This window comes from Struthio camelus, unplaced genomic scaffold, assembly GCF_040807025.1.
Source record: "Struthio camelus isolate bStrCam1 unplaced genomic scaffold, bStrCam1.hap1 HAP1_SCAFFOLD_172, whole genome shotgun sequence".
Classification (NCBI taxonomy): Eukaryota; Metazoa; Chordata; class Aves; order Struthioniformes; family Struthionidae; genus Struthio; species Struthio camelus.
Window position 1 is genome coordinate 1 of NW_027182683.1, and position 61,085 is coordinate 61,085.

Here is a 61,085-nt window from a genome sequence, read left to right on the forward strand (position 1 = left end):
CCCCTGAGGGCCCCGGCGTCCGGGACCCCCCCCTGCTGCACCGCCCCTGAGGGCCCCGGCGTCCGGGACCCCCCCTGCTGCACCCGCCCCTGAGGGCCCCGGCGTCCGGGACCCCCCCCGCTGCACCGCCCCCTGAGGGCCCCGGCGTCCGGGACCCCCCACTGCACCGCCCCTGAGGGGCCCCGCGTCCGGGACCCCCCCGCTGCACCGCCCCTGAGGGCCCCGGCGTCCGGGACCCCCCCCCGCTGCACCGCCCCTGAGGGCCCCGGCGTCCGGGACCCCCGCTGCACCGCCCCTGAGGGGCCCCCGGCGTCCGGGACCCCCGCTGCACCGCCCCCCGAGGGCCCGGCGTCCGGGACCCCCGCTGCACCGCCCCCCGAGGGCCCCGGCGTCCGGACCCCCCCGCTGCACCGTCCCCTGAGGGCCCGGCGTCCGGGACCCCCCCGCTGCACCGCCCCCTGAGGGCCCCGGCGTCCGGGACACCCCCGCTGCACCGGCCTGAGGGCCCCGGCGTCCGGGACCCCCCCGCTGCACCGCCCCCTGAGGGCCCCGGCGTCCGGGACCCCCCCGCTGCACCGCCCCCTGAGGGCCCCGGCGTCCGGGACCCCCCCCTGCTGCACCGCCCCTGAGGGCCCCGGCGTCCGGGACCCCCCCCTGCTGCACCGCCCCTGAGGGCCCCGGCGTCCGGGACCCCCCGCTGCACCGCCCCCTGGGGCCCCGGCGTCCGGGACCCCCCCGCTGCACCGCCCCCTGAGGGGCCCCGGCGTCCGGGACCCCCCCCCGCTGCACCGCCCCTGAGGGCCCCGGCGTCCGGGACCCCCCCTGCTGCACCGTCCCTGAGGGCCCCCGGCGTCCGGGACCCCCCCGCTGCACCGCCCCTGAGGGCCTGGCGTCCGGGACCCCCGCTGCACCGCCCCCGAGGGCCCCGGCGTCCGGGACCCCCCCGCTGCACCGTCCCCTGAGGGCCCCGGCGTCCGGGACCCCCCCTGCTGCACCGCCCCCTGAGGGCCCCGGCGTCCGGGACCCCCCCGCTGCACCGCCCCTGAGGGCCCCGGCGTCCGGGACCCCCCGCTGCAACCGCCCTGAGGGCCCCGGCGTCCGGGACCCCCCCCGCTGCACCGCCCCTGAGGGCCCCGGCGTCCGGGACCCCCGCTGCACCGCCCCTGAGGGCCCCGGCGTCCGGGACCCCCCGCTGCACCGCCCCTGAGGGCCCCGGCGTCCGGGACCCCCGCTGCACCGCCCCTGAGGGCCCCGGCGTCCGGGACCCCCCCTGCTGCACCGTCCCTGAGGGCCCCGGCGTCCGGGACCCCCGCTGCACCGCCCCCCCTGAGGGGCCCCGGCGTCCGGGACCCCCCGCTGCACCGTCCCCTGAGGGCCCCGCGTCCGGGACCCCCCCCCGCTGCACCGCCGCCCCGAGGGCCCCGGCGTCCGGGACCTCCTGCTGCCCCCCGACGGGCCCTGGCGTCCGGGACCCCCCCCGCTGCCCCCTGAGGGGCCCTGGCGTCCGGGACCCCCACCCCCCCCACCTGTGGGCCCCGGCGTCCGGGCCCGGGCAGCCATAATAAATCGATTCTGCGCCGCCCCGCGCTACCCACGATGCTTCGCTCCCTGCCGCGCCGCACACGCCACCGTCACGCCAGCGTCACGCCACGGACACGGGCTTTATTCTGCGCGTCGCTGCGGCGCTGGGAAAAGGGGACGAAAGAGCTGGTGACGTCACGGCCGGGGTGACACCAACGCGCCGGTGACGTCACGGCCGGGGGTGACACCAGTGGGGCGGTGACGTCACGGCCAGGGGTGACACCAGTGGGGCAGTGACATCATGGTTGGGTGTGACACCAACGCACCGGTGACGTCACGGTGGGGTGTGACACCAGTGGGGCGGTGACATCACAGTCGGGGGTGACACCAACGCGCCGGTGACGTCACGGTTGGGTGTGACACCAGTGGGGCGGTGACATCACAGTCGGGGGTGACACCAACGCGCCGGTGACGTCACGGTCGGGTGTGACACCAGTGGGGCGGTGACCATCACAGTCGGGGGTGACACCAGCACGCCGGTGACATCACGGCCGGGGGTGACACCAGTGGGGCAGTGACATCACAGTCGGGGGTGACACCAACGCGCCGGTGACATCACGGCCGGGGGTGACACCAGTGGGGCGGTGACGTCACAGTCGGGGGTGACACCAACGCGCCGGTGACGTCACGGCCGGGGGTGACACCAGTGGGGCGGTGACGTCACGGCCGGGGGTGACACCAACGCGCTGGTGACATCACGGCCGGGTGTGACACCAGTGGGGCAGTGACATCACAGTCGGGGGTGACACCAACGCGCTGGTGACATCACGGCCGGGTGTGACACCAGTGGGGCGGTGACGTCACAGTCGGGGGTGACACCAACGCGCCGGTGACGTCACGGCCGGGTGTGACACCAGTGGGGCGGTGACGTCACGGCCGGGGGTGACACCAGCGCAGCGGGGTCGTCACGGCGCCAGCACGGCCCCTGCCACAGTCAGGCGTGACACCGGCGTGACGAAGCCGTGTCGGCGTGCGCCTGGCGTGTCGGCGGCATGTTGGCACGCAGCTGGCGTGTGCTCACGTTGGTGCACAGCTGGCGTGTTGGTGGCATGTTGGCGTGCAGCTGGCATGTTGGCAGCATGTTGGCGTGCAGCTGGCGTGTCAGTGGCATGTCGGTGTGCGCCTGGCGTGCCACAGGCGTGTCCATGTGCACCTGGCATGTTGGCAGCGTGTTGGCGTGCAGCTGGCGTGTCCTCACGTTGGTGCACAGCTGGCATGTTGGCGGCATGTTGGTGCACAGCTGGTGTGTCGGCGGCATGTTGGCGTGCCCCTGGCATGTTGTCACGTCAATGTGCACCTGGTGTGTCGGTGGCGTGTTGGCAGCGTGTTGGTGCACAGCTGGCGTGTTGGCAGCGTGTTGGTGCACAGCTGGCGTGTTGGTGGCATGTTGGCGTGCCGCTGGTGTGTTGGTGGCATGTTGGCACGCACCTGGCATGTTGTCACGTCGATGTGCACCTGGCGTGTTGGTGGTATGTTGGCAGCATGTTGGTGCACAGCTGGCGTGTCCTCACGTTGGTGCACAGCTGGCGTGTCGGCGGCATGTTGGCGTGCCGCTGGTGTGTCGGCGGCATGTTGGTACGCAGCAGGCGTGTCGGCGGCATGTTGGCACGCAGCAGGCGTGTCGGCGGCATGTTGGCGTGCCGCTGGCGTGTTGGCAGCATGTTGGCGTGCAGCTGGCGTGTCGGCGGCATGTTGGCGTGCCGCTGGCGTGTTGGCAGCATGTTGGCACGCAGCAGGCGTGTCGGCGGCATGTTGGCGTGCGCCTGGCGTGCCACAGGCGTGTCCATGTGCAGCTGGCGTGCTGTCAGCATACCACAGGCGTGTCAGCATGTCACAGGCGTGTCGCTGGCGTGTCACTGGCATGTCGCTGGCGTGTCGGTGTGTCGCTGGCGTGTCGGTGGTGTGTCGGCGTGTCGCTGGCGTGTGGGCGGCGTGTGGGCGGCGCGCCGGGGTCACTCGCGCTTGCGCAGGCGCAGGTAGGCGGCGCCGCTGGCCAGGGCGAGGGGCGCCGCCAGCCAGGCCAGGGCGAAGCAGTGGCCGAAGCGGCCGCCGGGCGGGCGGCTGCCGTGCAGCCCGGGGCCCTGCAGGGCGTAGAGCAGCGCCGCCCCGCCGCCCCCGCCCCTGCGCCCCCGTCAGCGGGCCCCGGCGTCCGGGAGCCCCCCCGCGTCCCCCCCCGCACCGCATCCCCCCCCCCTCCGCCGCCCCTGCGCGCCCGTCAGCGGGCCCAGGCGTCCGGGAGCCCCCCGCGTCCCCCCCCGCCGCGACCCCCCCGCCGCCCCCGCCCCTGCGCGCCCGTCAGCGGGCCCCGGCGTCCGGGAGCCCCTGCGTCCCCCCCGCCGCGTCCCCCCCCCCTCCGCCGCCCCTGCGCGCCCGTCAGCGGGCCCAGGCGTCCGGGAGCCCCCCGCGTCCCCCCCCGCCGCGTCCCCCCACGCCGCCCCCGCCCCTGCGCGCCCGTCAGCGGGCCCCGGCGTCCGGGAGCCCCTGCGTCCCCCCCCCGCCGCGTCCCCCCCCCCTCCGCCGCCCCTGCGCCCCCGTCAGTGGGCCCCGGCGTCCGGGAGCCCCCCCGCGTCCCCCCCGCCGCGACCCCCCCCGCCGCCCCCGCCCCTGCGCGCCCGTCAGCGGGCCCCGGCGTCCGGGAGCCCCTGCGTCCCCCCCCGCCGCGTCCCCCCCCCTCCGCCGCCCCGCCCCTGCGCGCCCGTCAGCGGGCCCAGGCGTCCGGGAGCCCCCGCGTCCCCCCCCCGCCGCGTCCCCCCCCCTCCGCCGCCCCTGCGCGCCCGTCAGCGGGCCCAGGCGTCCGGGAGCCCCCCCACCGCGACCCCCCCGCCGCCCCGCCCCTGCGCGCCCGTCAGCGGGCCCCGGCCTCCGGGCCCCCCCGCGCCCTGCATTCTCCCCCCCCCACGTCCCGCGTGGGGCCCAGGCGTCCGGGTGGGCCCAGGTGTCCAGCCCCCCCCCCCCGCCCCCCAGCCCGCACAGGGGCCCAGGTGTCCGGGCTCCCCCCCCGCCCCCCCAAGGGGCCCAGGCGTCCGGGCGGCGGGCGCACTCACCGGCCAGCAGCTGGGCCCCCCCCGGGGCGCAGAACGCCCCCCCGCCCCCGAGGGGCCCAGGCGTCCGGGCGCACTCACCGGCCAGCAGCGGGCCCCCCCCGGGGCGCAGAACGCCCCCCCGCCCCCCGAGGGGCCCAGGCGTCCGGGCGCACTCACCGGCCAGCAGCTGGGCCCCCCCCGGGGCGCAGAACGCCCCCCGCCCCCCGAGGGGCCCAGGCGTCCGGGCGCACTCACCGGCCAGCAGCTGGGCCCCCCCCGGGGCGCAGAACGCCCCCCCGCCCCCCGAGGGGCCCAGGCGTCCGGGCGCACTCACCGGCCAGCAGCTGGGCCCCCCCGGGGCGCAGAACGCCCCCCCGCGGGGCCCCGCGTGCAGCTGCCACAGGAAGAGGGCGAAGGCGGCGCTCGACAGCAGCAGGGCCCCCACCATGAGGGTCTGCACGGCCCGCAGCCACGCTGGGGGGGGCGACGTCAGCCGGGGGGGGGCGCCGGGGGGCTGGGGGGCTGTAGGGGGGGGCTGGGGGGGGTCGGGGGGGCCTGGGGGTGGGGGGCTGTAGGGGGGGCTGGGGGGCTGCAGGTGGGGAGCCGTGGGGCTGGGGGTGCTGGGGGGGGTCTGGGGGGTTCCAGGGGGGTCTGGGGGGTCCGGGGGGCTGTGGGGGGGGGCTGTGGGGGGTCTGGGAGTGCTGGGGGGGCTGGGGGTGCCGGGGGGCCGCGGGGGGGGGGGCTGGGGGGATCCGGGGGACCATGGGTGGGTGCCGGGGGGGGTCTGGGGGTGCTGGGGGGTCTGGGGGTGCCAGGGGGCCGCAGGGGGGGCCGCAGGGGGGCTGGGGGGGTGTGGGGGTGCCGGGGGGTCGCGGGGGGTCTGGGGGGGTGTGGGGCTCCGGGGGGTCACAAGGGGGGCCGGGGGGGGTGTGGGGGTGCCAGGGGGTCGCGGGGGGGTCTGGGGGGGTGTGGGGGTCCGGGGGGTCACCGGGGGGTCGTGGGGAGGGTCTGGGGGGCCGGGGGGCCGCGGGGGGGCCAGGGGGGTTCTGGGGGTGCCGGGGGGTCTGGGGGGTCACCGGGGGGTCGCGGGGGGGTCTGGGGGGGTGTGGGGGTCCGGGGGGTCACCGGGGGGTCGTGGGGAGGGTCTGGGGGGCCGGGGGGCCGCGGGGGGCCGGGGGGGGTGTGGGGGTGCCGGGGGGTCGCGGGGGGGTCTGGGGGGGTCTGGGGGTCCGGGGGGGCACCGGGGGGTCGTGGGGAGCGTCTGGGGGGTGTGGGGGTCCGGGGGGTCTGGGGGGCCGGGGGGCCGCAGGGGGGCCGGGGGGGTCTGGGGGTGCCGGGGGGTCGCGGGGGGGTCTGGGGGGGTGTGGGGGGTCCGGGGGGTCACCGGGGGGTCGTGGGGAGGATCTGGGGGGGTGTGGGGGTCCGGGGGGTCTGGGGGTGCCGGGGGGTCGCGGGGGGTCTGGGGGGTGTGGGGGTCCGGGGGGTCACCGGGGGGTCGTGGGGAGGGTCTGGGGGGGGTGTGGGGGTCCGGGGGCCGCAGGGGGGCTGGGGGGGGTCTGGGGGTGCCGGGGGGTCGCGGGGGGGTCTGGGGGGGTGTGGGGGTCCGGGGGGTCACCGGGGGGTCGTGGGGAGGGTCTGGGGGCCGGGGGGCCGGGGGGGGCCGGGGGGGCGCTCACGGCTGTCGGCGACGCTGGCGCAGGCCCAGGCCCCGGTGCCGTTGGGGCGGACGCAGTCGAACCACAGGTTGACGGACTCGGCGCCCGGCAGCACCCACCAGGCCTGCGGGGGGGCCGGGGTCCGCGCCCGGACGCCTGGGCCCCCCGCCTCCCTGGGCCCCGCCCACCCGGACACCTGGGCCCCGCCTGCCCGGACGCCTGGGCCCCCCCGCCTCCCTGGGCCCGCCCCGGACGCCTGGGCCCCCCGCCTCCCTGGGCCCCGCCCACCCGGACACCTGGGCCCCGCCTGCCCGGACGCCTGGGCCCCCGCCTCCCTGGGCCCCCCCTGGACACCTGGGCCCCGCCTGCCCGGACGCCTGGGCCCCCCGCCTCCCTGGGCCCCCCACCTCCCTGGGCCCTGCCCACCCGGACACCTGGGCCCCGCCTGCCCGGACACCTGGGCCCCCCACCTCCCTGGGCCCGCCCCGGACGCCTGGGCCCCCGCCTCCCTGGGCCCCGCCTACCCGGACACCTGGGCCCCGCCTGCCCGGACACCTGGGCCCCCCACCTCCCTGGGCCCGCCCCGGACGCCTGGGCCCCCCGCCTCCCTGGGCCCTGCCCACCCGGACACCTGGGCCCCGCCTGCCCGGACGCCTGGGCCCCCCACCTCCCTGGGCCCCCCCGCCCGGACGCCTGGGCCCCCCACCTCCCTGGGCCCGCCCCGGACGCCTGGGCCCCCCGCCTCCCTGGGCCCCCCCCACCTCCCTGGGGCCCCACCCACTCGGACGCCTGGGCCCCCCACCTCCCTGGGCCCCCCCAACTCCCTGGGCCCCACCCACTCGGACGCGTGGGCCCCCCGCCTCCCTGGGCCCCCCCAACTCCCTGGGTCCCACCCACTCGGACACCTGGGCCCCGCCTCCCTGGGCCCGCCCCGGACGCCTGGGCCCCCCGCCTCCCTGGGCCCCGCCCACCCAGATACCTGGGCCCCGCCTGCCCGGACGCCTGGGCCCCCCGACTCCCTGGGCCCCCCCCACCTCCCTGGGCCCCACCCACTCGGACGCCTGGGCCCCCCACCTCCCTGGGCCCCCCCAACTCCCTGGGTCCCACCCACTCGGACACCTGGGCCCCACCTCCCTGGGCCCCACCCACTCAGACACCTGGGCCCCGCCTCCCTGGGCCCCGCCCACCCGGACGCCTGGGGCCCGCCTGCACACCTAGGTCCTGCCCGGACACCTGGGCCCCGCACTCAAACCTGCACCCGGACGCCTGGGCCCCGCACCCAAACCCCCGCCCGGACGCCTGGGTCCCACACCTGGAGCCCCGCCCGGACGCCTGGGTCCTGCCCCCAAACCTGCGCCCGGACGCCTGGGTCCCTGCGTGCTCAGGGCGCCCCGATAGGGCTCACCCGGACGCCTGGGCCCTCCTGATAGGGCTCACCCGGACGCCTGGGCCCCCCCCAACAGGGCTCACCCGGACACCTGGGCCCCCCCACGGGGCACGTCCCGGACGCCTGGGCCCCCCCCCCCAACAGGGCACGTCCCGGACGCCTGGGCCCCCCCCACAGGGAACGTCCCGGACGCCTGGGTCCCCCCACAGGGCACGTCCCAGACGCCTGGGCCCCCCCAACAGGCTCACCCGGACGCCTGGGCCCCCCCCACCAGGGCTCACCCGGACGCCTGGGCCCCCCACGGGGCACGTCCCGGACGCCTGGCCCCCCCAACAGGGAACGTCCCGGACGCCTGGGTCCCCCCACAGGGCACGTCCCAGACGCCTGGGCCCCCCCCAACAGGGCACGTCCCAGACGCCTGGGCCCCCCCCAACAGGGAACGTCCCGGACGCCTGGGCCCCCCCCACCAGGGCTCACCCGGACGCCTGAGCCCCCCTCCCCGACAGGGCTCACCCGGACGCCTGGGCCCCCCCACAGGGCACGTCCCGGACGCCTGGGTCCCCGGCACGGCTGGAGCAAGCTGGGACGGGGTTGGGGGGGGGGGAGGCAGCAGGGGGGAAGCCCGGACGCCTGGGCCCCCCCCCCCGCCCTGGAGGCGGCCCGGACGCCTGGGCCCCTACCTTGTCCAGCGTGGCGACGAAGAGGAGGACGAGGACGAGGACGTGGAGCGCCGTGACGGCGTAGAGCAGGAAGCTCATGGCTGGGGCGGGGGGCGCGCGGCCGGCGCCCGTGTCAGCCCGTGTCGGCGCGTGTCGGCGCGTGTCGGCCCGTGTCAGCCCGTGTCGGCCCGTGTCGGCGCGTGTCGGCCCGTGTCGGCCCGTGTCGGCCCGTGTCGGCCCGGCCCCCGCCCCGCTGATGGCTTCCAGATGGGCCCCGGAGCCGCGCGAAGCCTTGGGAGGGACCCAGGCGTCCGGGCCGAACCCGCGCCAACCCCGACGCCCGCCCGCGCGGGAGGGACCCAGGCGTCCGGGAGGCCTCCTCCTCCTCCCCCCCCTCCCACCCCAACCCCCACCCCGGGGTGGGGCTGGGTGGAACTGGCAGCCCCACGGCCGCAGCCAGGCTGTGGGATGGGGGGGGGGGTGCCCGGACGCCTGGGCCCCCCGAGGGGGAGTTGGGAGCACCTGGATGCCTGGGCCCCCACAGGGAGAAGGGGGGGCGCCCGGACACCTGGGCCCCTGGGGGGAGTTGGCAGTGCCCAGACACCTGGGCCCCTGGGGGAGTTGGGGGTGCCCGGACGCCTGGGCCCCCACGGGGAGAAGGGGGGGTGCCTGGACGCCTGGGCCCCCTGAGGGGTGAAGGGGGGGGCGCCCGGACGCCTGGGCCCCCCGAGGGGAGTTGGGGGTGCCCGGACGCCTGGGCCCCTGGGGGGAGTTGGGGGTGCCCGGACGCCTGGGCCCCCCGGGGGGGGGAGTTGGGGGTGCCCAGACGACTGGGCCCCTGGGGGAGTTGGGGGTGCCCGGACGCCTGGGCCCCCACGGGGAGAAGGGGGGTGCCCGGATGCCTGGGCCCCCGAGGGGGGGGAGTTGGGGGTGCCCGGACGCCTGGGCCCCTGGGGGGAGTTGGGGGTGCCAGGACGCCTGGGCCCCTGGGGGGAGTTGGGGGTGCCCGGACGCCTGGGCCCCCCGAGGGGAGAAGGGGGGGCGCCCGGACGCCTGGGCCCCTGGGGGGAGTTGGTGGCGCCCGGACGCCTGGGCCCCCCGAGGGGGAGAAGGGGGGGTGCCCGGACGCCTGGGCCCCCCGGGGGGAGTTGGTGACACCCGGACGCCTGGGCCCCCTGGGGGGAGTTGGTGGCACCTGGACGCCTGGGCCCCCCAGGGGGAGAAGGGGAGGGCACCCGGATGCCTGGGCCCCTGGGGGGAGTTGGGGGTGCCTGGACGCCTGGGCCCCCCGAGGGGGAGGAGTTGGGGGGCGCCCGGACGCCTGGGCCCTCTCCCAGGCCCCCCAGAATCTGCCCCCTCCCGCTGGCTGCTGATTGGCCAAGAGCCCGGGATCCACCAGATCCCGCATCCCATTGGCTCCTCCCTGGGGCTGCCGGGGGGGGGGGAACAGCTCTTCACCCTGATTGGCCCAAAGTTTCGAGGCCCCTCGGTGAAGGAGGCCTTTGATTGGCCGGTCGGTCTGGCACCTGGTGGGGCGTGGGGGGGGGGAGAGAGAGAGAGAGACAACCCACGCCGCTCTCTGATTGGCTGTTGCCTGGGGGGGGGATCTGCACCTGCAGCCACCACCCGCTCTCCGATTGGCCGGGACCGTGGGGATCCTCACCTCTGATTGGCTGCAGGGCTCCGGGGCCGCCGCCCGGCCTCTGATTGGCCGAGAGCTGTTGCCGGGCGGAGGCCGCCGGGGCGGGGCCCCCTCCCCCATCCCGTGGCAGGAAGTGGCCGCGGTTGCCGCGACGACGGTTGCTGTGATGACAGTTGCCGCGACGACGGTTGCCGCGACGACGGTTGCCGCCCTGCTCCCCAGCAACGGGGCCTTGCCGGGGGCGGCGGGGGGGGGGGAAGGAGGGAGGCCCTGAGCCCCCTCGACGCCCCCCAAACCCCCCAAATCCTCCCCAAAAGCCTCCCCCACCCCCCCAGGCACCACCCACTCCCTAAAATCCCCTAAACCCCCCCAAAATGCCCCCCAGGCCCCCCCTCCCTCAGTGCCCCCCAGCCCCTCCTGCCCCCCCACACCCCAAATCCCCCCGGATTCCCAATTCCCCTCGATCCCCCCCAATTCCCCCCAAATCCCCCCCAATTCCCCCCAAATCCCTGTGCCCCCCCCCTCCGCCTCACGTGACCGCCCCCTTCGCGCCTGCCCGGCGGGGGGGCGGGGCCGGCCGACGGCGCATGCGCGGCGTTTCCCGCCCAGCGGGGTCCACGTGACCCGGCAGGACCCCGCCCCCCCTTCCCGCGCCCTGCCCGGACCTGGCGGTGCCGGCTGCCATGGCAACCGCCGGGGGGGCGGGGGACACGTGTGGGGAGGTGTGGGGAGGTGTGGGGAGGTGTGGGGAGGTGTGGGGAGGTGTGGGGCGGGGGACACGTGTGGGGTCGTGTGGGGACATGTGGGGCTGGGACACAGGGGGGACGTGTGGGGCAGGGGACACGTGTGGGGAGGTGTGGGGCAGGTACACGGGGGGGCTGTGGGGAGGTGTGGGGACATGAGGGGCTGGGACACGGGGGATGTGTGGGGCAGGGGACACGTGTGGGGAGGTGTGGGGAGGTGTGGGGCAGGGGACATGTATGGGGACGTGTGGGGCAGGTACACGGGGGGGCTGTGGGAGGTGTGGGGACATGAGGGGGGACATGAGGGGCTGGGACACGGGGGATGTGTGGGGCAGGGGACACGTGTGGGGAGGTGTGGGGAGGTGTGGGGAGGTGTGGGGCGGGGGACACGTGTGGGGAGGTGTGGGGAGGTGTGGGGCAGGACACGTGTGGGGAGGTGTGGGGAGGTGTGGGGAGGTGTGGGGCGGGGGACACGTGTGGGGCGGTGTGGGGAGGTGTGGGGAGGTGTGGGGCTGGGGACACGTGTGGGGTCGTGTGGGGAGGTGTGGGGCAGGGGACATGTATGGGGACGTGTGGGGCAGGTACACGGGGGGGCTGTGGGGAGGTGTGGGGACATGAGGGGCTGGGACACGGGGGATGTGTGGGGCAGGGGACACGTGTGGGGAGGTGTGGGGAGGTGTGGGGAGGTGTGGGGCGGGGGACACGTGTGGGGAGGTGTGGGGAGGTGTGGGGTGGGGGACACGTGTGGGGAGGTGTGGGGAGGTGTGGGGAGGTGTGGGGAGGTGTGGGGCTGGGACAGGGGGGGGAATGTGTGGGGCAGGACACGTGTGGGGACGTGTGGGGAGGTGTGGGGCAGGGGACATGTATGGGGACGTGTGGGGCAGGTACACGGGGGGGCTGTGGGGAGGTGTGGGGACATGAGGGGCTGGGACACGGGGGATGTGTGGGGCAGGGGACACGTGTGGGGAGGTGTGGGGCAGGGACACGGGGGGACATGTGGGGCAGGGACACGGGGAATGTGTGGGGCAGGACACGGGGGGGACATGTAGGGCAGGACATGTGTGGGGAGGTGTGGGGCAGGGACATGTGTGGGGCAGGATGCGTGTGGGGCAGGACACGCATGTGGGGCAGGACACATGTTGGGCAGGACACGTGTGGGGCAGGACACACATGGGGCAGTGCACGCGTGGGGCAGGACATGTTGGGCAGGACACGCATGTGGGGCAGGACATGTGTGGGGCAGGACACGTGTGGGGCAGGACATGCATGTGGGGCAGGACACGTGTGGGGCTGGACATGCGTGGGGCAGGACACACGTGGGGCAGGACATGTGTGGGGCAGGACACGCATGGGGCAGGACACGTGTGGGGCAGGACATGCATGTGGGGCAGTACACACGTGGGGCAGGACACGCATGGGGCAGTGCATGTGTGGGGCAGGACACGTGTGTGGGGCAGGACACGTGTGGGGCAGGACACGCGTGTGGGGCAGGACATGCATGTGGGGCAGGACACGCGTGGGGCAGGACACGCGTGGGGCAGGACACGTGTGGGGCAGGACACGCGTGTCCCCCCCCGTCCCCTCCCCTCCAGGCGCCTCCCACTTCCTGGAGCCGGTTGCTACCAACAGACGCTGGAGGCCGAGACCCCGGCACGGACGTCACCGTCACTGCGGGTCACTGTCACCGTCACTGCGGGACCCCATCACCGGGACTGCGGGGACATCGTCACCGTGAACACAGGGACCACCGTCACCGCGGGGACACCGTCACTGTGACCGCGGGGACCTCCCATCACCGTGACCGTGGGGACCCCCGTCACCGTGACCGTGGGGACACCGTCACCGTGACCGCGGGGACCACCGTCACCGTGGGGACACCGTCACCGTGACCGCGGGGACCCCCGTCACCATCACTGCGGGTCACTGTCACCGTGACTGCGGGGACCCCCCGGCACCGTCACTGCGGGACCCCGTCACCGCGGGGACCCCCCAGGTACCGCTGTCCTGGGGGATGCGGCACTGGGGCAGTTTGGGGTCGGACAGGGCAGTTTGGGGTCTCTATGGGGCAGTTTGGGGTCGGATGGGGCGGTTTGGGGTCTCTATGGGGCAGTTTGGGGTCTCTATGGGGCGGTTTGGGGTCTCGTGGGGCAGTTTGGGGTCGGATGGGGCAGTTTGGGGTCTCTATGGGGCAGTTTGGGGTCTCTATGGGGCGGTTTGGGGTCTCGTGGGGCGGTTTGGGGTCTCTATGGGGCAGTTTGGGGGTCAGATGGGGCAGTTTGGGGTCTCTATGGGGCGGTTTGGGGTCTCGTGGGGCGGTTTGGGGTCTCTATGGGGCAGTTTGGGGTCAGATGGGGCAGTTTGGGGTCTCTATGGGGCAGTTTGGGGTCAGACGGGGCGGTTTGGAGTCAGATGGGGCAGTTTGGGGTCGGATGGGGCAGTTTGGGGTCAGATGGGGCAGTTTGGGGTCTCGTGGGGCAGTTTGGGGTCTCTATGGGGCGGTTTGGGGTCTCGTGGGGCGGTTTGGGGTCTCTATGGGGCAGTTTGGGGTCAGACGGGGCAGTTTGGGGTCTCTATGGGGCGGTTTGGGGTCAGATGGGGCAGTTTGGGGTCTCGTGGGGCAGTTTGGGGTCAGACGGGGCGGTTTGGGGTCAGACGGGGCAGTTTGGGGTCAGACGGGGCAGTTTGGGGTCGGATGGGGCAGTTTGGGGTCAGACGGGGCAGTTTGGGGTCTCTATGGGGCGGTTTGGGGTCTCTATGGGGCAGTTTGGGTCTCGTGGGGCAGTTTGGGGTCTCTATGGGGCGGTTTGGGGTCTCGTGGGGCAGTTTGGGGTCTCTATGGGGCGGTTTGGGGTCAGACAGGGCAGTTTGGGGTCTCGTGGGGCAGTTTGGGGTCTCTACGGGGCGGTTTGGGGTCTCTATGGGGCAGTTTGGGGTCTCGTGGGGCAGTTTGGGGTCTCTATGGGGCGGTTTGGGGTCCCTGGGCCCCCCCAACCCGCCCCGGGGCCCCCAGCTCGGCCCGAGGAGGAAGAGGAGGACCGGGAGGAAGATGCCGCCGCCGGGTAAGCGTGTTCTTGGCGTGTCCTTAGCGTGTCCTTGGCGCGTGACACCGCGGCGTCCGCGCTCATGCCCCGTGTTGTGCCCGGCGTGTCGCGGCCTGTGCCCGGCGTGACGATGTGTGACGAGGCGTGTGCCTGGCGTGATGATGCGTGACGAGGCGTGTGCCTGGCGTGACGAGGCGTGACGAGGCGTGACGATGCGTGATGAGGCGTGTGCCTGGCGTGTGCCTGGCGAGGCGTGGCAAGGCGTGACAAGGCGTGTGCCTGGCGTGTGCTTGGCGAGTGCCTGGCATGATGATGCGTGACGAGGCGTGTGCCTGGCGTGACGATGCGTGACGATGCGTGGCGATGCGTGACGAGGCGTGACGATGCGTGGCGATGCGTGGCGAGGCGTGACGATGCGTGACGATGCGTGGCGAGGCGTGACGAGGCGTGACGAGGCGTGACGAGGCGTGTGCCTGGCATGATGAGGCGTGACGATGCGTGGCGAGGCGTGATGAGGCATGTGCCTGGCGTGTGCGTGACGAGGCGTGACGAGGCGTGACGATGCGTGACGATGCGTGACGATGCGTGACGAGGCGTGACGAGGCGTGGCGAGGCGTGACGAGGCGTGACGATGCGTGACGATGCGTGACGATGCGTGACGATGCGTGGCGAGGCGTGGCGAGGCGTGGCGAGGCGTGACGAGGCGTGGCGAGGCGTGGCGAGGCGTGACGAGGCGTGACGATGCGTGACGATGCGTGACGATGCGTGACGATGCGTGGCGAGGCGTGGCGAGGCGTGGCGAGGCGTGACGAGGCGTGGCGAGGCGTGGCGAGGCGTGACGAGGCGTGACGATGCGTGACGATGCGTGGCGAGGCGTGACGAGGCGTGGCGAGGCGTGACGAGGCGTGTGCCTGGCGTGTGCCAGCGCAGGCGGAGCGGCCCCAGCGGCAGCCTCAGACCCGGGGGCCGGCGCGGAGCCGTGAGAGCCCCAGGCCCCCCCGGCGCCACCGGTACGGGGACACGGGGGGGGACACGGGGGGACATGGGGGGACACGGGGGGACGGGGGGACACGGGGGGACACGGGGGGACACGGGGGGACATGGGGGGACGGGGGACGTGGGGGACACGGGGGGACACGGGGGGGGACACGGGGGGACATGGAGGGACATGGGGGGACACGGGGGGACGGGGGGGACGGGGGGGACGGGGGGACACGGGGGGACACGGGGGGGGGACATGGGGGGGGACATGGGGGACACGGGGGGAGGACACGGGGGGACACTGGGGACACCGGGGGGACACGGGGGACGGGGGGACGGGGGGGACGGGGGGACACGGGGGGACACGGGGGGACATGGGGGGACACGGGGGGACGGGGGGGACGGGGGGACACGGGGGAACACGGGGGACATGGGGGACGGGGGAGTTCCAGGGTTTGGGGGGTTTCTGGGGCTTTATGGGGGTCCTGGGGGACACGGGGTGTTTGGGGGGTTTGGGGGTGTTTGGGGGGTTTTGGGGGTTTGGGGCATTTTGGGGGTTTGGGGGGTTTGGGGGTGTTTGGGGGTGTTTGGGGTTTGGGGGGTGTTTGGGGTGTTTGGGGGTGTTTGGGGGGTTTTGGGGGTTTGGGGGGTTTTGGGGGTTTTGAGGGGTGTTTGGGGGTATTTGGGGGGTTGGAGGGTTTGGGGGTGTTTGGGGGTGTTTGGGGTGTTTGGGGGGGTTGGGGGGGGTTGGGGGTGTTTGGGGTTTTGGGGGGTGTTTGGGGGTGTTTGGGGGGTTTTGGGGGGTGTTTGGGGGGTTTGGGGGTGTTTGGGGTTTTGGGGCTTTGGGTGTTTGGGGGGGTGTTTGGGGGGTGTTTGGGGGGTTGGAGGGTTTGGGGGTGTTTGGGGGTTTGGGATGTTTGGGGTGTTTGGGGGGTTTTTGGGGGGTTTGGGGGGTTTGGGGGGTTGGGGGGTTTGGGGGTGTTTGGGGGTTTTGGGGGGTTTGGGGTTTGGGGGTGTTTGGGGGTTTTGGGGTGCGGTGCAGCCCTGTGCCCAGGTCGGTGCCGCCCGGGACCCCCCCCCGCCCCGCCAGAGCCCGGGGATCCCCGGAGGAGCTGCCGCCCCTCCGGCGCCAGGTGAGCCCGGACGCCGGGGCCCGGGGGGGGGTGCTCGGACGCCTGGGCCCCCGAGGCCGCCGGACGCCTGGGTCCCCGGGTGAGGATGCCCGGACGCCTGGGCCCTCTGAGGGGTGGTGGGGGGCACCCGGACTCCTGGGCCCCCGGGTGGGGTGCCCCGACGCCTGGCCACCCGGACTCCTGGGTCCCTGGGTGGGGGTGCCCGGACGCCTGGGCCCCGTGAGGGATGGTGGGGGGGCACTCGGACGCCTGGGTCCCTTGGTGGGGATGCCCGGACGCCTGGGCCCCTGAGGGCGCCCGGACGCCTGGGTCCCTTGGTGGGGGCGCCCGGACGCCTGGGCCCCGTGAGGATGGTGGGGGGGCACTCGGATGCCTGGGTCCCTGGGTGGGGATGCCCGGACGCCTGGGTCCCTGGGTGGGGGTGCCTGGACGCCTGGGCCCCTGAGGGCGCCCGGACGCCTGGGTCCCTGGGTGGGGGTGCCTGGACGCCTGGGCCCCTGAGGGTGCCCGGACGCCTGGGTCCCTTGGTGGGGGTGCCCGGACGCCTGAGCCCCTGAGGGCGCCCCGGACGCCTGGGTCCCTGGATGGGGGCGTCCGGACGCCTGGGCCCCGTGAAGGATGGTGGGGGGGCACTTGGACGCCTGGGTCCCTGGGTGGGGATGCCCGGACGCCTGGGCCCCTGGGTGGGGGCTCCCAGATGCCTGGGCCCCCAGGGGCACCCGGACTCCTGGGTCCTTGGTGGGGGCGCCCAGATGCCTGGGCCCCCCGGGTGGGGGTGCCCGGATGCCTGGGCCCCCAGGGGCACCCGGACGCCTGGGCCCCTGGGTGGGGGCTCCCAGATGCCTGGGCCCCCAGGGGCACCCGGACTCCTGGGTCCCTTGGTGGGGGCGCCCAGATGCCTGGGCCCCCCGGGTGGGGGTGCCCGGATGCCTGGGCCCCCAGGGGCACCCGGACGCCTGGGTCCCTGGGTGGGGATGCCCGGACGCCTGGGCCCCCCGGGCGCCCGGACGCCTGGGCCCCGGCCCGGCGCCCCCAACGGCGGCGCGGCGGCAGGTGGAGGCCTGGGAGCGGCGGCCCCGGGACGAGGGCGACGGCGCCCAGCACCGGCGCAGGATGCGGGCGCTGGAGGACCAGCTGCAGCGGGTGAGGCCGGGGCCGGGGGGGGGGGGGGAGCCAGGGGGCGCCCGGACGCCTGGGCCCCCGGGCGACGGCGGCGCCTGCCCGCAGGCGGCGGCGGCGCTGGGCGGGCGCCTGGCCCTGAACGCGGGGCTGCGGCGGGAGCTGGAGGCGCTGCGGGACGAGCGGCGGCGCCTGCGGCGGCTCCAGCAGCGCCGCGCCCAGGTGAGCCCCCCCCCGGACGCCTGGGCCCCCCCGGACGCCTGGGCCCCGCCCCGGACGCCTGGGCCCCCCCCGGACGCCTGGGCCCCCCCGGACGCCTGGGCCCCGCCCCGGACACCTGGGCCCCCCCGGACACCTGGGCTCCCTCCGATGCCTGGGCCCCTCCCGGACGCCTGGGCTCCCTCCGATGCCTGGGCCCCTCCCAGATGCTTTGGGCCCTGCCCCGGACACCTGGGCCCCCCTGGACACCTGGGCTTCCTCCGATGCCTGGCCCCCTCCCGGACACCTGGGCCCCTCCTGGACACCTGGGCCCCCCCCTCCCCGGATGCCTGGGCCCCCCCCGGATGCCTGGGCCCCCCCGATGCCTGGCCCCCCCGAACACCTGGCCCCCCCCCCGGACACCTGGGCCCCCTCCCGGATGCCTGGGCCCCTCCCAGATGCCTGGGCCCCCCGGACGCCTGGCCCCCTCCAGACACCAGGGTCCACGGGGTGGCAGCTTGCTTAGGGATCCTTTGGATGACACGGGCGAGGCGCTGGGCTCTGATTGGCCGAGGTGAGGGGATCCGGCGGGACTCGGGGCTCTGATTGGCCGAGGCGGGGGGATCCGGGCTCTGATTGGCCGAGGCGGGGGGATCCGGGCTCTGATTGGCTCTTCCCCCGCGCAGGAGCTGCAGGAGACGCAGCAGCAGATCGGGACCGTCCTGGCGCAGACGGCCGCCGCCGACGCCGCCAGGCAGGACCCCGACCCCAACCCCCAGCCCCCCGAGCCCCCAGATCCCCCAGACCCCTCCAGATCCCCCAGATCCCCCTGATCCCCCTAGATCCCCCCAGACCCCTCCAGATCCCCCCAGCTCCCCCCGATCCCTCTGGATCCCCCAGATCCCCCGAGCCCCCAAAATGCCCCCAAATCCCCCCAATCCCCTTCCCCTGCCTGGGCCCTTGCTGGGCATCCCGGCCCCAGAGCCCCCGGACGCCTGGGCCCCTTGTCCCGTTGCACGTGGGGGTAGGAAGCCCGGACGCCTGGGCCCCTACGCCAGATTGGGTGGGGTGGGGGCGTGGTGCCCGGACGCCTGGGCCCCCGAACCCATTGCACATGGCGGGGTAGGAAGCCCGGACGCCGGGGCCCCTAGCCCACATCGGGCGGGGCGGGGCGCGGTGCCCGGACGCCTGGGCCCCCGGTCCCATTGCACATGGCGGGTAGGAAGCCCGGATGCCGGGGCCCCTGGCCCACATCGGGCGGTGGCGGCTCAGCGCCCGGACGCCTGGGCCCCCAAACCCATTGCACATGGCGGGGTAGGAAGCCCGGATGCCTGGGCCCCCCGTCCCATTGCACATGGCGGGTAGGAAGCCCGGACGCCGGGGCCCCTGGCCCACATCGGGCGGTGGCGGCTCAGCGCCCGGACGCCTGGGCCCGCAGGGCGGAGGCGCGGGCCCGGCTGGCGGCGGGGCGGGCGCGGGCGGCGCAGGAGGCGGCGCAGCACGAGGCCGAGACGCGGGAGCTGCGCCGGGGCCTGGCCCACGGCCGGCGCCTCCGCCTCTTCCTGGCCACCAAGGGCCGGCCGCGCCGCCCCCCCCCAGGTACCCGGACGCCTGGGCCCCGGGGGCTGCGGGGCCCCCCGGACGCCTGGGCCCTGCTGGGGCTGTGGGTCACCCGGACGCCTGGGCCCCCGGGGGCTGCGGGGCCCCCCGGACGCCTGGGCCCTGCTGGGGCTGTGGGTCCCCCGGACACCTGGGCCCCTGCTGGGGGGCTGTGGGTCCCCGGACACCTGGGCCCTGCTGGGGGGCTGTGGGTCACCCGGACGCCTGGGCCCTGCTGGGGCTGTGGGGCCCTCGGACACCTGGGCCCCTCCTGGGGGCTGTGGGTCCCCCGGACACCTGGGCCCTGCTGGGGCTGTGGGTCCCCCGGACGCCTGGGCCCCTGCTGGGGCTGTGGGTCTGGGGCTGTGGGTCCCCCGGACGCCTGGGCCCTGCTGGGGGGCTGTGGGTCCCCCGAACGCCTGGGCCCTGCTGGGGGGCTGTGGGTCCCCCGGACGCCTGGGCCCCTGCTGGGGGGCTGTGGGTTGCCCGGACGCCTGGGCCCCTGCTGGGGCTGTGGGTTGCCCGGACGCCTGGGCCCTGCTGGGGGCTGTGGGTCGCCCGAACGCTTGGGGCCCCTGGGGGCTGTGGGTCACCCGGACGCCTGGGCCCCTGCTGGGGCTGTGGGTTGCCCGGACGCCTGGCCCTGCTGGGGGCTGTGGGTCGCCCGAACGCCTGGGCCCCTGGGGGCTGTGGGTCACCCGGACGCCTGGGCCCCTGCTGGGGCTGTGGGTCCCCCGGACGCCTGGGCCCCTGCTGGGGGCTGTGGGTCCCCCGGACACCTGGGCCCTGCTGGGGGGCTGTGGGTCGCCCGGACGCCTGGGCCCTGCTGGGGGCTGTGGGGCCCTCGGACACCTGGGCCCCTGCTGGGGCTGTGGGTCCCCCGGACGCCTGGGCCCCTGGGGGCTGTGGGTCGCCCGGACGCCTGGACCCTGCTGGGGGCTGTGGGGTCCCCGGACGCCTGGCCCTGCTGGGGGGCTGTGGGTCCCCCGGACGCCTGGGCCCTGCTGGGGGGCTGTGGGTCCCCCGGACACCTGGACCCTGCTGGGGGCTGTGGGGTCCCTGGACGCCTGGGCCCTGCTGGGGGCTGTGGGTTCCCCGGACGCCTGGGCCCCTCCTGGGGTGCTGTGGGTCGCCCGGACGCCTGGGCCCTTGGTGAGGTTGGGGGGGGGTCTCACAGGGCGGGGAGGGAGGGGGCCGGGCCCGGACGCCTGGGCCCCCAACGGGGGCTGACGTTTGCCCTCCGCAGAGCAGGGGGGAGGCGCCGGGGGGGCGCCCGGACGCCGGGGCCCCCGGGGGGGAGCCCTGGGCCGAAGCCCCGGAGCCGCCGGAGGGGGGCGACGCGGAGAGCCGCGAGGGTGAGCGGGGCTGGGGGGGCCGGGGGGGCCGGGATGGGGGCTGGGGGTCCCAGAGGGGTTTGGGGGGTCCTGGGGGGGCTGGGGGCTCTGGGGGGCCAGGATGGGGTCTGGGGGGGTCGCAGAGGGGTTTGGGGGGTCCTGGGGTCTGGGGGGTTCTGGGGGGCCAGGATGGGGTCTGGGGGGTCACAGAAGGGGTTTGGGGGGTCCTGGGGGGGCTGAGAGGGTCCTGGGGGGTCGCAGAGGGGTTTGGGGGGGTCTGGGGGGCCTGGGGAGGGTTTGGGGGGTCCCAGAGGGGTTTGGGGGGTCTGGGGGTATCTCTGGGGGGTCTTGGGGGGTTCTGGGGGGCCAGGATGGGGTCTGGGGGGTCACAGAAGGGGTTTGGGGGGTTCTGGGGGGGTCTTGGGGGGTCCTGGGGGATCCCAGAGGGGTTTGGGGGGGTCTGAGAGGGTCCTGGGGGGTCCCAGAGGGGTTTGGGGGGGTCCTGGGGGGTCTGAGGTGGGGTTTGGGGGGGTCCGAGTGGGGCTGCGGGCGTCTGGGGGGTTGGGGGGTCCCAGGGGGACAGGATGAGGTTTGGGGGGTCCGTGGCCGCTCTGGGGGGGGCCGTGGGGGGGTTGTGGGGGGGGGCCGTGGGGGGGGCCGTGGGGGTCCCGCGGCCTCACCCGGCCCCCAGCGGAGGAGCGCCGCTTCGCCCAGTTCGGCCTCGTGCAGGAGCAGAGGCCGCCAGCTGGAGCGGCTGCGGGGCCGTGGCCCAGGTGCGCCCCCCCGGACCCCCCCGGGACCCCCCGGGACCCCCCCGGTGTCACCCCCCCGGGTCACCCCCCCGGACCCCCCCCATGTCCCCCCCCGCCAGCTGGAGCGGCTGCGGGGGGCCGTGGCCCAGGTGCGCCCCCCCCGGACCCCCCCGGACCCCCCCGGTGTCACCCCCCGGGTCACCCCCTGGACCCCCCCCATGTCCCCCCCGCCAGCTGGAGCGGCTGCGGGGGGCCGTGGCCCAGGTGCGCCCCCCCCGACCCCCCGGGACCCCCCCGGTGTCACCCCCCGGGTCACCCCCCCGCACCCCCCATGTCCCCCCCCGCCAGCTGGAGCGGCTGCGGGGGGCCGTGGCCCAGGTGCGCCCCCCCCGGACCCCCCCGGACCCCCCCGGGACCCCCCCGGTGTCACCCCCCCGGGTCACCCCCCCCGGACCCCCCCATGTCCCCCCCGCCAGCTGGAGCGGCTGCGGGGGGCCGTGGCCCAGGTGCGCCCCCCCGGACCCCCCCGGACCCCCCGGGACCCCCCGGGACCCCCCCGGTGTCACCCCCCCGGGTCACCCCCCGGACCCCCCGGGACCCCCCCGGTGTCACCCCCCCGGGTCACCCCCCCCGCACCCCCCATGTCCCCCCCCGCCAGCTGGAGCGGCTGCGGGGGGCCGTGGCCCAGGTGCGCCCCCCCCGGACCCCCCCGGGACCCCCCGGGACCCCCCCCGGTGTCACCCCCCGGGTCACCCCCCCCGGACCCCCCCCATGTCACCCCCCGGGACCCTCCCAGACCCCCCCCAAATACCCCCCTGACCCCCCAATCCTCCCGGATCCCCCAAATACCCCCCAAACACCCCCCAGACCCCCCAATCCCCCCAGACCCTCCCAAATACCCCCCTGAGACCCCCCCAAATACCCCTTGGACCCCCCAATACCCCCAGACCCCTCAACCCCCTCCCAGACCCCCCCAAATACCCCCAGACCCCTCAACCCTCCCCAGACCCTCCCAAATACCCCCCTGAGACCCCCAAATACCCCTTGGACCCCCCCAATTCCCCCCGGGCCCCCCAAATACCCCCCAGACCCTCACCCTCCCAATACCCCCAAATAACCCCCCTGAGACCCCCCCCAAATACCCCTTGGACCCCCCCAATTCCTCCCAGACCCCCCCAAAACCCCCCAGACCCCTCAACCCTCCCCAGACCCTCCCAAATACCCCCCTGAGACCCTCCCAAATACCCCCCAGACCCCCCCAATACCCCCCAGACCCCTCAACCCCCCCAAGACCCCCCCAAATACCCCCCAAATACCCCCCAGACCCCCTCAACCCCCTCCCAGACCCCCCCAAATACCCCCAGACCCCTCGACCCTCCCCAGACCCTCCCAAATACCCCCCAGACCCACCCAATACCCCCCAGACCCCTCAACCCCCCAAGACCCCCCCCAAGACCCCCCAAATACCCCCCAAATACCCCCCAGACCCCTCAATCCCCCCAAGACCCCCCAAATACCCCCCAAATACCCCCCAGACCCCCTCAACCCCCTCCCAGACCCCCCCAAATACCCCCGGACCCCCCTCACCCCCCCAACCCCCCGCCCCGGGCCGCCCCGGCCCCCCGGCGAGCCGCGGGCCCACGCCGTGCGCCCAGCTGCGGGGGGCGGCGGCGGGGGCCCGGGGGCGGCGGCGGGGGGCCGGGGCCGGGCCGGGGCCCAGCTGCGGGCGCTGGAGCGGGCGGCGGCGGCGGCCGGGCGCGAGGCCGCGGAGCTGCGGGGCCGGGCGGGGGCCGCCCAGCGCGCCCTGCGCCCCCTCCGGCACGGTACGGCCCCGCGCGGGCCCCGGCGGCCGGGCGGGATGGGGGCCCCGGCGTCCGGGCGGACTGGGGGCCCGGTGTCCGGGCGGGATGGGGGCCCCGGCGTCCGGGCGGGATGGGGGGCCCCGGAGTCCAGGCGGGACTGGGGACCCCGGCGTCCGGGTGGGATTGGGGGCCCAGGTGTCCGGGCGGATTGGGGGCCCCGGCGTCCAGGTGGGATTGGGGGCCCAGGTGTCCGGGCGGGACGGGGGCCCTGGTGTCCGGGTGGGACTGGGGGCCCAGGCGTCCGGGTGGGACTGGGGGCCCCAGTGTCTGGGTGGGATTGGGGCCCAGGCGTCCAGGTGGGACTGGGGGCCCCGGTGTCCGGGCGGGATTGGGGGCCCTGGCATCCGGGCGGGACGGGGGCCCAGGTGTCCGGGCGGGATTGGGGGCCCAGGCGTCTGGGTGGGACGGGGGCCCCGGTGTCCGGGTGGGACTGGGGGCCCCGGCGGCCGGGTGGGATTGGGGGCCCAGGTGTCCGGGTGGGATTGGGGGCCCAGGTGTCCGGGCGGGACGGGGGCCCCGGTGTCCGGGTGGGACTGGGGGCCCAGGCGTCCGGGTGGGACTGGGGGCCCCGGTGTCTGGGTGGGATTGGGGCCCAGGCGTCCGGGTGGGACTGGGGGCCCCGGTGTCCGGGCGGGACGGGGGCCCTGGTGTCCGGGTGGGACTGGGGGCCCAGGCGTCCGGGTGGGACTGGGGGCCCCGGTGTCTGGGTGGGATTGGGGCCCAGGCGTCCAGGTGGGACTGGGGGCCCCGGTGTCCGGGCGGGATTGGGGGCCCTGGTGTCCAGGCGGGATTGGGGGCCCAGGCGTCTGGGTGGGACGGGGGCCCCGGTGTCCGGGTGGGACTGGGGGCCCCGGCGGCCGGGTGGGATTGGGGGCCCAGGTGTCCGGGCGGGACGGGGGCCCTGGTGTCCGGGTGGGACTGGGGGCCCAGGCGTCCAGGTGGGACTGGGGGCCCCGGTGTCCGGGCGGGATTGGGGGCACTGGTGTCCAGGCGGGATTGGGGGCCCAGGCGTCTGGGTGGGACGGGGGCCCCGGTGTCCGGGTGGGACTGGGGACCCCGGCGTCCGGGTGGGATTGGGGGCCCAGGTGTCCGGGCGGGACGGGGGCCCCGGCGTCCGGGTGGGATTGGGGGCCCAGGTGTCCGGGCGGGACGGGGGCCCCGGCGTCCGGGTGGGATTGGGGGCCCAGGTGTCCGGGCGGGACGGGGGCCCCGGCGTCCGGGCGGGATGGGGGCCCCGGTGTCTGGGTGGGATTGGGGCCCAGGCGTCCAGGTGGGATTGGGGGCCCCGGTGTCCGGGCGGGATTGGGGGCCCTGGTGTCCAGGCGGGATTGGGGGCCCAGGCGTCTGGGTGGGACGGGGGCCCCGGTGTCCGGGTGGGACTGGGGGCCCCGGCGGCCGGGTGGGATTGGGGGCCCAGGTGTCCGGGCGGGATGGGGGCCCCGGCGTCCGGGCGGGATGGGGGGCCCCGGCATCCGGGTGGGATTGGGGGCCCCGGCGTCCGGGCAGGATGGGGACCCCGGTGTCCGGGCGGGATGGGGGGCCCAGGTGTCCGGGCGGGACGGGGGCCCCGGCGTCCGGGCGGGATGGGGGGCCCGGCGTCCAGGTGGGACTGGGGGCCCCGGTGTCCGGGCGGGACTGGGGGCCCAGGCGTCCGGGCAGGACAGGGGCCCTGGCGTCCGGGCGGGACTGGGGGCCCAGGCGGCTGGGCGGGACTGGGGGCCCAGGCGTCCAGGCGGGACGGGGGCCCAGGCGTCCGGGCGGGATTGGGGGCCCCAGCATCCGGGCGGGATTGGGGCCCAGGTGTCCGGGTGAGACTGGGGGCCCAGGCGTCCGGGTGGGACGGGGGCCCCGGTGTCCGGGTGGGACTGGAGGCCCCGGGGGCCGGGCGGGACTGGGGGCCCAGGTGTCCGGGCGGGATGGGGGGCCCAGGCGTCCGGGCGGGATTGGGGGCCCCGGCGGCCGGGCGGGACGGGGGCCCCGGCGGCCGGGCGGGATGGGGGGCCCCGGCGTCCGGGCGGGATGGGGGCCCCGGCGTCCGGGCGGGATGGGGGGCCCCGGTGTCCGGGTGGGACTGGGGGCCCCGGCGGCCGGGCAGGATGGAGGGCCCCGGCGGCCGGGCAGGATGGGGGGCCCAGGCGTCCGGGTGGGATTGGGGGCCCAGGTGTCCGGGCGGGACTGGGGCCCAGGCATCCAGGTGGGATGGGGGCCCCGGCGGCCGGGTGGGACTGGGGCCCCGGCGGCCGGGCGGGACTGGAGGCCCCGGGGGCCGGGCAGGATTGGGGGCCCAGGCGTCCGGGTGGGATTGGGGGCCCAGGTGTCCGGGCGGGACGGGGGCCCAGGTGTCCAGGCGGGATGGGGGCCCAGGTGTCCGGGTGGGATTGGGGGCCCAGGCGTCCGGGTGGGACTGGGGGCCCAGGCATCCAGGTGGGATTGGGGGCCCAGGCGTCCGGGTGGGACGGGGGCCCCGGTGTCCGGGCGGGACTGGGGGCCCAGGCATCCAGGCGGGACGGGGGCCCAGGCGTCCGGGCGGGATTGGGGGCCCCGGCATCCGGGTGGGACTGGGGGCCCCGGTGTCCGGGTGGGACTGTGGGCCCAGGCATCCGGGCGGGCTGGGAGGTCCCAGGGCGCGGGGGGCCCAGGCGTCCGGGCGGGCCGGGGGTCCCGGGCGCAGGGGACCCAGGCGTCCGGGCGCAGGCGTGGCGGCGCTGCTGGCCGAGCTGGGCGCCGGGCTGGATGCGGCCCCGGCCCCGGCCTCGCTCCCGGCCCAGCTCGGCCTCCTCGAGGACGCCGTCACCCGGCTGCTGGCCCTGAGCGGCCACCGGGGCTCCCAGGTGGGGCCGGGGGGCTGCGGCGGGTGCTGGGGGGCAACTGGGGGGGCAACGGGGGTCCTGGGGGGGTAACTGGGAGGTTCTGGGGGGCAACTGGGGAACTGGGTGGGTCCTGAGGGGGTGACTGGGGGGGTACCTGGGGGTACTGGGGGGCAACTGGGGAGCTGGAGGGGTCCTAGGGGGGCAACTGGAGGTCCTGGGGGGCAACTGGGGGGGCAACAGGGGTCCTGGGGGGGTAACTGGGAGGTCCTGGGGGGCAACAGGGGAACTGGGTGGGTCGTGAGGGGGCAAATGGGGGTCCTGGGGGGCAACTGGGGGAGTAACTGGGGTCCTGGGGGGGTAACTGGGAGGTTCTGGGCGGCAACTGGGGAACTGGGTGGGTCCAGAGGGGGCAACTGGGGGGGTAACTGGGGGTACTGGGGGGCAACTGGGGAGCTGGAGGGGTCCTGAGGGGGCAACTGGGGGGGTACCTGGGGGTCCTGGGGGGCAACTGGGGGGGCAACGGGGGTCCTGGGGGGGTAACTGGGAGGTCCTGGGGGGCAACAGGGGAACTGGGTGGGTCGTGAGGGGGCAAATGGGGGTCCTGGGGGGCAACTGGGGGGGTAACTGGGGGTTCTGAGGAGCAACTGGGGAGCTGGGGGGGGTCTGGGGGGGCTACTGGGGGTCCTGGGGGGCAACTGGGGGTGCAGGGGGGTCCTGGAGGGGGCAAATGGGGGCCTTGGGGGGGGAATTGGGGATCCTGGGGGGGTTTTGGGGGTGCTGGGGGTCGGGGGGGTGGGATGGTTTGGGGGGGTTTGGGGTGGGGGCGGCTGCCCCATCCGCACCCCGTCGCTGCCCCAGGCGCCGGCGCCCCGGCCCCTGCTGCGCCCCCGGCTGCCGCGGCCGCCCTCGCCCCGGTGAGCCCGGACGCCTGGGCCCCGCGGGGGGGGGGGTGCGGACGCCTGGGCCCCTGCGGGGGCAATGAGGACTTGGACACCTGGGTCCCCCCATCCCGGACGCCTGGGTCCCCCCCACCCCGGACGCCTGGGTCCCCCCCCACCGGACGCCTGGGTCCCCCCCACCCCGGACGCCTGGGTCCCTCCCACCCCGGACGCCTGGGTCCCCCCACACCCCGGACGCCTGGGTCCTCCCCACCCCGGACGCCTGGGTCCCCCCGCCCCGGACACCTGGGTCCCTCCCACCCCGGACGCCTGGGTCCCCCCCCACCGGACGCCTGGGTCCCCCCCACCCCTGATGCCTGGGTCCCCCCCCACCGGACGCCTGGGTCCCCCACACCCCGGACGCCTGGGTCCCCCCACACCCCGGACACCTGGGTCCCTCCACCCCGGATGCCTGGGTCCCCCCGCCCCGGACGCCTGGGTCCCCCCACACCCCGGACACCTGGGTCCCTCCACCCCGGATGCCTGGGTCCCCCCCACCGGACGCCTGGGTCCCCCCACCCCGGACGCCTGGGTCCCCCCACACCCAGGACACCTGGGTCCCCCCCCACCGGACGCCTGGGTCCCCCACACCCCGGATGCCTGGGTCCCCCCACACCCCGGACACCTGGGTCCCCCCACCCCGGACGCCTGGGTCCCCCGGGCGCAGGGCTGACGGGCGCGCTCTGCCCCAGGGAGGACGCGGCGGCGGGGCCCGAGGACGACGAGAGACCCCTGAGCCGCCGCGAGCTGCGGGCCCGCGTCCTGCGCGAGGTGAGCCCAGACGCCGGGGTCCCTCCCGGACGCTGGGGTCCTTCCCGGACGCCTGGGTCCCTCCCGGACGCCGGGGTCCCCCCTGTAACCGCCCTCCCCCGCAGGTGCTGAGCCGCGAGGGGGCTTCTCTGCCGCCGGGGCCTGACCCCCCCCAGGGGCCGTGCAGCGCCTGAGTGGGGGCCCAGGCGTCCGGGGGGCCCAGGCGTCCGGGAGGGGCCCAGGCGCCTGGGGGGGGCCCAGGTGTCCAGGGGGCCCAGGCGTCCGGGGGGCCCAGGCGTCCGGGAGGGACCCAGGCGTCTGGGGGGACCCAGGCGTCTGGGGGGCCCAGGCGTCCGGGAGGGACCCAGGCGTCCGAGCTCTGCTGCCACCCCGCCCGGACGCCTGGGTCCCCTCCCCGCTGTTACCACGGTAACCAAATATTTCCCCCCCCCCGCGGGGGTGGGGCCGCCAGATGTGGGATCCAGCTGTGGCGTCGCCCCGGCAACGGCAAACAGCCCCAAAACGGCCCCGAACGGCCCCGAACCGGCCCCCAAACGCCTGAAACAGTGAAAAACGGCCCAAAATGGCCCAAAACGGCCCCGGAGAGCCGCCGCCCGCCCCAAACGGCCCGGGCTGCCCAAAATAGCCCGATCTGGCCCAAATTGGCCCCGAGGAGCCCCCAACCGCTGAAAAAGGAGGCCAAGCTGGTTCCGAGCCGCCCAAAAGCGTCTGAAACCGCCCAAACGGCCCCAAACCCGCCCCAAACAGCCCCAAAACGGCCCCAGACTGGGCAAAACCACCCAATCTGCCCCAAAACGGCCCCAAACGGCCCCAGACTGGGCAAAACCGCCCAAACTGCCCCAAAACAGCCCCAAACAGCCCCAAAACAGCCCCAGACTGGGCAAAACCACCCAAACCACCCCAAAACAGCCCCAAATGGCCCCAGACTGGGCAAAACCGCCCAAACTGCCCCAAAACGGCCCCAAAATGGCCCCAAACGGCCCCAGACTGGGCAAAACCACCCAAACCACCCCAAAACAGCCCCAAATGGCCCCAGACTGGGCAAAACTGCCCAAACTGCCCCAAAACAGCCCCAAAATGGCCCCAAACGGCCCCAGACTGGGCAAAACCACCCAAACCGCCCCAAAACAGCCCCAAATGGCCCCAGACTGGGCAAAACCGCCCAAACTGCCCCAAAACGGCCCCAAAATGGCCCCAAACGGCCCCAAACGGCCCCAGACTGGGCAAAACCGCCCAAACTGCCCCAAAACGGCCCCAAAATGGCCCTGAAGAGCCTCAAACTTGGAACAACGGCCAAAAAGCCCCAACCGGCCCCAAAGCAGCTCCCTGCTGCCGTGGAGGCTCCCGCACACGCGTGTCCCACGCCCACGGCTCCGCACACGCGTGTGCCCCGCGGCCCTGCCCACCCCGACACGCCTCGGCCCGGTACCCCGGGCGCCGCGCCAGGCACACGCGTGTGCACACGCCGAGCACACGCCAAGCACACGCATGTGTGTACGCCAAGCGCATGCCAGGCACACGCGTGCACACACACCAAGCATGCACCAAGCACACGCGTGTGCACACGCCAAGCATGCACCAAGCACACGCGTGTGCACACGCCAAGCACACGCCAGGCACGCACGTGCACACGCCAAGCACACGCCAAGCACACGTGTGTGCGCACGCCCACCCCTGCGGCGGGCGGGGGCTCCTCCCCTTTAAGGGGGGATATCGCTCTGGAGGTGAGAAAACGCTGCCCCGGGGTGGGGGGGGGGGCGACCTCCCCTTTAAGTGTCCGGAGGGCAGAAAATGCAGCTCTGCCCCAGCCTTAAAGGGGATGTGACCCCCCCCCCGGCCTTAAAGGGGATGTGACCCCCCCGGCCTTAAAGGGGAGGTCACCGCCGCTGTCTTAAAGGTGATGTCGCCCCTGAGAGCAGAGCTTGGAGGCTCTTAAAGGCGATGTCTGGGGGATATTAAAGGCGATGTCACCGGGCATTAAAGGTGATGTCTGGGGGATATTAAAGGCGATGTCACCGGGTATTAAAGGCGATGTTCTGGGTTATTAAAGGCAATATCACCGGGTGCTAAATGTGATGTCACCGGCTCTTAAAGGTGATGTCACTGGGCATTAAAGGCAATGTCACCGGGTATTAAAGGCGATGTCTGGGGGATATTAAAGGTGATGTCACCGGGCGTTAAAGGCGATATTCTGGATTATTAAAGGCGATGTCACCGGACATTAAAGGCGATGTCTGGGGGATATTAAAGGCAATGTCACTGGGAGTTAAAGGCAATGTCACAGGGTATTAAAGGCAATGTCACCGGGTATTAAAGGCGATGTCTGGGGGATATTAAAGGCGATGTCACCGGACATTAAAGGCGATGTCTGGGGGATATTAAAGGCGATGTCACCGGGCGTTAAAGGTGATGTCTGGGGGATATTAAAGGCAATGTCACCGGGAGTTAAAGGCGATGTCTGGGGGATATTAAAGGCGATGCCACCGGGTATTAAAGGCGATGTCACCGGGTATTAAGGGCGATGTCGCGCTCCGTGTGTGGTTCTTTTTTTGGGGGGGGGAGGGGGCCCAGGCGTCCGGGCGGAGCCGTTCCCCACAATGCACCGGGGCGCCCGGACGCCTGGGTCCTCACCCTGCCTGGGGTGGGGGTGGGGGCACGGAGGGGCGTGGCCACACCGCGAGGGGGCGTGGCCAAGGCGGAGCCCCGCCCCCCTTTGCTCCCTCCCTCCCCCCCCCCCATCGAGCCCTGGCTATAAGCGAAGGCGCCTGCTCCCCTCCCCCCACCCCGAGGGGGCCCAGGCGTCCTGCCCCCCCTTCCTCCCCCCTCCGAAGGGGCCCAGGCGTCCGGGCGGCGGAAAGGGGGACGCTTCCCGGGGGGGCCGCAGACCCAGATCCACCGAAACGGGGCCGGGGGGGGGGAGGGCCCGGACGCCTGGGCCCCTTCTCCTGGGTGGTGGGGGGGAGGGGGCAGGACGCCTGGGCCCCTCCCCCAAAACCCTGGGAGGACCCAGGCGTCCGGGCGCCCCTGCAGCGCCGCCTTCCCCCCCCCCCCCAAAAACCCCGGGGCGACACGGCCCCTTTAAGGCAGGCCCCGCCCCCCCCGCCCGCAGGCCCCGCCCCCTGCGCCCCTCCCCCCACCCGGTCCGTCCCTCCTCGGTCCTGGGCTCCGTCCGTCCGTCCGTCCGTCCACCGGCCGCGGCGCCGCCCGCAGCTACCCCCGGCCGGCCGCCTGTCCGTCCGCCTGTCCATCCGTCCGGCTGTCCGCCTGTCCGGCTGTCTCCCGCAGGTACCGCTGGCCGCCTGCCCCCCGCGTCCGGCTGTTCGGACACCCCGTCCGTCCGTCCGTCCATCCCTCCCTCCATCCCTCCATCCATCCGTCCGTCTGTCCGTCCACCCACACGTCCGCCTGTCCATCCGTCCGCCTGTCCGGCTGTCTCCCGCAGGTACCGCTGGCCGCCTGCCCCCCGCGTCCGGCTGTTCGGACACCCCGTCCGTCCGTCCGTCCGTCCGTCCGTCCATCCCTCCCTCCATCCCTCCCTCCATCCGCCCGTCTGTCCGTCCACCCACACGTCTGTCTGTCCATCCGTCCGCCTGTCCGGCTGTCTCCCGCAGGTACCGCCGGCCGCCTGCCCCCTGCGTCCGGCTGTTCGGACACCCCGTCCGTCCGTCCGTCCCTCCATCCGTGGGGCCGTCCGTCCGTCCACCCACACGTCCGCCTGTCCATCCGTCCGTCCACCCCCAGGTCCCTCCATCCCTCCCTCCATCCGTGCGGCTGTCTGTCCGTCCGTCCATCCGTCCACCCCCAGGTCCCTCCCTCCATCCATCCGTCTGTCCGTCCGTCCATCCGTCCACCCCCAGGTCCATCCCTCCATCCATCCGTCTGTCCGTCTGTCCGTCCACCCCCAGGTCCCTCCATCCCTCCATCCATCCGTCTGTCTGTCTGTCTGTCCGTCCACCCCCAGGTCCCTCCATCCCTCCATCCATCCGTCTGTCCATCTGTCCGTCCACCCCCAGGTCCCTCCATCCCTCCATCCATCCGTCTGTCTGTCTGTCTGTCCGTCCACCCCCAGGTCCCTCCATCCCTCCATCCATCCGTCTGTCTGTCTGTCCGTCCACCCCCAGGTCCATCCCTCCATCCATCCTTCTGTCCGTCTGTCTGTCCGTCCACCCCAGGTCCCTCCATCCCTCCATCCATCCGTCTGTCCGTCTGTCCGTCCACCCCCAGGTCCCTCCATCCCTCCATCCATCCGTCTGTCTGTCTGTCCGTCCACCCCCAGGTCCATCCCTCCATCCATCCTTCTGTCCGTCTGTCTGTCCGTCCACCCCAGGTCCCTCCATCCCTCCATCCATCCGTCTGTCCGTCTGTCCGTCCACCCCCAGGTCCCTCCATCCCTCCATCCATCCGTCTGTCTGTCTGTCCGTCCACCCCCAGGTCCCTCCATCCCTCCATCCATCCGTCTGTCCATCTGTCCGTCCACCCCCAGGTCCCTCCATCCCTCCATCCATCCGTCTGTCCATCTGTCCGTCCACCCCCAGGTCCCTCCATCCCTCCATCCATCCGTCTGTCTGTCTGTCTGTCCGTCCACCCCCAGGTCCCTCCATCCCTCCATCCATCCGTCTGTCTGTCTGTCTGTCCGTCCACCCCCAGGTCCCTCCATCCCTCCATCCATCCGTCTGTCCGTCTGTCCGTCCACCCCCAGGTCCCTCCATCCCTCCATCCATCCGTCTGTCTGTCTGTCCGTCCACCCCCAGGTCCCTCCATCCCTCCATCCATCCGTCTGTCTGTCTGTCTGTCCGTCCACCCCCAGGTCCCTCCATCCCTCCATCCATCCGTCTGTCCGTCTGTCCGTCCACCCCCAGGTCCCTCCATCCCTCCATCCGTCTGTCTGTCTGTCTGTCCGTCCACCCCCAGGTCCCTCCATCCCTCCATCCATCCATCCGTCCGTGGGGCTGTCTGTCCGTCCACCCACGCGTCTGTCCGTCCGTCCGTCCGTCTGTTCACCCCCCAGGTCCGTCCATCCGTCCGTGGGGCCGTCCGTCCCTCCATCCATCCCTCCGTCCGTCTGTCCGTCCGTCCACCCCCAGGTCTGTCCGTCCGTCCCTCCGCTTGTCCGCCCACCCGTCCGTGGGGCTGCCCGTCCATCCACCCACCCAGCCCCACGTCCATCCATCCATCCGTGGGGCCGTCTGTCCGTCCAGCATTCCACCCCCTAGATGCCCCCATCCATCCACCCGTCCGTCCGCCCACGCATCCGTCTGTCTGTCCGCCCCCGGACCCGTCCACCCCTCCGTGGGTCTGTCCGTCCGCCCCCAGCTCTGTCCGTCCATCTGTGGCTCCCTCCATCCATCCGTGGGTCTGTCTGTGGGTCCCTCCACCCATCCGTGAGTCTGTCCATGGGTCCATCTGCCCATCTGTGGGTCCCTCCATCCATCCGTGGGTCTCCCCACCCATCTGTGGGTCCTTCCATGGGTCCCTCCATCCATCCGTGGGTCCTTCCATGGGTCCCTCCATCCATCCATGGGTCCTTCCATCCATCTGTGGGTCCTTCCATGGGTCCCTCCATCCATCTGTGGGTCCCTCCACCCATCTGTAGGTCCTTCCATGGGTCCCTCCATCCATCCATGGGTCCCCCCATCCATCTGTAGGTCCTTCCATGGGTCCCTCCATCCATCTGTGGGTCCCTCCACCCATCTGTAGGTCCTTCTATGGGTCCCTCCATCCATCCGTGGGTCCTTCCATCCATCTGTGGGTCCTTCCATGGGTCCCTCCATCCATCCATGGGTCCCTCCACCCATCTGTAGGTCCTTCCACGGGTCCTCCCACCCCTCTGTGGGTCCTTCCATCCATCTGTAGGTCCTTCCACGGGTCCTCCCACCCCTCTGTGGGTCCTTCCATCCATCTGTAGGTCCTTCCATGGGTCCCTCCATCCATCCGTGGGTCCTTCCATCCATCTGTGGGTCCTTCCATGGGTCCCTCCATCCATCCATGGGTCCCTCCATCCATCTGTAGGTCCTTCCATGGGTCCCTCCATCCATCCATGGGTCCCTCCACCCACCTGTAGGTCCTTCCATGGGTCCCTCCACCCATCCGCGGGTCTGCCCATGGGTCCACCTGCCCGTGGGCGGGCGCCTCCGCCCCGGCGCGTCCCGCTGGCGGCTGCAGCGGCCTGTGTCGCCCCGCAGGTGGCCGGTGGCCGGTGGCCGCGTGGGGGGTGCCGGGCCGCATGGCGCTGGCGGCGGGCCCCGAGGCCGAGCGGGGCGCCGGGCCGCGGCCGCTCTTCTGCCGCCGCGGCGCCCTGCGGCACAAGGTGGTGCACGAGGTGAAGAGCCACAAGTTCACCGCCCGCTTCTTCAAGCAGCCCACCTTCTGCAGCCACTGCACCGACTTCATCTGGTGAGGGCCCCGGCGTCCGGGCGGTCCCCCCCACCCCACCCAGGGGCCCCGGCGTCCGGGCGGTCCCCCCCCACCCACCCATCCAGGGGCCCCGGCGTCCGGGCGGTCCCCCCCACCCCACCCAGGGGCCCCGGCATCCAGGCGGTCCCCCCCCCACCCACCCACCCAGGGGCCCCGGCGTCCGGGTGGTCCCCCCCACACCCACCCAGGGGCCCCGGAGTCCGGGCGGTCCCCCCCCCACCCACCCATCCAGGGGCCCCGGCGTCCGGGCGGTCCCCCCCCACCCCACCCAGGGGCCCCGGCGTCCGGGCGGTCCCCCCCCACCCACCCACCCAGGGGCCCCGGCGTCCGGGCGGTCCCCCCCCACCCCACCCAGGGGCCCCGGCGTCCGGGCGGTCCCCCCCCCCCCCACACCCACCCAGGGGCCCCGGCGTCCGGGCGGTCCCCCCCCCACCCCCACCCAGGGGCCCCGGCGTCCGGGCGGTCCCCCCCCACCCACCCATCCAGGGGCCCCGGCGTCCGGGCGGTCCCCCCCCACACCCACCCAGGGGCCCCGGCGTCCGGGTGGTCCCCCCACCCCCACCCAGGGGCCCCGGAGTCCGGGTGGTCCCCCCCCCCCCACACCCACCCAGGGGCCCCGGCGTCCGGGCGGTCCCCCCCCCACCCCCACCCAGGGGCCCCGGCGTCCGGGCGGTCCCCCCCCACCCACCCATCCAGGGGCCCCGGCGTCCGGGTGGTCCCCCCCACCCCACCCAGGGGCCCCGGCGTCTGGGCGGTCCCCCCCCCACCCACCCACCCAGGGGCCCCGGCGTCCGGGCGGTCCCCCCCCCCCACCCAGGGGCCCCGGCGTCCGGGCGGTCCCCCCCCCCACCCAGGGGCCCCGGCGTCCGAGCGGTCCCCCCCCCACCCACCCATCCAGGGGCCCCGGCGTCCGGGCGGTCCCCCCCGACACCCACCCAGGGGCCCCGGCGTCCGGGCGGTCCCCCCCCCACCCACCCATCCAGGGGCCCCGGCGTCCGGGCGGTCCCCCCCCACCCCACCCAGGGGCCCCGGCGTCCGGGCGGTCCCCCCCCCCCACCCAGGGGCCCCGGCGTCCGGGCGGTCCCCCCCCCCACCCACCCAGGGGCCCCGGCGTCCGGGCGGTCCCCCCCACCCCACCCAGGGGCCCCGGCGTCCGGGCGGTCCCCCCCCCACCCACCCACCCAGGGGCCCCGGCGTCCGGGTGGTCCCCCCCCCCCCACCCAGGGGCCCCGGCGTCCGGGCGGTCCCCCCCCCCACCCAGGGGCCCCGGCGTCCGAGCGGTCCCCCCCCACCCATCCACCCAGGGGCCCCGGCGTCCGGGCGGTCCCCCCCCACCCACCCACCCAGGGGCCCCGGCGTCCGGGCGGTCCCCCCCCACACCCACCCAGGGGCCCCGGCGTCCGGGCGGTCCCCCCCCCCACCCAGGGGCCCCGGCGTCCGAGCGGTCCCCCCCCCCCACCCCACCCAGGGGCCCCGGCGTCCGGGCGGTCCCCCCCCACCCACCCACCCAGGGGCCCCGGCGTCCGGGCGGCCCCTACACCCAGGGGCCCTGGCGTCCACGTGGCCCCCCACCCAGGGGACCCAAGCATCCAGCTGGCCCCCCACCCACCCAGGGGCCCCGGTGTCCGGGCGGCCCCCCCTCCCCACCCCACCCAGGGGCCCCGGCATCTGGGCATCTCCCCCCACCAGGGGCCCCGGCGTCCTGGCAGCCCCCCCACCCAGGGGACCCAGGTGTCCGGGCGGCCCCCCCCAACCAGGGGACCCAGGCATTCGGGTGCCCCCCACCTCCCCCAGGGACCCAGGTGTCCGGGTGCCCTCTCCCCCCCCCCCCCCAGCCCAAGCAGGGACCCAGGCGTCCGGCTGAGGCCGGGGCAGCTCGTGACACGTCTCCCTCCGTCTCCTGCCCAGGGGCATCGGGAAGCAGGGCCTGCAGTGCATGGGTGAGCCCCCCCCCGGCCCCCCCCGGCCCCCCCCACCCCCATGGGACCCCCCCCCCAGGCTTCCCCCCCACCCCGGGGAAGGGGCCCAGGCGTCCGGGGCTGGCCAGACCCTGGTGGGGGGCCACCCGGACGCCTGGGCCCTTTGGGTAGTGGGGGGGGTGGTGGACGCCTGAGACCCTTGGGGGGGTCCTGGGGGGGGGATGTGTGGGCGTGTCCAGGGGGATGATTGACAGGCGGGGGGGCGTCACCGGGCGGGCGGTTGCCGGGCAGCGGCGGCGGTTGCCGGGCGACGGGCGGCTGCCGCACACACGTGTGCGTGACACGTGCACACGCGTGTCGGGGGGGTGGGGGGGAGCCCGGGGATGGATTTTTTGGGGGGGGGGATTTGGGTGTCCCTGCGATGGGGTGGGGGGGGTCCCGGGGAGGGTGGGGGGGTCCCCGGGGGAGATTTTGGGGCTGATTCGGGGGGATTTGGGGGCTCCCCCCCCCGCAGTGTGCAGCTTCGTGGTGCACAAGCGCTGCCATGAGTTCGTCACCTTCGAGTGTCCCGGGGCCGGGAAGGGGCCGCAGACGGACGTGAGTGCGCCCGGACGCCTGGGCCCCCCGGGGGGGGGCGCCTGGGCCCCCTGAGGGGAGGGGGAGGGGGGCGCCCGGACGCCTGGGCCCCCCGGGGGGGGGTTGTCCCACTTTCTCCTGCTATTTTTCCACGGCCCCCGGGGGGGGGGGGGCGGCGCCGTGGCCCAGATCGGGGCGTCCTTGGCCTGGGACGGGGGGGGGGGGGCGCGTGCGGCCCCGGGCAACACCCCGGGCAACACCCCAGGCAACACCCCAGGCAACACCCCGGGCCAAACCCCCTGCACATCCCTGTGCAACACCCCGTGCATCACCCCGGGCAACACCCTGTGTGCATCCCTGTGCAACACCCTGTGCAACACCCCGTGCATCACCCTGTGCAACACCCCAGGCAACACCCTGTGCAACACCCCGTGCCAAACCCCATGCACATCACTGTGCAACACCCCGTGCATCACCCTGTGCAACACCCTGTGCAACACCCCAGGCAACAGCCTCTGCAACACCCCGGGCCACACCCCGGGCAACACCCCGGGCCAAACCACATGCACATCCCTGTGCAACACCCCGTGCATCACCCCGGGCAACACCCTGTGTGCATCCCTGTGCAACACCCTGTGCACATCCTCGTGCAACACTCCATGCAACACCCTGTGCGCAACCCCGTGCAACACCCTGTGCAACACCCTGTGCGCATCCCCGTGCAACGCCCTGTGTGACACCCTGTGCACGTCCCGGTGCAAAGCCCTGTGCACATCCCGGTGCAAAGCCCCGCGTGAAGCCCCGTGCGAGGCCTCGTGCGCGGCCCCGTGCGAGGGCGCCCACGCCGGTGCCGCCGCCCGCCAGGACCCCCGCAACAAGCACAAGTTCAAGCTGCACAGCTACAGCAGCCCCACGTTCTGCGACCACTGCGGCTCCCTGCTCTACGGCCTCGTGCACCAGGGCATGAAGTGCTCGTGTGAGTGTGCGCCGCACGAGGGGCCCCGGGGGGGGGGATGATGCAGGAGCCGTGCGAGGCCGGCCCATGCCTGCGGGCTGCAGGAGGAGCACGGCCCTTGTGCAAGCCCTCGTGCAAGCCCTGGTGCGAGCCCTGGTGCAAGGTGCTGGTGCGAGCCCTCGTCCAAGCCCTCATCCAAGCCCTGGCACGAGCTCTGGTGCAAGCTCTCGTGCAAGGCCTGGTGCAAGGCCTGGTGCAAGGCCTCATGCAAGGCCTGGTGCAAGCTCTTGTGCAAGGCCTGGTGCAAGCCCTGGTGCAAGGTGCTGGTGCAAGGCCTGGTGCAAGCCCTGGTGCAAGCCCTGGTGCAAGGTGCTGGTGCAAGGCCTGGTGCAAGCCCTGGTGCGAGCCCTGGCGCGAGCCCTGGCGCGAGGCCGCGCTGTCGCCCGCAGGCTGCGAGATGAACGTGCACAAGCGCTGCGTGCAGAGCGTGCCCAGCCTCTGCGGCGTCGACCACACCGAGCGCCGCGGCCGCCTCCAGCTCCGCATCCAGGCGCTGCCGGGGGAGCAGCTCCACGTCACCGGTACCCGGACGCCTGGGCCCCCCCGGACGCCTGGGTCCCCTGGGAGGGGGGAGCCGCCGGACGCCTGGGCCCCCCCGGACGCCTGGGTCCCCTGGGAGGGGGGAGCCCCCGGACGCCTGGGCCCCCCCGGACGCCTGGGTCCCCTGGGAGGGGGGAGCCGCCGGACGCCTGGGCCCCCCCGGACGCCTGGGTCCCCTGGGAGGGGGGAGCCCCCGGACGCCTGGGCCCCCCCGGACGCCTGGGTCCCCTGGGAGGGGGGAGCCCCCGGACGCCTGGGCCCCCCCGGACGCCTGGGTCCCCTGGGAGGGGGGAGCCCCCGGACGCCTGGGCCCCCCCGGATGCCTGGGCCCTCCTAGACACCTGGGTCCACAGGGGAGGGGGAACCAGCTGAGGGCCCAGGTGTCCGGGCCTGACCCCAGGTGTGGGCACTGAGGGGCTCGGCAAGACCCTCGTTAGGGGAGCGGCTGCTAACGAGCCCTCATCACTCTGAGATGGGGCCCAGCTGGGCCCGGACGCCTGGGCCCACCGAGAGAGAGGGCGGCGGGAGAGGCAGGGGTGCTCGGATGCCTGGGCCCCCGTGGGCGGGAGGGGGAGCCCCCCGGATGCCTGGGCCCCCATAGGCGGTTGGGTGGGAGAGGGAGCCCCCGGACGCCTGGGCCCCCCGGACGCCTGGGCCCATGTGGGCAGGTGGGGGAGTCCCCGGATGCCTGGGCCCCCCAGATGCTTGGGCCCCCATAGGTGGGTGGGTGGGAGAGGGAGCCCCTGGACTCCTGGGCCCCCCGGATGCCTGGGCCCGGGTGGGTGGGAGGGGGAGCCCCCGGACACCTGGGCCCCCGGACGCCTGGGCCCCCCGGACGCCTGGGCCCCCGTGGGCGGGAGGGGGAGCCCGCCGCACGCCTGGGCCCGCCGGACGCCTGGGCCCCCGTGGGTGGGAGGGGGAGCCCGCCGGACGCCTGGGCCCCCCGGACGCCTGGGCCCCCATGGGCGGGAGGGGGAGCCCCCGGACGCCTGGGCCCGCCGGACGCCTGGGCCCCCGTGGGTGGGAGGGGGAGCCCGCCGGACGCCTGGGCCCGCCGGACCCCTTGGGCCCCCATGGGCGGGAGGGGGAGCCCCCGGACGCCTGGGCCCCCCGGACGCCTGGGCCCCCGTGGGCGGGAGGGGGAGCCCGCCGGACACCTGGGCCCCCCGGACGCCTGGGCCCCCATGGGTGGGAGGGGGAGCCCGCCGGACGCCTGGGCCCCCCGGACACCTGGGCCCCCGTGGGCGGGAGGGGGAGCCCGCCGCACGCCTGGGCCCCCCGGACGCCTGGGCCCCCATGGGTGGGAGGGGGAGCCCGCCGGACACCTGGGCCCGCCGGACCCCTTGGGCCCCCATGGGTGGGAGGGGGAGCCCCCGGACGCCTGGGCCCGCCGGACGCCTGGGCCCCCGTGGGCGGGAGGGGGAGCCCCCGGACGCCTGGGCCCCCCGGACGCCTGGGCCCCCGTGGGCGGGAGGGGGAGCCCCCGGACGCCTGGGCCCGCCGGACGCCTGGGCCCGCTGACGCCGCCCGCAGTGGGCGAAGCCCGCAACCTGATCCCGATGGACCCCAACGGCCTCTCCGACCCCTACGTGAAGCTGAAGCTCATCCCCGACCCCAAGAACGTCAGCAAGCAGAAGACCCGCACGGTGAAGGCCACCCTCAACCCCGTGTGGAACGAGGCCTTCCTCTTGTGAGTGCTCGTGCGAGGCCTCGTGCGAGGCCGGGGGGGCGGCGCCGGGGGCCGTGCGAGGTGCTGGGAGCTGGTGCAAGGCTCGCGCGAGGCTCGTGCAAGCCCCGTGCGAGCCGCTCCGTGCCCACACGAACCCCGTGCATGGTGGTGGGAGCTGTGCAAGGCTCGTGCGAGCTTGTGCAAGCCCCGTGCAAGCTGCACCGTGCCCACACGAACCCCGTGCATGGTGATGGGAGCCGTGCAAGGCTCGTGCGAGCCCCCCGTGATGCACCCTGTGTGCGTGCGAGCCCTGTGCAAGGCGGTGGGAGTTGGTGCAAGGCTCGTGCAAGCCCCGTGCGAGCTGCTCCGTGCCCACGCGAACCCCGTGCAAGGCGGTGGGAGCCGTGCAAGGCTCGTGCGAGCCCCCCGCGATGCACCCTGCGTCCGTGTGAGCCCCGTGCGAGGCGGTGGGAGGCGTACGAGGCTTGTGCAAGGCTCGTGTGAGCCTTGTGCAAGCTGCGCCATGTCCATGCGAGCCCCGTGCCAGGCAGTGGGAGTCGTGCAAGGCTCGTGCGAGGTGGGGGGAGTTGGTGCGAGGCCCGTGCAAGGCCCATCCGAGCCCCGTGCGAGCCCTGTGCCCGTGTGAACCCCCGTGCGAGGTGGCGGGAGTCGTGCGAGGCTCGTGCAAGCCCCCTGCCAGGCGCCCTGTGTCCGTGCAAGCCCTGTGCAAGGCTCGCGCGAGGCTGGTGCGAGCCCCGTGCGAGGCGGCGGTGCCGTGCGGCAGCGCCCTGCGCCCGGGCGACGCGGAGCGGCGGCTCTCGGTGGAGGTCTGGGACTGGGACCGGACGTCGCGCAACGACTTCATGGGCGCCATGAGCTTCGGCGTCGCCGAGCTGCTCAAGGGCCGCGTCGACGGCTGGTGAGCGCCGCCGGCCCCGTGCGACGCACGAGCCGGTGCAACACCCGTGCGCGCTCCCCGTGCAACGTGCAAACCCCGTGCGACGCGCGTGCAAGCCGCATGTGACGCGCGTGTGCCAGCCCTGTGCAACACAGGATGCTGCGCAACATGCGTGTGCGAGCTCCATGCAATGCGCGAACCCCGTGCAACGCGCGTGTGCCAGCCCCGTGCGACACACCATGCTGTGCAGCACGCGTATGCGAGCCTTGTGCAGTGTGTGATCCCGTGCAACGCGCGCGTGCCAGCCCCGTGCAATGTGTGAGCCCCGTGCAACACGCGCGTGCAAGCCCCGTGCAACACGCGATGCCGTGCGACGTGCCTGCGTGAGCCCCATGCGAGCCCTGTGCCAGGCGTGTGTGCGAGCGACGTGCGAGCCCCGTGCCGCGCGCACGTGCGAGCCTCGTGCAACACGCGTGTGCGAGCCCCGTGCCACGTGCGAGCCCCGTGCCACGCAAACATGCAAGCCTCGTGCAACACGCGTGTGCGAACCCCGTGCAACGTGCGAGCCCCGTGCAACGCGCACGTTCGAACCTCGTGCAACACGCGTGTGCGAGCCCCGTGCAACGTGCGAGCCCCGTGCAACATGCGAGCCCCGTGCCACGCAGACATGCAAGCCTCATGCAACACACGTGTGTGAACCCCGTGCCACGTGCGAGCCCCGTGCCACGCAAACATGCAAGCCTCGTGCAACACACGTGTGTGAACCCCGTGCAACGTGCGAGCCCCGTGCCACGCAGACGTGCGAGCCTCGTGCAACACACGTGTGCGAGCCCCGTGCAACGTGCGAGCCCCGTGCCATGCGCACGTGCGAGCCTCGTGCAACACGCGTGTGCGAGCCCCGTGCCACGTGTGATCCCATGCAACCCATGTGTGCCCGAGCCCCCGTGCAAGGCGCGTGTGCGCGCCGTGCGACACGCGTGTGCGCGCCGTGTGACACGCGTGTGCGCAGGTACAAGCTGCTGAACCAGGAGGAGGGCGAGTACTACAACGTGCCCGTGGCCGACACCGAGGACTGCGGCCTCCTGCCCAAGTTCCAGGTACCCCCCAACTACCCCCCAACTACCCCCGCACACCCTTAACCCCCCCGAGTACCCCCGAAGTACCCCACAGTACCCATAATACTGCCTTAATCCCCCCAAAGTACCCCCAAAATACTCCTGGTACTCCCTTACCCCCCCCCCCAAGTACCCCCCCAAGTACCCCAAATGCTCCTTAACACCCCCAGGGTACCCCCGAAATACCCCTGATACTCCCTTAATACCCCCTCAAGTACCCCAAATGCTCCTGGTACCCCCAAAGTACCCCAAGTACCTCCCTTAATACCCCCCCGATACCCCCCGGTGCTCCCTTACCCCCCCAGATACCCCCCAACCCCCCCCCACACCCCGATGCTCCCTTAACACCCCCCAAGACCCCCCAAAACGCCTCTGAATACCCCCAACACCCCCCAAATCCCCCAACACCCCCGATGCTCCCTTAATACCCCCGATAATGCCCCCAAATCCCCCCAAACGCCCCGATCTGCCCCCAAATACCCCCAATGCCTCCCAAATACCCCCCTAAACACCCCCAAATACCCCCGACACCCCCCAAATCCCCCAATACCTCCCAAATACCCCCAAAACACCCCCAAATACCACTGACACCCCCAACACCCCCAAATCCCCCCAATGCCCCCCATGCTCCCTTAATACCCCCGACACCCCCCATACACCCCCCAAATGCCCCAACACCCCCAAATCCCCCCAATACCCCCCAGTGCTCCCTTAATACCCCGATACGCCCCCAAATCCCCTGACACCCCCCAAATGCCCCAATACCCCCCAAATCCCCCCCAAATCCCCCCCAACACCCCCAGTGCTCCCTTAATACCCCCGACACCCCCCATACACCCCCCAAATCCCCCCAAATCCCCCAATACCCCCCAAATCCCCCCCCAAATCCCCCCCAACACCCCCCAGTGCTCCCTTAATACCCCCGATATGCCCCCAAATCCCCCCAAATCCCCCGAATCCCCCCCAAACACCCCCGACACCCCCCGAATCCCCCCGGCCCCCAACGGCTCCCTCTCTCGCAGGCCTGTAACTACCCGCTGGAGCTCTACGAGGTGAAGCCCCCGGACGCCTGGGCCCCCTGCGGGGGGGGGAGGGCAGGGTTGGACCCCCCCGGCGCCCTCTGACCCTGCGGTGCGACCCCCGCCCCCTGCGAGACCCCTGGGGGCACTGGGGCCGCTGACCCCCGTGTGACCCCTGCCCCCTGCATGACCCCTGACCCCCGTGTGACCCTTGACCCCCCGGTGACCCCTGACCTCATGACCCCTGACCCCCGTGTGACCCCTGACCCCTGCGTGACCCCTGACCCCCCCATGTGCGCAGCGGGTGCGCCGGGGCCCCGGCCCCCCCCGACCCCCTGGTGACCCCTGTGACCCCCCAGTGACCCCTGACCCCCCAGTGACCCCCGACCCCCCACGTGCGCAGCGGGTGCACTGGAGCCCCAGCCCCCCCGACCGCCCGGTGACCCCTGACCCCCCGGTGACCCCCCCGGTGACCCCCACCCCCCCGGCGCCCCCCGACCCCCCGGTGACCCCCGACCCCCCAGTGACCCCGTGCCCCCCGCGTGCGCAGCGGGTGCGTCGGGGCCCCCGGTGACCCCCGACCCCCCGGTGACCCCCCACCCCCTGGTGACCCCTGACCCCCCGGTGACCCCCGGTGACCCCGTGCCCCCCGCGTGCGCAGCGGGTGCGTCGGGGCCCCCGGTGACCCCCGACCCCCCCGGTGACCCCCGACCCCCCGGTGACCCCCGGTGACCCCCGACCCCCCGCGTGCGCAGCGGGTGCGCTGGGGCCCCGGTGACCCCCCGGCCCCCCCGGTGACCCCCGACCCCCCGGTGACCCCCCGGTGACCCCGTGCCCCCCGCGTGCGCAGCGGGTGCGCTGGGGCCCCGGTGACCCCCCGGCCCCCCCGGTGACCCCCGACCCCCCGGTGACCCCCCGGTGACCCCGTGCCCCCCGCGTGCGCAGCGGGTGCGCCGGGGCCCCGGTGACCCCCCGACCCCCCCGGTGACCCCCCGACCCCCCGGTGACCCCCCGGTGACCCCCGACCCCCCGGTGACCCCCGGTGACCCCGTGCCCCCCGCGTGCGCAGCGGGTGCGCCGGGGCCCCGGTGACCCCCGACCCCCCGGTGACCCCCGACCCCCCGACCCCCCCGGTGACCCCCGACCCCCCGGTGACCCCCGGTGACCCCGTGCCCCCCGCGTGCGCAGCGGGTGCGCTGGGGCCCCGGTGACCCCCCGGCCCCCCCGGTGACCCCCGACCCCCCGGTGACCCCCGACCCCCCGGTGACCCCCGGTGACCCCCCAGTGACCCCGTGCCCCCCGCGTGCGCAGCGGGTGCGCCGGGGCCCCAGCCCCCCCCGCCCCCCCGGTGACCCCTGACCCCCCAGTGACCCCCGACCCCCCGGTGACCCCCCGGTGACCCCGTGCCCCCCGCGTGCGCAGCGGGTGCGCCGGGGCCCCGGTGACCCCCCGACCCCCCGGTGACCCCCGACCCCCCGGTGACCCCCGGTGACCCCGTGCCCCCCGCGTGCGCAGCGGGTGCGCCGGGGCCCCGGTGACCCCCCGACCCCCCCGGTGACCCCCGACCCCCCGGTGACCCCCGGTGACCCCGTGCCCCCCGCGTGCGCAGCGGGTGCGCCGGGGCCCCGGGCCGTCGCCGTCGCCCTCTCCCAGCCCCACGGAGCCCAAACGCGGCTCCTTCTTCGGCCCCGGCCGCTCCCACATCTCCGACTTCAACTTCCTCATGGTGCTCGGCAAGGGCAGCTTCGGCAAGGTCAGCCCCCCCGGACGCCGGGGCCCCCCTGCCCTCCCGGGACGCCTGGGCCCCCCTGCCCTCCCGGGACGCCTGGGCCCACCCACACGCCTGGGCCCTGCACCCACCCGGCCCCCTGGGCCCACCCGGACGCCTGGGCCCCCCAGCCCACCCGGACGCCTGGGCCCCCCGGCTGCCTGGGCCCTGCACCCACCCCCGGATGCCTGGGCCCCCCGGTCCCCTGGGCCCCCCGGACTCCTGGGTCCCCCAGCCCACCCGGATGCCTGGGCCCCCCAGCCCCCCGGACGCCTGGGCCCCCCAGCTGCCTGGGCCCTGCACCCCCCCCCGGATGCCTGGGCCCCCCTGCCCACCTGGCCCCCTGGGCCCCCCCGACCGCCTGGGCCCTGCACCCCCCCCAGCCCCCCTGGCCCCCCCGGACGCCTGGGCCCCCTGGCTGCCTGGGCCCTGCACCCACCCGGCCCCCTGGGCCTCCCGGACGCCTGGGCCCCCCAGACACCTGGGCCCCCCGGCCGCCGGGGCCCCCCGGCCCCCCCCCCGGCCGCCTGGGCCCACCGGCCGCCGGGGTCCTGCACCCCCCTGGGCCCCCCGGACACCTGGGCCCCCCAGACGCCTGGGCCCCCCAGCCCCCTGGACGCCTGGGCCCCCCGGCCGCCTGGGCCCACCCGGCCGCCGGGGCCCCCCAGCCCCCCCCCGGACGCCTGGGCCCACCGGCCGCCGGGGCCCCCCAGCCTACCCCGGACACCTGGGCCCCCTGGACGTCTGGGCCCCCCCGGCCGCCGGGGCCCCCCAGCCCCACCCCCCGGACACCTGGGCCCACCGGATGCCTGGGCCCCCTGGACGCCTGGGCCCACCCGGCCGCTGGGGCCCCCCAGCCCCACCCCCCGGACGCCTGGGCCCACCGGCTACCGGGGCCCCCCAGCCTACCCTGGACACCTGGGCCCCCCCGGCCGCCAGGGCCCCCCAGCCCCCCGGACACCTGGACGCCTGGGCCCCCCCGGCCGCTGGGGCCCCCCAGCCCCCGGACGCCTGGGCCCCCTGGCCACCGGGGCCCCCCGGCCCCCCCCGGACGCCTGGGCCCACCGGTCGCCGGGGCCCTGCACCCCCCTGGGCCCCCCGGACGCCTGGGCCCCCCGGCCGCCTGGGCCCCCCAGCCCCCGGACGCCTGGGCCCCCCGGCCACCGGGGCCCCCCGGCCCCCCCCGGACGCCTGGACCCACCGGTCGCCGGGGCCCTGCACCCCCCTGGGCCCCCCGGCCGCCTGGGCCCCCCGGCCGCCTGGGCCCCCCAGCCCCCCGGACACCTGGGCCCCCCGGCCGCCGGGGCCCCCTGGCCCCCCCCCGGCCGCCTGGGCCCACCGGCCGCCGGGGCCCTGCACCCCCCTGGGCCCCCCGGACACCTGGGCCCCCCGGCCGCCTGGGCCCCCCACCCCCCTGGACGCCTGGGCCCCCCGGCCGCCTGGGCCCCCCACCCCCCTGGACGCCTGGGCCCCCCGGCCGCCTGGGCCCACCCGGCCGCCGGGGCCCCCCAGCCCCCCGGACGCCTGGGCCCACCCAGCCGCCGGGGCCCCCCAGCCCCCCGGACGCCTGGGCCCCCCGGCCGCCTGGGCCCACCGGCCGCCGGGGCCCTGCACCCCCCGGACACCTGGGCCCCCCGGCCGCCTGGGCCCACCGGCCGCCGGGGCCCTGCACCCCCCTGGGCCCCCCGGACACCTGGGCCCCCCGGCCGCCTGGGCCCACCGGCCGCCGGGGCCCTGCACCCCCCTGGGCCCCCCGGACACCTGGGCCCCCCGGCCGCCTGGGCCCCCCACCCCCCCGGACACCTGGGCCCACCGGCCGCCGGGGCCCGCAGGTGATGCTGGCGGAGCGCCGGGGCACGGACGAGCTCTTCGCCATCAAGATCCTCAAGAAGGACGTGATCGTGCAGGACGACGACGTCGCCTGCACCATGGTGGAGAAGCGGGTGCTGGCGCTGGGCCCCCGGCCCCCCTTCCTCACCCAGCTCCACTCCACCTTCCAGACCACGGTACTGGGAGCACTGGGACCGGGGGGGGGGGTGGGGGGGGTCCCGGCGGCCCCGCTGACTGACGCCCCCCCCCAGGACCGGCTGTACTTCGTCATGGAGTACGTCAACGGCGGCGACCTCATGTACCACATCCAGCAGGTCGGCAAGTTCAAGGAGCCCCACGCCATGTGAGTGCCCGGACGCCGGGGCCCCCGGCACCCCCCTCCCCCCCCAGGGACCCCCCATTGCACCCCGAGACCCCCCCGGGACCCCCCATTGCACCCAGAGACCCCCCCAGGACCCCCTATTGCACCCTGCACCCCCCCGGAACCCCCCATTGCACCCTGCAACCCCCCCAGGACCCCCTATTGCACCCAGAGACCCCCCCAGGACCCCCTATTGCACCCTGCAACCCCCCCAGGACCCCCCATTGCACCCTGCACCCCCCCAGGACCCCCAATTGCACCCTGAGACCCCCCCCAGGACCCCCCATTGCATCCTGCACCCCCCCGGAACCCCCCATTGCACCCTGCAACCCCCCCGGGACCCCCTATTGCACCCAGAGACCCCCCCAGAACCCCCTATTGCACCCTGCAGCCCCCCCAGAACCCCCCATTGCACCCCGAGACCCCCCCCAGGACCCCCCATTGCACCCTGCAACCCCCCCAGGACTCCCCCATTGCACCCAGAGACCCCCCCAGGACCCCCCATTGCACCCTGCAACCCCCCCAGGACCCCCCACGACCCCCAATTGCACCCAGAGACCCCCCCCAGGACCCCCCATTGCACCCAGAGACCCCCCGCCGGGACCCCCTATTGCACCCTGCAACCTCCCCACGACCACCCCATTGCACCCAGAGACCCCCCCCGGGACCCTCTATTGCACCCTGCAACCCCCCCAGGACCCTCCCAGGACCCCCTATTGCACCCTGAGACCCCCCTAGACCCCCTGACCCCCCCAGGACTCCCCCATTGCACCCAGGGACCCCCCCAGGACCCCCCATTGCACCCTGAGATACCCCTAGACCCCCCTGACCCTCTCCAGGTCCCCCTATTGCACCCTGGAACCCCCCTGACCCCCACAGGACCCCCCATTGCACCCAGGAACCCCCCCAGACCCCTCTGGGACCCCCCACAGCCCTTCATTGTCCCCTAAGACCCCCCCCAAGGACCCCTCCCAGGACCCCCCAGAACCCCCCATTGCACCCAGGGATCCCCCAGGGACCCCCAGACCCCCCCCGGGACCCCTAGGACCCCCCCATTGCACCCAGGGACTCCCTAGCGACCCCCCCCATTGCACCAAGGGCCCCCCCTAAGACCACCCCCAGGACCCCTATTGCACCCCCCCAGACCCCCTCCCTGGGGCCTGGCACCGCCCCCCCTGGTTTGGGGGCCCCCCCAGGCCTCGTCCCCCCCTCGACCCCCCCCCCGCTGCCCCCCAGGTTCTACGCGGCCGAAATCGCCATCGGGCTGTTCTTCCTGCACAACAAGGGCATCATCTACCGGTGAGCGCGGGGTGACACCCGGCGGGCGGGTGACACCCTCCTGGTGACAGGCGACATCTGACTGCGTGGGTGGGTGACATCCACCCCCAACAGTGGGTCGGTGACACCCCCCTACCAGGATGGGTGACGTCCCCCAGGGTAGGAAGGTGATACTTGGTGCAGGTGACACCCTTTCCCGGTGTGGGTGACACCCCTGGGATGTGTTTGACACCCCCCGGGTGCAGGTGACACCCTTTCCTGGTGTGGTTGATACCCCCACGACATGGTTGACACCCCTGGGTGTGGGTGACACCCCTTCCCAGTGCAGTTGACATCTCCTGGGATGTGGGTGACACCCCTTCCTAGGGCGGTTGACACCCCTGGGACATGTTTGACACCCTCTCCTGATGCGGGTGACATCCCTGGGAGGTGGTTCTCCCCCCACTGGGTGCAGGTGACACCCGTGGGAGGTGGTTGACACCCCTGGGAGGCGGGTGACACCCCTGGGAGGTGGTTCTCCCCCCGCCAGGTGCAGGTGACACCCCTGGGAGGTGGCTGACACCCCTGGGAGGTGGTTCCCCCCCACCCCGGATGCAGGTGACACCCCCTGGGATGCAGGTGATACCCCCGGGAGGTGGTTGACACCTGTGGGAGGCAAGTGATACCCCTGGGAGGTGGTTCCCCCCGCCCCGGGTGCGGGTGACACCCGTGGGAGGTGGTTGACACCCCTGGGACACAGGTGACACCCCTGGGAGGTGCTTCCCCCCTGCCCCGGGTGCAGGTGACACCCCCTGGGATGCAAGTGACACCCCTGGGAGGTGGTTCTCCCCCCACTGGGTGCAGGTGACACCCGCGGGAGGTGGTTGACACCCCTGGGAGGCGGGTGACACCCCTGGGCGGTGGTTCCCCCCGGCCCGGGTGCGGGTGACACCTCCTGGGAGGCGGGTGACACCCCTGGGAGGTGGTTCTCCCCCCACTGGGTGCAGGTGACACCCATGGGAGGTGGTTGACACCCCTGGGAGGCGGGTGACACCCCTGGGCGGTGGTTCCCCCCTGCCCCGGGTGCAGGTGACACCCCCTGGGAGGCGGGTGACACCCCTGGGAGGTGGTTCTCCCCCCACTGGGTGCAGGTGACACCCACGGGAGGTGGTTGACACCCCTGGGAGGCGGGTGACACCCCTGGGCGGTGGTTCTCCCCGGCCCGGGTGCGGGTGACACCCGCCGGCGCCCCCTCCCCAGCGACCTCAAGCTGGACAACGTGATGCTGGACGCCGAGGGCCACGTGAAGATCACGGACTTCGGCATGTGCAAGGAGGACATGTTCCCCGGGGCCACCACCCGCACCTTCTGCGGCACCCCCGACTACATCGCCCCCGAGGTGCGGGCCCAGGCGTCCGGGGGGAACCCAGGCGTCCGGGAGGGACCCATTTGGGAAAGGGGGCCCAGGCGTCCGGGGAGGGGCCCAGGTGTCCAGGGGGACCCACTTGGGGAAGGGGCCCAGGCGTCTGGGGAGGGACCCAGGTGTCCAGGGGGACCCATTTGGGGAAGGGGCCCAGGCGTCCAGGGAGGGACCCAGGTGTCCAGGGGGACCCACTTGGGGAAGGGGCCCAGGTGTCCGGGGAGGGACCCAGGTGTCCAGGGGGACCCATTTGGGGGAAGGGGCCCAGGTGTCCGGGGAGGGGCCCAGGTGTCCAGGGGGACCCATTTGGGAAAGGGGCCCAGGTGTCTGGGGAGGGGCCCAGGTGTCCAGGGGGACCCATTTGGGGGAAGGGGCCCAGGTGTCCGGGGAGGGGCCCAGGTGTCCAGGGGGACCCATTTGGGAAAGGGGCCCAGGTGTCCGGGGAGGGGCCCAGGCGTCCGGGAGGACCCATTTGGGAAAGGGGGCCCAGGTGTCTGGTGGGGGTCCAAGGTGTTCAGGGAGGGGCCCAGGTGTCCAGGGGGACCCACCTCAGGAAGGGGCCCAGGCGTCCGGGCAGGGCCCAGGCATCCGAGAAGACCCACTTGGGGAAGGGGCCCAGGTGTCCGGGGTGGGGGGCAATCCAGGAGTCCCGGTTGGGGGGGAGGGGGGGGCCCAGGCGTCCGGGGAGACCCACCTGAGAAAGGGGCCCAGGCATCCGGGATGGGAGATTCAGACATCTAGGGGGTTCCCAGGTGTGCGTGGGGGGTGGGAGGGGCCCAGGTGTCCAGGGGCCTGGTGTGGGGGGGGCCCAGGCGTCCGGGGGCCCAGTGTTGGGGGGGCCCAGGCGTGCCGGCGGGGGGACCCAGGCGTCCGGGCCTCGGCAGATCATCGCCTACCAGCCCTACGGGAAGTCGGTCGACTGGTGGTCCTTCGGGGTGCTGCTCTACGAGATGCTGGCGGGGCAGGTGGGGCTGGGGGCTCCTGGGGGCGTTTGGGGGGACTTGGGGGGTCCTGAGGGTGGTTTGGGGGTCAATATGGGGCTCCTGGGGTGATTTTGGGGGTCCTGGGGGCGTTTGGGGGGACTTGGGGGGTCCTGAGGGTGGTTTGGGGGTCAATATGGGGCTCCTGGGGTGATTTTGGGGGTCCTGGGGTGGTTTGGGGGGACTTGGGGAGTCCTGAGGGTGGTTTGAGGGTCAATATGGGGCTCCTGGGGTGATTTTGGGGGTCCTGGGGTGGTTTGGGGGGATTTGGGGGGTTCTGAGCATGGTTTTGGGGTCAATATGAGGCTCCTGAGGGTGGTTTAGGGGTCCTGGAGGTGCTTTGGGGGATTTTGGGGTTCCTGGAGGTGCTTTGGGGGGCTCTTGCAGTGGCTGGGGGGGCTGAGGGGTCTTGGGGATGATTGTGGGGGGTCCTTGGGTGATTTTGGGGAGATTTGAGGGGATCTTGCATTGGTTTGGAGCATTCTGGGGCCCCTGGGGTGGTTTTAGGGTCCTTGAGGGGGTGGGAGAGTCCTGGGGATGGTTTGGGGGCTCCTGGGGGTGGTTTTGGGGTCCCTGAGGGGGTTGGAGGGTCCTGGGGGTGGTTTTGAGGGTCATGGGGATGGTTTGGGGGTTCCTGGGGGTGGTTTGGGGGTCCTTGAAGGGGTGGAGGGCTCCTGGGGGCAGTTTGGGGGCTCCTGGGGGTGGTTTTGGGGTCCTTGAGAGGGTTGGGGGCTGCTGGGGGCAGTTAGGGGGTTCCTGGGGGTGGTTTGGGGGAGGTTTGAGTGGTCTGGGGGGTCTTTGGGGGGAGCCGGCGGTGGTTTGGGGTCAATCCGGGGGATTTGGGGCGGCTGGGAGGCTCGTCGGGGGGGTGCGGGAGCCGTGCGGGGGGGGCAGGGGGTTTTGGGGAGCCCCGCGCCACCCCGCGCCCCCCCCCCAGCCGCCCTTCGACGGCGAGGACGAGGACGAGCTCTTCCAGTCCATCATGGAGCAGACGGTCACCTACCCCAAGGCCCTGTCCCGCGAGGCCGTGGCCGTCTGCAAGGGGGTGAGCGGGGCCCCCCCAAACCCCTGGGGTCCCCCCATCCCTCCTGAGCCCCCCCAAACCCCTGGGGTCCCCCCCAGCCCCCTGGGGTCCTCCCATCCCTCCCGGGGCCCCCCAAACCCCTGGGGTCCCCCCCAGCCCCCTGGGGTCCCCCCATCCCTCCCAGGGCCCCCCCAAACCCCTGGGGTCCCCCCAGCCCCCTGGGGTCCCCCCATCCTTCCCAGGGCCCCCCCAAACCCCTGGGGTCCCCCATCCCTCCTGGGGCCCCCCAAACCCCTGGGGTCCCCCCAGCCCCCTGGGGTCCCCCCATCCTTCCCAGGGCCCCCCCAAACCCCTGGGGTCCCCCCATCCCTCCTGGTGCCCCCCAAACCCCTGGGGTCCCCCATCCTTCCCAGGGCCCCCCCAAACCCCTGGGGTCCCCCCCAGCCCCCAGGGCCCCCCAAACCCCTTGGGGTCCCCCTGAGCCCCCTGGCAGCCCCCATCCCTCCTGGGGCCCACCCAGCCCCCCAGCACCCCCCAACCCCTGGTGTCCCCCTGCCCTCCCGGGACCCCAAGACCCCTCGGGGCCCCCCCAGACCCCCGAGACCCCTGCTGTCGCCCCTTGGACCCCCCCCGAGACCCCCCGGCCCCCCCCGACCCCCGGGACGCCCCGCACACTGGGACCCCCGGGCCCCACAGACCCCCAGGACCCCCCGACCCCCGAGCCCCTCCAGGACCCCCCAGGACCCCCCCCGCCCCCCGGGACCCCCCACGCCCCCAGGACCCCCCGACCCCCGGGACCCCCCGACCCCCAGGACCCCCCAGGCCCCCCCCACCCCCCGGGACCCCCCGCACCCCGGGGCCGGCCCCGGGCAGGGGTCTGAGCGGCCCCCCCAGTTCCTGACCAAGCACCCGGGGAAGCGGCTGGGCGCGGGGCCGGCGGGCGAGCAGGAGGTCCGGCAGCACCCCTTCTTCCGGCGGGCCGACTGGGAGCGCCTCGAGCGCCTCGAGGTGCCGCCCCCCTTCACCCCCCGCCCGGTGAGTGCCCCCCACCCCCCAAACCCCTCCTGCACCCCTCAAACCCCTCCTGCACCCCCAAACCCCTCCTGCACACCCCAAACCCCTTCTGCACCCCCAAACCCCTTCTGCACCCCCCAAACCCCTCCTGCACACCCCAAACCCCTCCTGCACCCCTCAAACCCCTCCTGCACCCCCCAAACCCTCCACACACTCCTAAACCCCTCCTGCACCCCAACCCCCCAAAACCCTCCTGCACCCCCAAACCCCTCCTGCACCCCTCAAACCCCTCCTGCACCCCCCAAACCCTCCACACACTCCTAAACCCCTCCTGCACCCCAACCCCCCAAAACCCTCCTGCACCCCCAAACCCTCCACACAGCCCCAAACCCTCCTGCACCCCCCAACCCCCCCAAACCCCTCCTGCACCCCCAAACCCCTCCTGCACACCCCAAACCCTCCACACACTCCTAAACCCCTCCTGCACCCCCCAAACCCCTCCTGCACCCCCAAACCCCTCCTGCACACCCCAAACCCCTCCTGCACCCCTCAAACCCCTCCTGCACCCCCCAAACCCTCCACACACTCCTAAACCCCTCCTGCACCCCAACCCCCCAAAACCCTCCTGCACCCCCAAACCCCTCCTGCACCCCTCAAACCCCTCCTGCACCCCCCAAACCCTCCACACACTCCTAAACCCCTCCTGCACCCCAACCCCCCAAAACCCTCCTGCACCCCCAAACCCCTCCACACAGCCCCAAACCCTCCTGCACCCCCCAACCCCCCCAAAGCCCTCCTGCACCCCTCAAACCCCTCCTGCACCCCCCAAACCCTCCACACACTACTAAACCCCTTCTGCACCCCCCAACCCCCCAACTCCTCCTGCACCCCCAAACCCCTCCACACACCCTTAACCCCTCCTGCAGCCCCCAAACCCCTCCTGCACCCCCCAAAACCCTCCTGCACCCCTCCTGCACCCCAAACCCCTCCTGCAGCCCCCCAAAACCCTCCTGCACCCCTCTGCACCCCCAAACCCCTCTGCACCCCTAAACCCTCCTGCACTCCCCAAACCCCTCTGCACCCCCAACCCTTCCTGCTCCCCCAACCGTCCAGCCCCCTCCTGCACCCCCAACCCTCCAGCCCCCTCCTGCACCCCCCAACCCCTCCTGCACCCCCCAAACCCCTCTGCACCCCCCTAAACCCTCCTGCACCCCCAAAACCCCCCAACCCCCCAAACCCCTCTGCAACCCCAAACCCCCTCTGCACCCCCCAAGCCCCTCTGCACCCCCAAACCCCTCCTGCACCCCCCAAGCCCCTCTGCACCCCCAACCCCCCCGCACACCCTCAACCCCCCGAAGCCCCCCCAAACCGCCCCACGCACCCCCAAACTGCTCTGAGGCCCCTGAACGGCCCCCGTGTCCCCAGAAACCCCCAAAACACCCCCAAAACGGCCCCCGCGCCCCCCATCGCCCCCCCGTTGGGGCCCCCCGGATTTGGGGGGCCGGCACTAACCCCCGTCTTCTCTCTCTCTGTGTCTGTCCGTCCGTCCCTGCCCCCCCCCGGATTTGGGGGACCCCCCGAAACGGCCTGGCTGCGTCTGGGGGGGGCTGCCGCTTCCGGGGGTCCCGGTTTGGGGGGTCTTTTGGGGGGGTCCTTGTTTGTGGGGGGTCTTTTGGGGGATGCTCGTTTTGGGGGGTCTTTTGGGGGTCCCTGTTTTGGGGGTGTCCTTTGGGGGGGTCTTTTGGGGGGTCTCTGGGTTGGTTTTGGGGGTGTCTCCTGTTTTGGGGTGTCTGTTTTGGGGGGCTTTATGGGGGTTCTTGTTTTGGGGGGTGTCTCTGTCATGGGGGTGGGCTGGTTTTGGGGGGTCTCTTTTGGGGGGCTGTTTGGGGGCGGCCCTTATTTTTGGGGGGTGTTTTGGGGTCACTATTTTGGGGGTCTTTTGGGGGGTCCTTTTTTGGGGGGGTGTTTTGGGGGGGTCCCTGTGTGTGTGTGGGGGTCCCTTATGGGGGTATCTGTTTTGGGGGTCCCCATCCGGGTGTCTGTCCTGGGGGGGTTGTTTGTTTTTGGGGTGTTCATTTGGGGTCCTTCGGGGGGGTGGATTCGGGGTCTATTGGGGTGTCTGTTCTGGGGGTCTCTGTGTGGGGTCCTTGTTGGGGGGGTCTGTTTTTGGGGTGTCCCTGTTGGCGGTGCCCTTTCGGGTGTCCCCGTCGGGGGGTGTCTGTCTGGGGGTGTCCCTGGTGGGGTGTCCCCGTGTCGGGGTGTCCCGATGTCCCCCGTTCGGGGCTGTCCCACGGCGGGGTGTCCTGTTTGGGGCTGTTCTTGGTGTTGGGGTGTCTGCGGTGTCGTGGTGACCCCGTTTGGGGGATGTCCTGCGTCACGCTGTTCCCTGTTGGGGTGTCCCTGTTCCCGTGGTGTCACGGTGTACCCGTTTCATGGTGTCCCTGTTTCCGGGGTGTTGCGGTGTCCCCATTTGGGGGTGTCCCTGTTCCCCGGGTGTCGCGGTGTCACGGTGTACCTGTTCCATGGTGTCCCCGGTGTTGGGGTGTCCCTGTTACCGGGGTGTCGTGGTGTACCTGTTCCATGGTGTCCCTGGTGTCGGGGTGTGCCTGTTCCCCGGGTGTCATGGTGTCACGCTGTACCCGTTCCATGGTGTCCCCGGTGTCGGGGTGTGCCTTTTCCTGGGGTATCGTGGTGTCCCCATTCGGCGGTGTCCCTGTTCCCGGGGTATCACGGTGTCACGCTGTACCCGTTCCCCGGTGTCCCCGGTGTCGGGGTGTGCCTGTTGCCGGGGTGTTGCGGTGTCACGCTGTACCCGTTCCCCGGTGTCCCCGGTGTCGGGGTGTGCCTGTTGCCGCATGTCCCGTGTCCCCGTTTCGGGGGTATTGTGACGTCCCCGTTGGGGGGGGTTGCGGCGGCGCACCCCTTTCCGGGGGTGTCACGGTGTTGCGATGTCGCCGGGGCGTCGCGGTGTCGGGGCGTCGCGGTGTCGGGGCGTCGCGGTGTCGGGGCGCAGTGCGGCCGGGGGGGGGAGAACTTCGACGGCTTCTTCACGCGGGCCCCCCCCGCGCTGACCCCCCCCGACCAGCTGGTGCTGGCCGGCCTGGACCAGGGCGACTTCGCGGGGTTCAGCTACGTGAACCCCGACTTCGCCCCCGCCCGCCGCCCCCCGCCCGCCCCCGCCTCCCTCGTCTGAGCCGCGACCCCCCCGATGCACCCCCGAATCGGGACCCCCCCCGACCTGCACCTGCCCGATGCACCCCCGAATCGGGACCCCTCCCCACCTGCACCCCCCCGATGCACCGCCGAATCGGGACCCCCCCCCGACCTGCACCTGCCCGATGCACCCCCGAATCGGGACCCCCCCGATCCGCACCCCCGAATCGGGACCCCCCACTCTGCACCCACAAAACAGAGACCCCTCCATGCACCCCCCGATCTGCACCCCCAAATCGGGACCCCTCCCCACCTGCACCCCCCGATGCACCCCCAAATCGGGAACCCCCCGACCTGCACCCCCAAAACGGAGACCCCTCCATGCACCCCCCAATCTGCACCCCCAAATCGGGACCCCCCCACTCTGCACCCCCAGTGCACCCCCAAAAACGGAGACTCCCTCCATGCACCTCCAAGCTGGGACCCCCCCGATCTGCACCCCGCCAATGCACCCCCAAACTGGGTTCCCCCCGAAAATGCACCACCCCAATGCACCCCCAAATCGGGGACCCCCCCGATCTGCACCCCCCCAATGCACCCCAAGGACGGGACCCCCCAAAATGCATCCCCCAATGCACCCCCAAAACGAGCCCCCCCACTCTGCACCCCTCAATGCACTCCCAGAACGGGACCCCCCCCACTATGCACCTCCAATGCACCCCCAAAATGGGGACCCCCTCCATGCACCCCCCCAAAAGGGGGTTCCCCCTTAAAACGCACCCTCCCATGCCCCCCCAAAAGGCCTCGCTGCACCTGCCCCCCCCCCCAGTCCTGGCGCCCCCCAGTTTTGGGGGAAAAACACCCACTTTTGGGGAGCTGCCCCCAGCTTTGCCCCCTCCCCTCTTGACCCCCTGTTTTGACCCCCCCAAATGCCCCCAATTTTGAGACCCCTCCCAATTTGCCCCCCCCCGGCTGTGACTCCCCGGATGAGCAGGGGGGTGGGGGGGGCCCGGACGCCTGGGTCCCCTCGTGGGTCTGGGGGGGGGACACCCCCCCGGGAGGGGCCCTGGCGTCCTGCCCCCCAACCGCTCCCCCCCCCGGGGAACCCCCCCATCTAGAGCCACGACCCCCTCCCGGCCCCCCAAATCCCTGATTCCTCCCAAAATTGCCCAAATCTGCTGCTTTTCAGTAAAAAAGTGCGTGACCCCCCCGCCAGCCGGCGTGTGCCTGTCTGTGCGGCGCCCGGACGCCTGGGCCCATGGGGGGGAGGGGGATGCGGCCGGACGCCTGGGCCCCCCCGAAGCCGGGGAGGAGGATGGGAGGAGAGGGAGGGAGGGATGGAGGGAGGAGGGATGGCGGGAGGGAGGGATGGAGGTTGGAGGGATGGAGGAAGGAGAGATGGAGGGAGGAGGTTGGAGGGATGGAGGGATGGAGAGAGGGATGGAGGTTGGAGGGATGGAGGGATGGAGAAAGGAGGGATGGAGGTTGGAGGGATGGGGGCTGGAGGGATGGAGGAAGGAGGTTGGAGGGAGGAGGGATGGAGGAGAGGGATGGAGGAAGGAGGGCTGGAGGGATGGAGGTTGGAGGGATGGAGGGAGGGAGGGATGGAGGAAGGAGAGATGGAGGAAGGAGGGATGGAGGGATGGAGGGAGGAGGGATGGAGGGATGGAGGTTGGAGGGATGGAGGGAGGGAGGGATGGAGGTTGGAGGGATGGAGGAAGGAGAGATGGAGGGATGGAGAAAGGAGGGATGGAGGTTGGAGGGCTGGGGGGGATGGGGGCTGGAGGGATGGAGGGAGGAGGTTGGAGGGAGGAGGGATGGGAAGAGGATGGAGGGAGGAGAGATGGAGGGAGGAGGGATGGAGGTTGGAGGGGCTGGAGGGAGGAGGGATGGGGGCTGGAGAGATGGAGGAAGGAGGTTGGAGGGAGGAGGGATGGAGGGATGGAGGGATGGAGGGACAGAGGATGGAGGGATGGAGGAAGGAGAGATGGAGGTTGGAGGGATGGAGGGATGGAGGGATGGAGGTTGGAGGGATGGAGGGATGGAGAGAGGGAGGAGGGATGGAGGGATGGAGGGATGGAGGGAGGGGATGGGGGCTGGAGAGATGGAGGAAGGAGGTTGGAGGGAGGAGGGATGGGGAGAGGGATGGAAGGAGGAGGATGGGGAGAGGGATGGAGGATGGAGGGATGGAGGGGAGGAGGGATGGGGAGAGGGATGGAGGAAGGAGGGATGGAGGGAGGGGATGGGGGCTGGAGAGATGGAGGTTGGAGGGCTGGAGGGAGGGGCTGGAAGAAGCCGGGATGGACGGGTGGAGGAAGGAGGGCTGGAGGGAGGGAGGGGAGGATGGAGGGAAGAGAGGGAGGGCTGGAGGGAAGGAGGGCTGGAGGGAGGGAGAGATGGATGAAGGGAGGAAGGATGGGGGCTGGAGGTTGGAGGGCTGGAGGAGGAGGGCTGGAGGGAGGGAGGATGGATGGAGGGCTGGAGGTTGGAGGGCCTGGAGGGGGAGGGATGGAGGGAGGGAGGATGGATGGAGGGCAGAGGGCTGGAGGGGCTGGAGGGGGAGGGAGGGAGGAGAGATGGAGGGAAGGAGGGATGGGGGCTGGAGAGATGGAGGACAGAGGGCTGGAGGGAGGGAGGGGGAGGGAGGGGGAGGGATGGAGGGAGGGGGAGGGCTGGAGGGGGGGAGGGAGGGAGGGGGGCGGACGGAGGGGGAGGCGGGGGCGGACGTCCGGTCCCTTTAAGCGCGGTCGCTCCGTGACATCACGGGGCCGGGGAGGGGGCTGCGCTCCTCCATCCCCCCGGCTCCTCCATCCCCCCGGCTGCCTCCTCCGGCCCCCCCGGCTCCTCCATCCCCCCGGCTGCCTCCTCCATCCCCCCGGCTCCTCCATCCCCCCGGCTGCCTCCTCCGGCCCCCCGGCTCCTCCATCCCCCCGGCTGCCTCCTCCATCCCCCCGGCTGCCTCCTCCGGCCCCCCCGGCTCCTCCATCCCCCCGGCTGCCTCCTCCGGCCCCCCGGCTCCTCCATCCCCCCCCGGCCCCCCGGCTCCTCCATCCCCCCCCGGCTGCCTCCGGCCCTCCATCTCCCCAGTCCCCCCAGCTCCTCCATCCCCCCCCGGCCCCCCGGCTCCTCCATCCCCCCGGCTGCCTCCATCCCTCCATCTCTCCGCCGCCGCCTCCCTCCTGGTGCGGCGCTCGTCCGCCCCGCGGCCGCCTCCGGCCTCCATCCCTCCCTCCATCCCTCCGGCCTCCATCCCTCCCTCCATCCTCCCTCCGGCCTCCCTCCGTCTCCATCCCTCCATCTCCATCCCTCCCTCCGTCCGTCCGTCCGTCCGTCCGTCCCCGTTTCCATCCCCCCATCCCGGCCCCGCCGCCCCCCCCCATGGCGAGTCGGGTCCCGGGCGCCCCGGGGACACCGCAGCGGGGACACGCGTGACGGTGAGCGGTGGGACACGCGTGTGCGGGGGGGACGCGCGTGTGAGAGGGGAGGGGACGCGCGTGTGCGAGGGGAGGGGAACGCGTGTGCGGGGGGGACGCGCGTGTGCGAGGGGAGGGGACGCGCGTGTGCGAGGGGAGGGGACACTCGTGTGCGAGGGGAGGGGACACGCGTGTGCGGGGGGAGGGGACACGCGTGTGCGAGGGGGGAGGGGACACGCGTGATGGTGAACAGTGGTACACGCGTGTGCAGGGAGGACACGTGGGAGGGAGGGAACACACGTGTGCGGGGAGGACACGCGTGTGGGGGGAGGAGTCACGCGTGACAGTGGGCAGCAGCACATGCATGTGCGAGGGCAGCGACCCCCCCCCCCAGGCAGGGCACACACGTGTGCAGGGTGAGAAACCCCCTCATCCACGTGTGCAAGGGCCACGCGTGTGCGGGACGGGCAGAGCGTGTGCACGAGGGCCAGGACACGCGTGTGCGTGTGCAGCACCGGCTGCAGAGCCGCGAGAGCACACGCGTGTCCCCGGGCGAGGAGCCGTGTCCAGGCGTGCAGACGCCTCCGGGCGTGGAGCCGTGCGGGCGCGTGCACACGTGCCGACACGCGTGTGCGGGCGCAGGCCGGAGGAGCGGCTGCAGCAGTCGGGCGCTGACGCTGCTCAGCAGCGCGTTGGGGGCGTGCGGGTGCGTGCACACGTGCCGACACGCGTGTGCGGGCGCAGGCCGGAGGAGCGGCTGCAGCAGTCGGGCGCTGACGCTGCTCAGCAGCGCGTTGGGGGCGTGCGGGCGCGTGCACACGTGCCGACACGCGTGTGCGGGTGCAGGCACGATGAGCGGCTGCAGCAGCCGGGCGCTGACGCTGCTCAGCAGCGCGTTGGGGGCGTGCGGGCGCGTGCACACGTGCCGACACGCGTGTGCGGGTGCAGGCACGATGAGCGGCTGCAGCAGCCGGGCGCTGACGCTGCTCAGCAGCGCGTTGGGGGCGTGCGGGCGCGTGCACACGTGCCGACACGCGTGTGCGGGCGCAGGCAGGATGAGCGGCTGCAGCAGCCGGGCGCTGACGCTGCTCAGCAGCGTGTTCGGGGCGTGTGGGCTGCTCCTGGTCGGCGTCGCCGTCAGCACCGACCACTGGCTCTACCTGGAGGAAGGCGTCGTGCTGCCCCACAACCAGAGCACGCAGCTGCGCATGGGCCTCCACGCCGGCCTCTGGCGCGTCTGCTTCTTCGCCGGTACCGGCTCCCGCCGCCGCGCACACGCCAACGCGCTCCTCTGCACGCTCCCTGCATGCTTGTTGCGCGCTCGCTGCCTGCTTCCCTGCACGCCGTGCAAGCCCCGTGCACACGCCACGCACGTGCCGTGCACACGCCGTGCACACCTTATGCATGCACCGTGCACACGCCATGCCCACGCCATGCCCACGCCATGTACACGCCGTGCACATCCTATGCATGCACGCACCATGCACACGCCATGCACACACCATGCCCACACCGTGCACACGCCATGCACATGCCATGCACACGCTGTGCACATCCTATGCATGCACGCACCATGCACATGCCATGCACATACCATGCACACGCCGTGCACATCCTATGCATGCATGCACCATGCACACGCCATGCACATACCATGCACACGCTGTGCACATCCTATGCATGCACGCACCATGCACATGCCATGCACATACCATGCACACGCCGTGCACATCCTATGCATGCATGCACCATGCACACGCCATGCACATACCATGCACACGCCGTGCACATCCTATGCATGCACGCACCATGCACACGCCATGCACACACCATGCACACGCCGTGCACATCCTATGCATGCATGCACCATGCACACGCCATGCACATACCATGCCCACACCGTGCACACGCCATGCACATGCCATGCACACGCTGTGCACATCCTATGCATGCACGCACCATGCACATGCCATGCACATACCATGCACACGCCGTGCACATCCTATGCATGCATGCACCATGCACACGCCATGCACATACCATGCACACGCTGTGCACATCCTATGCATGCACGCACCATGCACATGCCATGCACATACCATGCACACGCCGTGCACATCTATGCATGCATGCACCATGCACACGCCATGCACATACCATGCACACGCCTGTGCACATCCTATGCATGCACGCACCATGCACACGCCATGCACACACCATGCACACGCCGTGCACATCCTATGCATGCATGCACCATGCACACGCCATGCACATACCATGCCCACACCGTGCACACGCCATGCACATGCCATGCACACGCTGTGCACATCCTATGCATGCACGCACCATGCACATGCCATGCACATACCATGCACACGCCGTGCACATCCTATGCATGCATGCACCATGCACAGCCATGCACATACCATGCACACGCCGTGCACACGCCATGCACATCCTATGCATGCATGC

At 73.8% G+C, this 61,085-nt stretch overlaps 2 protein-coding genes across 4 annotated transcripts; one reads left to right on the forward strand and one right to left on the reverse strand.

Annotated features, from left to right (window-relative positions):
• Positions 1-3,462: 3,462 nt before the first annotated feature.
• LOC138065144 (epithelial membrane protein 3-like) lies at positions 3,463-10,187 on the reverse strand. Its single transcript, XM_068929328.1, has 5 exons — positions 9,969-10,187; positions 8,327-8,596; positions 6,281-6,383; positions 4,868-5,078; positions 3,463-3,702 (listed from the first exon to the last, which is right to left on the reverse strand). Exons 1-5 carry the CDS (start codon positions 10,065-10,067, stop codon positions 3,534-3,536), a joined length of 852 nt encoding a protein of 283 aa, XP_068785429.1. The 5' UTR covers positions 10,068-10,187; the 3' UTR covers positions 3,463-3,533.
• Positions 10,188-30,360: 20,173 nt separating this feature from the next.
• On the forward strand, positions 30,361-56,128 carry PRKCG (protein kinase C gamma). Of its 3 annotated transcripts, XM_068929331.1 has the most exons (19): positions 30,361-30,513; positions 33,411-33,621; positions 35,551-35,582; positions 36,076-36,158; positions 37,002-37,113; positions 37,542-37,673; positions 39,226-39,382; positions 40,146-40,280; positions 41,269-41,356; positions 42,397-42,426; positions 44,003-44,146; positions 45,994-46,167; positions 46,243-46,334; positions 47,589-47,651; positions 48,870-49,008; positions 49,914-49,994; positions 50,947-51,054; positions 51,928-52,068; positions 55,061-56,094. In XM_068929331.1, the coding sequence occupies exons 2-19, from the start codon at positions 33,452-33,454 to the stop codon at positions 55,238-55,240; spliced, it is 2,061 nt and encodes a 686-aa protein (XP_068785432.1). In that variant the 5' UTR covers positions 30,361-30,513; positions 33,411-33,451; the 3' UTR covers positions 55,241-56,094. The 3 variants fall into 3 exon arrangements, with proteins under 3 accessions (XP_068785432.1, XP_068785430.1, XP_068785431.1); XM_068929329.1 differs by having other exon boundaries at positions 45,994-46,334; positions 55,061-56,128; XM_068929330.1 differs by lacking the exon at positions 30,361-30,513 and adding an exon at positions 30,824-30,839 and having other exon boundaries at positions 45,994-46,334; positions 55,061-56,123.
• Positions 56,129-61,085: the final 4,957 nt, after the last annotated feature.

Coding starts and splice junctions, on each gene's coding strand:
- LOC138065144 (XM_068929328.1), bottom strand. CDS start 10,067: ATGGGGGAGGGGGCCCCGCCCCGGCGGCCTCCGCCCGGCAACAGCTCT. Junction 5,079..6,280: donor CGCCAGCGTCGCCGACAGCC/GTGAGCGCCCCC, acceptor CGCCCCCCCCAG/CGTGGCTGCGGGCCGTGCAG. Junction 3,703..4,867: donor GCCCCGGGGGGGGCCCAGCT/GCTGGCCGGTGA, acceptor ACGGGGGCGCAG/GGGCGGGGGCGGCGGGGCGG.
- PRKCG (XM_068929329.1), top strand. CDS start 33,452: ATGGCGCTGGCGGCGGGCCCCGAGGCCGAGCGGGGCGCCGGGCCGCGG. Junction 37,114..37,541: donor CCAGGGCATGAAGTGCTCGT/GTGAGTGTGCGC, acceptor TGTCGCCCGCAG/GCTGCGAGATGAACGTGCAC. Junction 42,427..44,002: donor ACCCGCTGGAGCTCTACGAG/GTGAAGCCCCCG, acceptor CCGCGTGCGCAG/CGGGTGCGCCGGGGCCCCGG.